General features: G+C 32.5%; 8 protein-coding genes across 15 annotated transcripts in view; 5 read left to right on the top strand and 3 right to left on the bottom strand.

The window, feature by feature from the left end:
* The first annotated feature begins 2,024 nt into the window (after positions 1 to 2,024).
* Positions 2,025 to 3,337, top strand: LOC100815874 (transcription factor bHLH92). The gene is made up of 3 exons (XM_006574427.3): positions 2,025 to 2,446; positions 2,528 to 2,824; positions 3,029 to 3,337. Exons 1-3 carry the CDS (start codon positions 2,063 to 2,065, stop codon positions 3,140 to 3,142), a joined length of 795 nt encoding a protein of 264 aa, XP_006574490.1. The 5' UTR covers positions 2,025 to 2,062; the 3' UTR covers positions 3,143 to 3,337.
* A 6,338-nt stretch (positions 3,338 to 9,675) lies between these two features.
* On the bottom strand, positions 9,676 to 16,638 carry LOC100805365 (PKS-NRPS hybrid synthetase CHGG_01239). 5 transcript variants are annotated; one of them, XM_041009980.1, is made up of 7 exons: positions 16,443 to 16,638; positions 14,252 to 14,313; positions 13,149 to 13,252; positions 11,864 to 13,068; positions 10,581 to 11,742; positions 10,300 to 10,499; positions 9,676 to 10,125 (listed from the first exon to the last, which is right to left on the bottom strand). In XM_041009980.1, exons 3-6 carry the CDS (start codon positions 13,248 to 13,250, stop codon positions 10,332 to 10,334), a joined length of 2,637 nt encoding a protein of 878 aa, XP_040865914.1. In that variant the 5' UTR covers positions 13,251 to 13,252; positions 14,252 to 14,313; positions 16,443 to 16,638; the 3' UTR covers positions 9,676 to 10,125; positions 10,300 to 10,331. The 5 variants fall into 5 exon arrangements, with proteins under 5 accessions (XP_040865914.1, XP_014619440.1, XP_003518690.1 ...); XM_014763954.3 differs by lacking the exon at positions 9,676 to 10,125 and adding an exon at positions 14,083 to 14,157 and having other exon boundaries at positions 10,192 to 10,499; XM_003518642.5 differs by lacking the exon at positions 9,676 to 10,125 and having other exon boundaries at positions 10,192 to 10,499.
* A 5,352-nt stretch (positions 16,639 to 21,990) lies between these two features.
* LOC100306682 (BolA-like domain-containing protein) lies at positions 21,991 to 25,292 on the top strand. The gene is made up of 3 exons (NM_001251740.3): positions 21,991 to 22,324; positions 22,400 to 22,467; positions 24,810 to 25,292. Exons 1-3 carry the CDS (start codon positions 22,070 to 22,072, stop codon positions 24,958 to 24,960), a joined length of 474 nt encoding a protein of 157 aa, NP_001238669.2. The 5' UTR covers positions 21,991 to 22,069; the 3' UTR covers positions 24,961 to 25,292.
* A 4,300-nt stretch (positions 25,293 to 29,592) lies between these two features.
* Positions 29,593 to 42,502, bottom strand: LOC100816409 (DNA-binding protein SMUBP-2). Of its 3 annotated transcripts, none has more exons than XM_006574433.4 (7): positions 41,696 to 42,502; positions 40,918 to 41,226; positions 34,846 to 35,129; positions 32,562 to 33,593; positions 32,109 to 32,277; positions 31,118 to 31,210; positions 29,593 to 30,088 (listed from the first exon to the last, which is right to left on the bottom strand). In XM_006574433.4, the coding sequence occupies exons 1-7, from the start codon at positions 42,285 to 42,287 to the stop codon at positions 30,045 to 30,047; spliced, it is 2,523 nt and encodes an 840-aa protein (XP_006574496.1). In that variant the 5' UTR covers positions 42,288 to 42,502; the 3' UTR covers positions 29,593 to 30,044. The 3 variants fall into 3 exon arrangements, with proteins under 3 accessions (XP_006574496.1, XP_006574494.1, XP_025980178.1); XM_006574431.4 differs by having other exon boundaries at positions 31,053 to 31,210; positions 41,696 to 42,497; XM_026124393.2 differs by lacking the exon at positions 41,696 to 42,502 and adding an exon at positions 41,332 to 41,667 and having other exon boundaries at positions 31,053 to 31,210.
* A 3,167-nt stretch (positions 42,503 to 45,669) lies between these two features.
* Positions 45,670 to 47,614, bottom strand: LOC100797017 (benzyl alcohol O-benzoyltransferase). The gene is made up of 2 exons (XM_003518796.4): positions 46,998 to 47,614; positions 45,670 to 46,864 (listed from the first exon to the last, which is right to left on the bottom strand). The coding sequence occupies exons 1-2, from the start codon at positions 47,433 to 47,435 to the stop codon at positions 45,923 to 45,925; spliced, it is 1,380 nt and encodes a 459-aa protein (XP_003518844.1). The 5' UTR covers positions 47,436 to 47,614; the 3' UTR covers positions 45,670 to 45,922.
* Positions 47,615 to 53,044: 5,430 nt separating this feature from the next.
* On the top strand, positions 53,045 to 61,838 carry LOC100786102 (neurochondrin). Of its 2 annotated transcripts, none has more exons than XM_003518857.5 (17): positions 53,045 to 53,382; positions 53,480 to 53,616; positions 54,229 to 54,332; positions 54,440 to 54,535; positions 55,250 to 55,343; positions 56,418 to 56,538; positions 56,621 to 56,820; positions 57,673 to 57,764; positions 58,034 to 58,089; positions 58,805 to 58,894; positions 58,996 to 59,095; positions 59,341 to 59,445; positions 59,536 to 59,608; positions 59,886 to 60,049; positions 61,096 to 61,138; positions 61,221 to 61,329; positions 61,459 to 61,838. In XM_003518857.5, exons 1-16 carry the CDS (start codon positions 53,063 to 53,065, stop codon positions 61,274 to 61,276), a joined length of 1,851 nt encoding a protein of 616 aa, XP_003518905.1. In that variant the 5' UTR covers positions 53,045 to 53,062; the 3' UTR covers positions 61,277 to 61,329; positions 61,459 to 61,838. The 2 variants fall into 2 exon arrangements, with proteins under 2 accessions (XP_003518905.1, XP_025980179.1); XM_026124394.2 differs by having other exon boundaries at positions 53,046 to 53,382; positions 54,214 to 54,332.
* A 4,672-nt stretch (positions 61,839 to 66,510) lies between these two features.
* LOC100500641 (uncharacterized) lies at positions 66,511 to 68,607 on the top strand. Its single transcript, XM_003518918.4, has 2 exons — positions 66,511 to 66,815; positions 68,355 to 68,607. The coding sequence occupies exons 1-2, from the start codon at positions 66,687 to 66,689 to the stop codon at positions 68,454 to 68,456; spliced, it is 231 nt and encodes a 76-aa protein (XP_003518966.1). The 5' UTR covers positions 66,511 to 66,686; the 3' UTR covers positions 68,457 to 68,607.
* A 242-nt stretch (positions 68,608 to 68,849) lies between these two features.
* The window catches only part of LOC100816935 (U-box domain-containing protein 44), a 5,971-nt gene continuing 4,515 nt past the window's right edge, over positions 68,850 to 70,305 (top strand). The window contains exon 1 of the mRNA XM_006574435.3: positions 68,850 to 69,534. Coding sequence (XP_006574498.1) covers positions 69,503 to 69,534 — 32 coding nt within the window. The 5' untranslated portion in view covers positions 68,850 to 69,502. The remainder of the gene's footprint in view (positions 69,535 to 70,305) is intronic.

A 70,305-nucleotide genomic window follows, 5' to 3' on the forward strand; every position in this document is an offset into this window, starting at 1 on the left:
TTCACATTTTAAAAATTTATTTACGACACCATAACACTAATAAATTATTAGTCCGAGTAATACATATTTAACTTAGATCCCTTAAGTAAAGTTTTAAATTTAATTTTTATTGATAAAAAAAATGTGATTAAAAGAAGAAATACTATTAAAGGTGACTAGTCAAATTTTTTAAAAGAGATTATACAGCATCATAACAAAAATCCAAGTAATTTAAGCTAATAAAATCGTTACATATGTACTTAGACTGCTGATAAGATTCAAAGAACAAACTTAATTGAGTAATTAAAATCATAAAATGATTTGATTAATTTTTAACATATGGTAGAGCGCATTTTTTATTTTAGAAAAATGATTGTCACATTATTATGAGGATCATTAAGCTTCGCAGAGAGTCTAATAATAAGGTTTGACAAAGGGCGGTGATAGACTGCGGCAACTCATAGAGGCATGCAAATTATATATATTGTACGTAACAAATTATGTACAGTTTATGGCAATTCCTTGTAACTAATTAATTGCATTTGATTAATAAAGACTGGCTAATCAAATGTAATCTCGCGTTAGCATGAAAGGTGCTTGTGTGTGTTATTTTATTTGGGAATCCAGTTATGCAAATGCCTAAAAATGATCAATTTTGTGGTTGTGTGGTGATGTTACTCTGTAAAAACATCAACACTCCAGTAAGTAAAAGTTTAAAGCCCTGGGAGTTATACACTTTTATCTAAAATGAACCACGGTCGTGTTCAATGTAGCATATCCTTGATGAGGTTTTCCATTCTACAGATTTAGTACAGTTGTCCTCATTTCATGACGGTCGTGCTCCTTGTCAAAAGCTCATTTTTCCATAGAATTCTTCAAGTTTTTGCCTTGATTCTCCATCTTTCACATCAACCTCAGCATTCTGTATAATTCAGCTAGGGAGAAATTTGCCAACAAAATCATGGAGGGATAGACAACTTCACCCCTCAAAACTCCCTTTATAACATGCCAAATTAATGACTTATCACTACTCTAATACATTGTTTTCAATATGTTTTTTCATTAGATAAAATACAAATAAATACTATTAATTAATATTAAATAATGCAAATCTCACTCTCTATTGCAAGGTCGGCTACTAGGCTTAATATTAAAGTGGAATTCCTTACTTTAGATCCAAAATAATTATTTATTATTACATTTTAAAAAAAAAAGAGTTAATACGTACTTAATAAATTATTAGCCTTAAGAATATTTTTTTTTAAGAATGAACCTCGATCGTCCTTTTAATGTAGTTTTGGCCCACCTTATTTTGACTTTGTCTCCTACTTAAAAGGATACGTTGGGTCAAATATTTTAGAAACTTTCCATCTTCTTCTTCTATTATAGATTGCAAAATAAATAATAAATAAATTACCTAATAATTTTTAACTTAAAAGTAATATTTAAGTTTAAAATATATAAAGCCAGTAAATAACTTTAAATTGAAAAGTTGAAAATAAATATTTTTTTACCTTTAAGTTGAAAATAATATTTTAGGATTTAAAATATCTCTTTAAGTTGAAAATAAAATGACTTGAAAATAAATTTTAAGATTCAAAATGTTTCTTTCATAAATTTTGCATCTTAAAAATCACAAGAAAAAATTTCCAAATAAATTTATGATATTTTTAATATTGTTTTATTAACTTAAAAAGACTGGTAAGTTCTCCTTATATTTCCTTGATAGTAAAAAACTCAATGCTGTGTCAACATTCTTTATTTGGGTTATTGACTTATTGCCAAGTAGTGATTATTTTATTTTATTATTGCTTTTACCATTCGCAATGGTAACAAAGTTGACTAGTTTCACGAAAGGTGGGTGATCTATCGGTCCACCATTTGGTGAATTCTTGATCGGGGGCTACCACCAAAATAAATCAGCTGAAGCTTAATTAAGTGTATAAACTTTGAACCACGAGTGGTCAAAACAACTTAATTGACCATGTTTTCAATGTGCCGCACCCCATATATCCACTGCATATAAATACACCTTTTGTCTCTTATACTCTTGACTAAATTAATCACAATAATACTACAGGTCATGGATCGCTTTTTTCCTGAGAAAATTCTCGGTGAGATTTTCTGGGATGAACCTTTTTTGGCCACTGATCAAAGTGATTTAGTTCAATATTCCCAGATTAACAAGGCTGAAGCTTCCCCTCCTGCAGCAACTCCAAGCGCTTTTGTTCAATATAGAGACCTACCCAGAAGAATTAATTCTCTAAACGGGTCAAATTCCCAGATCATGAGTAAGAAAATGCTTGCGTTCTTGAGAAAAAGTTGGCCTTGGCCTGTGGAGAGAAATAACGTACAAGAGAATGAGAGAAACCGTAGTTTCAGGCACATGATCAACGAAAGAATGAGAAGACAGAGGCAGAGGCAGTGTTGTTTGGCGCTGCATTCAATATTACCACAAGGAACAAAAGTATGTATAGAATGATATGGGTTTTAATTAGTTAACCTTTTCCAATCTCTAATTTTATTTTTTTTTTATCTTTCTTGGCAGACGGATAATAATTCTGTAATTCAAATGGCGGCAAAGGAGATTGTACGGCTACAAGGATGCAGAGAAGAGTTGCAAAGGAAAAATGTTGAGCTTGAAGCAAATCTTGAAGGTGTTGAGAGCAGCAAAGGTAGCGGAAGTAAAGTTCAATATTTGAGAGTTCCACATCCTAAGTCTGGAATTGATTCTATGGTTGAGATCCTCAAATGCTTGAAAGACAAAGGAGTCGATACCAGAAGCATCAAATCAACTTTCTCCCCACAGGAGTTGTTTGCAGTGTTAGAGACAGAAACTGATGAGGTAGCACCTTCTGAATAGATGTAAAAGGACAGAAGCGATAACAAGACATTTTTTAATATATATTTTTTATTTGTTAAAATTGCAAGCAGAGTTTATTAGATAAGGGATGAAATCCACAGGATTTTAAGATTTTTGTAGTAGTAAAAAATGTGTTTCATAACATTTCTTAAGAAGGTGATAATAAAGTCTTGGTATGGTTGAAAGGTTGCAGATGCTGATGTTGAAAGCGCTACTTGGGGAACACATGATGAACTTGATTGGAAGCTTCATTCCGATGCCCGGGAAGGTTCAAATAAAAAGCAAAAGACTATACATTAAGAGTTAGACCAAATTTAGAAATGTCTACCTTGTATTTGTAAATATATACACACCAGATCAATTGACTTTTTTTTATAGTCGTCAAGCTTGTACACGTGTAAAAGTCTTCGGATTTTACCTTATTTGAGATTCACTTAATTCCCTCTCTAATTTCTCACCTGTTAAGTAAATGCATAGATATTAGTTAGTTGACAAGATCAAGTGTATATTCACTTGCTATAATTTTAGTTCCCAACACACACTAAATTTTTAAGGAATGTTTAAATTCAATTTTCACAAAATACATTTTTAGATAAGGATGAGAAACTTGTGACAAAATTTGAAATTGATTTTAAAAATATCAATCATTCATTTTTCTACATTGATTTTTTAAAAAACTGACTTAGATTTAATATTGTGAAAACATGATTTTTTTTAATAATGAATTCATAATCAACCTGAAGAATCCAAAATTGTAGAAATACTTTGATCTCCCACTAGATAATCAAAAAAACTAAGTATGGTAGTTAAAAAAATGTATTATTTTATAAAATGAAGACACAAATAACAGAACTGTCCACTCAAGCTCACCTAGTGGGATTACAATTTATTTTTTTACACAGTTGGGTCGGGGTAATTTGAGTGCATGCTAATGACTTTCAAGTTGAATTTATTTATTTAAAATAAATTTGATTTTGTTATTTAATAAATAAATATAAATTGAAAATTGAAACTGAAAATTATATTTTTTTAAAAAAATTAAATTATTATGTAATTATTTTTTATCTCTTAACATTAATTTTTTAAAAATTATAAAATCAATAGTAATCTTTTTTTAAGAAATCTTATCTCAATAAAATTTTTTTATCAAATTTAGTTATTATATAATATTTTTTATCTCCTAACTTTTTATTAAATTAATAGTAATTTTATCCTTTTTAAGAAACATGATCTAAATATTATATTTCATTAAAATTTAGTTATTATATAATTAATATCTAATTATTAAACTTTTTTTTTCTTCCAATTAAATGAGTTCTTATTTTTAAATCTCATATAAACAAGTGTCATTAGATTGATTGAAGATTATAATTCTCAAATTATGAAATATACAATAACTATTGTTTTAATCCCTAGATTTAATGATGACGAGATTGATAAAGCGATGAAAGACACCATGTCACACAAAAATAAGATATTTTTAACTTTTTTCATATTTTATATTTAATAATTCAATAACAAGTCTACCTTTCATAATAAGTTTAAATATGAATTTTTTATTAAATATTTGTTAGTACACATTGAAAAAAATTGTTAAAAAAATTAGTAATTATTGATTATTTTCATGACATGTAGGAAAGATGTCATGTGTTTTTTTTTTTTTTTGTAATAATACGTGTTTTGAAATAGTATTAACGTAATTTAGCTTTAGGGTACTGTTGGATGAATTTTGTATTATAAATATTTTGTATAAAAATTAATGGTATATAATTGTTAGTTAAAAGAAGTAATTAGGTTCTTATTTTTTAAACATAGATTTAAACATATTACCATACAATGGAGTAATTAGGTTCTTACATATTAGAGATCAAACATATTACCATACAATGGAGTAATTAGGTTCTTAGTTTTTAAACATAGATTTAAGTTGTTTAAAGAATTTCTTCATCACTGCTTGATTTTTGTTTACTAATTTCAGTTGCTATCTTAAATATTCTCAAGGAGATTGACGGTATTTTGGCAGTGACTGTGAGCCAAATGACCAAATATTAAGTGGTGGAAAGTTGAAATCATAATATATAAAATCAAGCTTTGAAGATTGTAGAGGAACTTGGAACAAAAAAACAAACAAGTAGGTATGTGATCTTCTTTGAACATTAAGATCCATGCATGATTGTCAATGTCCAAGATCCATGTATGGTTCTTGAAAACAATTACAATGCTTCTGATTCATATGCACGTATTTTAATAAAAATGCTTTTGCACTTTTTGGTTTTCAAACCGGTTAAAGTAATCCATGTTATTATGAAAATAGTATTTTGAAATTTACAACGAGAATCCACGTATTATGATTTAACGATAATATTTTCCTATCTTTATTCATGTTATTTAGGATAATTATATATTTTCTTACTTCTTAATATATAGATATTTAGTTTTATCTAATAAGGTATCTAATCTAATTTAAAAAAAATAAGCCATTTTAAAACTGAAAAGAAAATTAAGTTTTATATAGCTTTAGTTAGTTTATTAGGATTTCTATCACCTTTAAGTTATTATAATATATTTTTCTTTTATTAAGAATTAATTAATGTTTATGTGAATTAAAGAAATATCTAGTTTCTTACGTTTATGAATTTATATTTAATTTTATTTAATAAGGTGACAATTTTTTTAAAATAATAATAATAATAATAATATCCAAGTAAAAATTGTCATGCCCTTTCAATCGCTTATGTCTATTTTTACACTTAAACAAATCATATTGGATAAACAGTCTGAATTAAATATCACACTTCAATCTTATTATGTATGTCATGTGCATTCACAGGACATATACTATGTTTGATGTATTAATTTCGTTATAATTTTACATATTTTAATATTATTAGTAAAATTTATTCAATTGTTGATTTTTATTAAATATAAAGACAAAAACATTTTGGATAAAATTGTGGTGTTAGGATAAAAAGTAAAATTCATCACAATATTTAACAAGTATTAATGCCTAATTTTACACTTTGACAAATCACATTATCAATCATGCGTATTGTTAGCAAACATTGCATCTTTTTCATTCAATGGAACAACAAAACTCAACCTAGGATATCCCTAAGAAGGAAGGATTCTAGGTGAGGGATCCCAAACTAACAAAGATTGAGATTAGTTCACCCCAGCTTTAGCTAAAAAATGAGCACAAACTTTAGCTTCCCGAAAGACTAACACAAAGGACAACTCTCAATGGCCTATCAACAAACATTACCAAAACTTCGATTCCAAATAAGATTTCGACCATGAAAGATTGCCAAAAGTTCTGCCTTCTCTACATCCTCGATACCATAAAAATGGAGAACCCCAAGATCCATGTCGCATTGTGATCCCTTAAGAAAGCTCCAGAACCAAATTGATTATATGTTAGAGGAGACCATCTAGGAATAATTAAGAAATAGTGAATAAAATATCCATCATCCTTGAGTGAACTAATAATATCATCATGAAAAATGAAAATATTATGCAACATTCCAATGGTGGATCTTCATAGGAACTAAAGGGGCCATGTGCCCCCCAAAGAGATTTGGCTTCCTCATGAATTTATCTTGAATCAGAATCTTTTGGCTCAACTTTATTTGAGTTTTGCTGAGAGAGCAACCCCGTTTTTCACCTTGAATTGGTTAAAATATGTAAAAAAAAATTTACTTTTCATGGAGGATTAGATTCAGTAATCGAAGGTCTATAGCTAATGGATATTATACACCATCATTTAGCTATTATAATTCTATGGCTAATCGATATTATACACCATCATTTAGCTATTATAATTCTTTTCTTGATAGCAAATCACGTGTGTGTATAGGACTAACTAGGATAATGATCACAATATAAAAGACATTTAAAGGCACATAAAGGTCCATTTACAAGCGAGGGTCATAAAGGTCTAGTCAAGTCTAAACCATTTGGATCCCTTAGGGTATGTTTAGTTTGCATTTTCATTTTCTGTTTTTATTTTCTGAAAATTGTTTTCATTTTCAAAAGATTAGAATTCTGAAAATATGTTTGGTTTGACTTCTTGTTTTCTGCTCTCAAGAAATAAAAACACTGAAAATATATTTTCAAAAGGAAATGTATTTTTAGATTTTCTTAAAATTATATTTCTTGTCAACACGTTTTCATTTTATCCAAAATGAGGTTCCTGGTTTAAACTGAAAACGAGATTTTATTGTTTCCAGTTTTTTGTTCGTTTTGGAAAATATTTTCAGTGAAAATGAAAACATAAATCTAACCAAACACATTTTCATCGTCATTTTTCATTTCTAGTGAAAATGAAAACAGAAAACAACCAAACCAAACACCCCCTTAAAGGTTCTCACCAAAGAGCACACAAATCCCAAAAACTTTATAACGTTGTAATTTTGATAACTATTATATCACTCTATTACTTTCAACTAGATAATATTTTCTTAAAACTTATCATTAGACTGAAAGTTACCTTCACATAGATCACATATGTAAAATTTTATATTAATCCAAAATCATTTGTTATCTCGTTCATATAGATTAAAATTGACACAATATAAATATTTTTAAAATATAGTAAAATATAGATCATTTGATTAACTTCTTCTTGTTTTCAATTTTGATAAAATTTGACACAAACTTGATAATATGTATATATAATTTAATGATTTGATCAATAAAAATCACATTATATATCAAATTATAAAAATAATATAATAGTTCTCAAAGTTACACTAGTGTAATTTAATCATATATATATATATATATATATATATATATATATATATATATATATATATATATATATATATTATTTACAGTTTAACTATTTTTAATTTTTTATCAATTATTAGTGATTTTAAATCGTTGATGAATAAACATAAAATATCTTTGTTTTATTATTATTATTGATAATTTTATGCTAATATTATACTTTAAGATTTTTTTATAACATCAATTATTATGGATAATTTTAAATATTAATATTACTTGTTATACATGAGCTATTTCATTAATCAATCATTTTTATAATACATTTTTCATGACATTTATATTCTTATTCTATATAGAAAAGTTTATACAATATAACTTTTAAAAAAAATTGCTTGTGGATTTTCTAGTCGATTTTTTATGCAAATTCTTTTATGAAATTGGTGATTTTCTTGCAAAATTTTCTTCAAATTTGGCAAAATTATTATTATTTCCTTAATTTTTTTCAAAATTTCATTGAATTGTTGTTATGTTTTCTACGTGTTCTCGTATAAATTTTGTTTTACATAAAATAACTTAATATGTTTTGTAGACTTTTCACACAAATTTTACAAAAGAAAATCCAAAATTTTTTATTTATTAGTAGATAAAGTTATAAAAGTCATAAAAAAAATTAAAGAGTGATAAAGTAGAAAACAATATTTTAATATCGTAAAAAAAACACTTCGTTGATGAAATAGTTAATATTTGAATATCATTAAATGTTGAAAATCACCCATAAAAAATGATATCATCAAAGTCATTATATTTAAGTCATATATTATAGTCTTAATTATTTTTGCCCCTCCAAAAAGTTTATGTTTTCTTATTACGCAACGCAAAATAATTATACTAACGCTAGTACTTGAATGAATTTGTATTATAAAATAAAGTATTTATTGGACCAGTTTGTTTAAATTAATTTATTAAAAAATATTTATTTTTATAAAATAATTAACTTTTTTTTAGTATGTTTATCTAAAACTTTCTACTTAATTTTTTTTATTTTGATAAATAAATCATATTTATTTATTAAAAATCATTTTTTTAAAAAAAAATATTTTAAAATTACTTTTTAAAAGTTTAAACAAACTATTTCATTATCAATTATCATTGATGAAACACCTTTTTTCATCATTATCTAATAACCATGTAAAAGGATTTGTATCATAGTGGATCACTCACGCCACCTAGACATCTGTTTTGGATGGTCCACTCTTTCCCTCCCCTTTGTTTCTCTCTCTAGTTGTATACAATTAAACATACTACTCCCACCTTCAATATTTTTTTATGTTTTAGGTGTTTAATTTTTTTTCTCTAAATAATTGATATTTTAGAGTTTCAAAGTATAATTAATATTTTTTTCTCAAATATATTCTGGTTTAATACTCACTATCAGTGGTACAGTTATTAAAAAATAAGATATTAAATGAAGACATTTTAGTCTAAATATAATAATTTTCAGTTCTATTAAATATTTCTTACTCTGTGTAAAATAATCTGAAGATCAAAATATACGAAATCGAGATAGCCATATACTACCGACACACCACTTAAAAGCTCGCGTCAAAAAATCATACACAATGTGACTCCCGACACCAAATTCTGTTATTGACATGCCTAAGTATAAACATTATATTTTTCCACGATTTTACAATCCCTTTTGACATCGCATTTTTTTTTCCTTTTCCATTTATCTCCTTTTCATTTTCTTTAATATCATACGAAACAATTGACAGTGCTTTACAGCACCAAAACCCAAAGTCTAAATTTTATTAATTTGTAGCACATAGAAAAGACTTTGCATCAATGCATTTTATACTTAATGCCAACAACTCAATAAACTAACGGTGTCTAGTTTATAGAACCTCCAAAACCTCGCAAATTAAAATTGATCCAACCAATGTTAAGTTTATAAAACTAGTAAGTCATCTCATCAAGAGTACTCTGGAAATCCTCTCTCGCTCAAAGGGCAGTAAGGCAGGTAATGTTTTGTGCAAGTGTGCTGCTAGGTGAAGTATGGTGCATTTGGTTAAAATACAGAGCTAAATACAATCTCAAGCACAATATCGATTTTAAGGTGTTCACTGTAGACATGCAATAGAAAAAATAGAAGTGATAGTGTAATCCATCACCAGAGTACAAACAAATTAAAAGACTTTAAAAGTTGTCCCCGAGTTATATCAATTGACCTGCTTCATCTATATCTTACTTCTGCAGGAGTTTTTGCTTGTGCCTAATAGTCAGCACTTAATGCTTTAACATTCAATACATGTATAGTATTATGCGAAATTCTATGATATCCTCGGAAATTAAAGGGTTTTTTTCTACATTGAGAAACTCTTCCTTGGTGTGCTCAAACTCATTTAACCATTGGTTCAAAAACAATTGTACCAAAACCCTTGGATTTCTAAAGATACCCTAGCAACCCTCCTTGTAATATTAAGAAGTCTGTGATCCTCGCATCAGGTTCAAAAAGGTTTCCATGGGTTGTTAGTCTTGGTCATTAAACAAATAATCTGTATCAAACATCGGGTACAGATAATAAATCAATCAACAAGTTTTAATAGGTGGAAAATAAAATATAGACAAAATTCTTGTTGCAGGGATTGCATTAAGTAAATGAAAAAAGTTACACAGGCTTGACATGAACCAGCTTTCAGAACACGTGAGAGGAAGACAGGAAACCTAACCTGGAGGGTACAAGTGGCGAATTTGGCACTAACTAATCCTCAATAATGTCTACATAACCTATTTCTTTTTGTGGAAACAACGACCTAAATTGTTGCATGCGACTAACATATGAAGTTTCCCAAGAGCGAGATTCAGCATTACAGTATCTTGACCACTGCAAAGCGGTGGGAGGTATTGCTGAGTCAGCCTTCAAAACAACCTGTATATTAGTCAAAATTAAACAGTCAGTAACTTAAATAAATTAAAGATTTAATTTAAAATAAAATGCATCATATCATACCTGTACAAAGTGACATTTATGCACAAACCCAATGGAAATAAGACGGTGACTTGACTGAGATAGTGGTGGTCGTCCTCTAAGAGGGAAAAAGGTCATGCACTCCTGCAAGGATAAAGTGACTAGGACCACGTTATATCTTGAGGCAATTACATAGCCCATATCTGGTATGGTCATCCAACTAGCGACAGATGCCTGCTTGCCAACATACAAAGATTTCCTCAGTTCAGCCACTCGGTCATTGCTACCAAAGAGTTTCGCATAATTATCTTGCCACTGTTGAAGCTCTCTAATTAAATCCTGACGGACTAGAGCCCATGACTCCTCACCCATACCAAGTTGAGCTGCAACAGCACGATAACCACAATTTGAATCTCCTTTCACATCAATAATGTCTTCAATAAATGGATGGATCTCAACCGGAAATTGGTCCATCATTGGCAGAACTCTCCTGCGTTTAGACTCATGGACTGTTTTCTGAGATGAAGAGAGAGATGATGTGCTATCACGGGCAGGACGCAATGCAAGCTCCAAATATGAAGGGTCAAATTTAGTTGATCCATCACTTTTCCACCGTAGACCCTCTGGAGCACCCTTTGTTCCTACCTCTTCAGGAGGTAGACACTTCAAAGCTGTATCAGGAAATGCCATTTCATGCAATTTAGCCATTAGAATAATTTTCCCAGCATAATCAAGTTCCTGAAATCGCTTGTACAAAGCATCAACTTCAGGTTGCAATGATAACTCAGACCCATTGTCATTTGTTCCGTGGTCACTAAACTTTAACTTCCTCCAATGAGCATGAATTGCCTCCAAGGGAATTGGGTGACACATCGTGCTGTACCTAGCAAGTTCACATGCACAAGGTAGACCATGTGTAGTTCTAACTATGCACCCACAGATAGAACTATCAATACCAGCAGTCTTAACTCGATCATACTCCTCAGTTATATGACTCAATGCACTCCTTGATACAAATCCCACCAATTTGACGTAGAATGGAGTATTATGCCGGTGTTCCACTACGTTTTTGCTTTTCTCGAATGATGCCTCAATCTCTGTGTGTTGCAATGTAATCATGTTCTTCATAGCATCCCAATAACTACACATATCCTCCTTGCTATCTTGAAGCAAAGTCTTCAACCTCCAATGTGTCGCCTCAACCCTGTCAAGTAACACATAATAATAATAATAATAATAATAATAATAATAAATAAACAATAATAATTAGCATAATAATAATATATTTTTTCTGATAAATTATTAAAATATAAGTTTGGGCATACCTATTGGTTGCTGTGTTACCCAAATGCATCACCCGATTTGTCCATGCAGTGACAAATTTTTCCTTGTGTGGAATCAGCCATGTATTTTTCACATAATCACCAAAAATAGGAAAGTCTAAGCAAACATTTTCAAAAAATGCCAGACGCTGCATATATTCACCTTCATTAGGAGAATTCACAATAACATCCCATGCATCCATCACCATGTCTTGTTTCTCCTTTGAATGAACTATTGACTTGCATTTAGCCTTCACATTTTGGTTGATATGAAAACGACATAACAAATTAGAAGAGCTCGGAAAGACCACCTGCACTGCACTCATCAAAGCAATGTCTCCGACAGTCACAATCACTTGGGGCATGTCATCCTCTTTGACAATCAATCCTCTTAGCTTTTGTAGTGCCCAAGTGAAGTTATCAGCTCGCTCAGACTCCACAAAAGCAAATGCAACAGAGAATGTTAACTCTGTTGAAGTAACACCAACAATCTCAAGCAGTGGTAACTGATACCTAGTGGTTTTATAAGTACTATCAATGATCAATACAGTGTTGAAAGCACCCAGAAGTTTAATGGCATCTGGATGTGTCCAGAATATATCTCTAATAGCATCGGAATCGTCCACTTTTCTGTGCCAATACACATATCGATCATGTTCCAATAATTTCAACAGGTGCTGCATTTCTGAACCTTTTTTAGAGGATCGATAAGCCTGTCGGGCATTGTAAATCTGCTTGATAGTAGTGACATTACCCATGTTATGATCTTTCAATGTTAATAAAATGTCTTTAGGCTTCATCATGCTCTTTGTCAAAGCATCAACCAAAGACTTCTCTTCAGCACTCAACCGACCAGCATATGGATGACCCACTAATGTTTCCTCTAAGTCATGGTTGTGACAACCACACATTACCTTAACAATCCATCCTTCAGCCTTTTTCAATGCTTTTCCCTTTAGCTTGAAGGGACACTCACATTTTCTAGTACCACTCACCTTCCGGGATAATGCATTCTTGTATGGTCCTCTATATTTTCCACTTCTATCACAACCCATAATTACAAATGTCTTCCTTTGATTACATCTTGTAGATCTAGTATATTTTGTGGATCTTGTAGATGTCTCTGATCTCAAAATAATAAGGACAAATCCATTCTCTTTTGCAACATCTCGAGCCCAATTCAACATAGCTTCTCGGGAAGGAAAAACCTGAAAATATGAATAAAAAATGAGATTTTCATGGTCACATGATGATAACTTGAAAAAAATAATTTACAGTTAACAATTACCTCTGTAGTGTTGAATGCATCACTACAATCAACAGACTTATCTATTGCCCCATCAATTGGAATAGTCACCTCCTTAGACATCTCACTAACATGGTCTTCCATGCCTAGCCACAAATAAATAAATAAATTCATAACATCTTGAAAAAAATTATAGAGAATGTTCTAGAAATTTAACTCCAAAACTATTAACCAAAAAAAAATGTTAAGAAAATTACGTTCTCAAATAGTTATGTTTACATTCCAAAAATTAATTTCCAAAAGGATAACAATTACAAAAAAAACATGTTATAGCTCAGCACAGAAAATCGAATATTTGATTGAACAAATTTAGGTAAACAATACGATTGGAAGCAGGATTGCAATGGAATAAGATTAACATAGAACTCCAATACCTTTGATAGAAGAGAGAAGAGGGGGAGGGGAGAAAAAAAGGTGAGAAGGGTTTAAAGAACTATGAGAATTGGCTGCAAAGAATAGGATTTAACGATTTATAGATTAAAAAAAAGCATTTTGGGTAACTAAAAAAAAGGGATGAAGTATGTTTACCAATTAAAGGGTGAACTTAGCAATTGCCAAATAATCATTTGACTCAATTCTCAAATAGGTTGGCCCTAGCCCAACCCATGCAGCCCATTATAAAAAAAATGCAAATTTTAGCATGTATACAAAACAACAAAAAGTGGAAGAGAGATAATTTGATTCCTACGAACATTAAAAAGAATGAGCAGACGACAATTAATCAAACAAATAAATTTCCTATCCTAAACTAGAACATGAGATAAAAATTGTGTCTTAAGAAAGCAATGTCTGCTATGTAAAACTAGTAAATTGGTGTCTAAAGAAATGCTTAAAAATGTGGAATTGAACCGACATTCACAAAAGTGGTAACAAGCTGCCTATGCTTAATGATGCAATTATAAAATATTGGCTTTACCTGCATGCCAAATTTAACAAGAGATTGGAAATATTGATTAAGAAATGCACCAACCAACACAGGAAGAAACACAACCTGGTGAGGGAGAATGAAGAGACAATTGAAAGGAGATGACAAAGGAACATCACAACAAATCAGAGACAGACAGCATTTAAAAAGGAAGGCTTACTTTCAATGTTGATATCAGTAAGTCAATTACATCCACAGCTTCATATTTTCCAACAAATTGAGCTGTTAAAAAGGGAGTCATTTTTTTTATCAGCAAAAATGAATAGAATATATTAATATGATAAAGCAGTACAAGGGGTACTGTTACATATATAACTCATTACTCTCCCATGCAGAGGTATGGTTCCCTAATACAAACTAATTAGCATGAATTAAGGAACCAAAAATTTGACTGTGGAGATTTTGTAAATCCTCCCAGCTAGTCAAAGGGAGTCATGATCCACAATGTTAATTTTTCAGCTTGTCAAAGTAGGAAAAAGTTTACAGTTTACGAAAAGTAGTATTAAATGATAAATATAATAACTCAATTACTATTCAACAATAAAATATAAAAACGCAGGTTCCCCCTCCCCCATCTTCCTCTTTGAAAACCTAAATAACTGCACAACATGGTTGAATTTAATAAAGGCCGTACTTCAGTACACATCTGGTGGAGAAACCTTTAAACTGAGGCAAGCCATAGTCTGTGGGAGCCCACATTCAGTACAGAAACTATGTTAGGCTTCCTATTTTAGAAACAAATTTGATGAGCTTCAATGAGGTTTCAACAATCATAAGTATAGAATCTATAGATATGAGACCTTGGATTTGGCACCTGATCCCTACTAAAATAATCACATTTCTCAGCATTTTAAATATATTCAAGCCAGAACCATGCATTCACATTCCTAAGCCATGATCAAATTAAGGTGTGTTTAGAAGAGCTTATTTAAAGTTTATTTGGGCTTATCTGCACTTCTGTGCAAAAACTTATTAAAATAGCTTATGATATGTCCATAAGTTGTTTTCAACTTATTTCAATAAGCATTCTAGGATAAATAAAAACAACTTATATCTTATGTGAAAATAGTTTAAACTGATTTCTTCAATTATAAAAATAACTTATATGATATCTAAGTGCTTATACAATAATAGACAGACTCAAGTTTAAAAAAAGAGAAAGAAAAGACCAGCATGTATGAGGAAGAAGTTTGCTAAACATGTCCCAGCTGAGAAAGGAAAGTTATGTTTTTTTATTATGCAACACAAAATGATTATACTAGCGCTAGTATTTGAAGATGAATTTGTAGTACATGATGAAATGTGATTATCAATTGTCATTGATGAAACTCCACACATGTTTTACACCATTAACTAATAACCATATTAAAGGACTAGTTCTATATCTAATAGTTTTGTCAAAGTACTGGATCACACACGGACACAACTGTTTTGGATAATTCACTCTCTCCCTTCTCGTTGTTTCTCTCTCTAGTACAGTAGTACTTACTACCAGCACACCACCTCAAAGCTCGCAACAAAAGTTCATACATCAAGCCCCAAAAACAAGGCCTGAAGTGTCCCTGATATGACTCCCCCAACACCAAATTCTGTTATTGACATGCATAAGTATAATCATATTATATTTTTCCACAATTTTACCATCCCATTTTACTTCACGCATTTTTTTCTGGGCCTTTTCCTTTTTTCCTTTTCAACTTTGTTTAACATCATACAGAACAATTAACAGTGCTTTAGAACACCGAAAACCAAAGTCTAAATTTATTAATTTCAGTTTTATAGCACATAAAAAAGACTTTACATAAATGTGTTTTATACTTAATGCTGACAATCCAATCAACTAATTGGTTAGTGTCTAGCTTATAGAAAACCAATACTTTCAGACATGTTAAAATTAAAATTGATCCAATCAATGTCTAGTTTACAAAACTAGTTAGTCATCTCAGCAAGTGTATTTCTCGGCAAATACTTTCTATGGCTCTAAGGGAAGTAAGATATGTAATGTTCAGTGCAAGTGTGTCGCTAGCCGAGGTGCATTTGGCTAAAATGGAGTGCTAAGTACAATCTCAAACACATGGTCAATTTTTAAGGTGTTCACAGTAGATGCACCAGAGAAAAATTAATAATAGAAGTGATAATGTAAACAAAAGTTATTCCCAAGATATATCAATTGACCCGCTTTAATTAGTTGTAACAATTGTCAGTATAGATGACTTGTAAGTTTTAATTGGTAGAAAATAAAGTACAGAAACAAAATTCTTGCTGCAGGGATTACATGAAGAAAGAAAGTTACAGAGGCATGGCATGAACCAAAATCGATAAGATAACAAGAGAGAGGGAGAAAGGCAAACCTGGTCTGAATTTGACACCAAAGAAAGACTTCAACGGGCAAAAGTCAATGCGAGTGAATGGGGAGAGAAGAGTGTACTTATCGCTTGAAGATTGAAGTGCGAACAAACGATCTGAATCCACGTTAGGGTTTGTGAAGGCATAGGGTTCTTGGGACTGTTTGTTTGATTCTAAAATTTGGGGATGCTAGCACTCGGGGGTGGTAATTGGTAAAGCGGGTTAGGTTGTTTAATAATTGCGTCGGCTGAGTTGGGCTGCTGTGGGATGTGGGCTGAAAATGTAATCCTTATGGACAGGCCCATTTTATTAACAAACCTTTTCTTCTTCTTCTCACCCATACTTCTTTAGCTTTTTTGTGAAATTAGTTTCCGTAATTTTCGTTGTTTAATTTTATATAATAGTTTCCGTTAAAGATATTTTGTCAACAAAAAAAAGGTGAGGGTGCCAAGATCACACCGAGTATCAATATCATGGGCCTTATGGACATAAGCTAAAGGTGAGGGTACTAAAGTCTTATTTAATATCACAATTTCATGATTTAATTTATTATTTCTTAAAGTTGTACAACATACTATTTATTAAAAAAATTATACTTCTATTCTTTTTACAGGATATTTTTATTTATTAAAAATATTATACTTCTATTTTAAATGTCTCATTTTACAGGATAATTCATTTTAGTTATACTGCCTAAAATTTTTTTGCTTTATTGCCAGAAATATTTTTATGTTTAATTTTAGTATATGTGGGAAGTGATATTGTAGCACTTCATTGGTATGGTATATCATTAGTTAACCAATCATGTAACGTTCTATTAGTTTATCGCGTCAAACTAGTTGACGAAGGATTAAAAATATAATTTTTTTAAATGCGATAATCTTGTTAGACTTTTTGATGACATAAAAAATTATTGAACGCCCAATCTAACAATCATATTATCAGTTAATGTTGTTACTTAATAATAAAGACTAAAATTATATATAAAGAAAAAAATAAAGGACCAAAAACACCAAAAAAAAAATAGTTACTAAAACAAGAGACAAAATAAATAAAAGTAGTTACTAACCAAAACATAAGGGAAATAACAAGCTAGTAAGTATCCATGACATCAAATAGAGGAAAACTAGAGAACTTGTGTAGGAGTGTGAGACTTTATCCGTCCAAGTTTCAGTGCAGAATCCTTTAAAGCAACAAAGGTAATCTTGTTCTCCCTTTTCTTCATAAGTCTAGTGGCCATGAAAAATATCACTCCCAAACACAAGTCACAAATAGCTTGTTTACTGATAAGTTTATTGTCAACTTAGACAAATGCTCATGTTCATGCAATTTTTTGGGATTTAACTGGAATACCATGTAGATATGCATGTTCAGCCATCGGTTTTAAGGAGGGTACAACACAGGATTATGTACACAGATACTACAAGAAGGAGTTGTATAAATGATGTTATGAACAAGTCATTTCTCCTATTCATGGTCAAAAGAGGTGACCAAAAACTAATGAAGAAGAGTTGTTGCCACCCCTTTAAAAAAAAGGGCCTGGTAGGCCAAAAAAAAACTTAGGAGGAGAGAGCCAGAAGAAGGTTCAAATCGAAGAAAATTAAGGAGAATTAACATTGTAAATAGATGTAGCAGATGTCATCAATTAGATCATAATTTGAGAACATGCAAAATACCACCTCCTCGGCCTCAAACAGATAAATGTGGATGGTTCTCAACCACAAACTTCTCAAGGTACTTATCCAAATCAAGTTGGTGCTAGTGCAAGTGTCAATCCTGTTGATCCAAATCAAGGTGCTGCTACTGCAAGTGTCAATCCTGCTGATCCAAATCATGGTGTTGCTACTGCAACTGTCAATCCTTTTGATCCAAATCAAGGTGCTTCTAATGCAAATGTCAATCATGTTGAACAAAATCAAGCTGCTTCCAGTTCAAGTGTGGATCCTGCTCAAGCAAAAAAGGTTGCTTCCAGTTCAATTGTTATTCTTAATCAAGCAAAAGAGGTTGTTGCCAATTCAAGTGTGATTACTCCACCAAGGGTAACTTTTGCCTCGCCATGTAGCAGACATCAGTTCATTGCAATCTTTCATTTTTTTTTTAATGTAAATTGATGCTTGCTATATGTCTGGAAAAAATATAGAGAAAAGTTGCTAAACAAAATGCAAAGTCAACTAGGGGAAATAACAAATCAACCCCGAAGACTAAAGGAAATATGCCAAAGGTTTTACCGCACTTGATCATCTCTCATTGATCTGCATCTCCACAAAGTATATAAAGTACAGAAAAGTTAAAGAGAGATATTTGATGTAAGTCCATACTCCATACATTAAGCCAAACCTTGCAAGTTGTAAGGTGGCCTAGCTAACTTGTTGAAGATGGATTGACATTTCAAAGAAAACAAATTAAATGGAAACCTCAAAACTCGTGCAGTTATGCCACATTTCACTAAAGTTGGTTAGCAGTCAACACTCAAATTCTCAAACTATCAAAGCTAAACCTAGTGTGACACACTAACTATCCTAGTCAACAGGGGTAGGAGCACAGGACACTTGACATTTTATTACTTCGACGGGAATCCCAGCTTGAAACTTAGACCGATAACATATAACCAATCTTATCATCCTAGAATTGCAAGAAAAATGGTGGCTGTGAAGAAAAGAGTTAACAACCAACACATCCTTAAATCCTCACCTCCATGATCTGTGTTCAGGATCTACATAAATATTAGTCTGGTTTTTTTTATTTCTTAATTGTATTATTTTGTTTTTTTGCAAATAATGTTATTTAAGATACATCAAGCATTAAATATCTATATTCTTTTAGAGAAAAATTTAAACTTTGATTCACTATAATTAGGAGACTATAACTTCTACTAGACTCAAGTCCCTTTAAGTGGATTTGGATCCTCCCCCTAGCTCTCTCTCTCCAGCCCTCTCATCAATAATGATAACCTTTAGTTTGATCTAACGGTTGAGAGATAAAAACTAAAAAAGTATAAAAATACAATAGGCATATATGTATTTCCTCATATAGGTTATAAGGACACAACAAAGAAAGCGAGTTTCTTGCCAGAAGAAAAAAGTGTTTCTGAAAGGAAAAAAAATAAAGCATATTCAATTCGGAAGTATAATTTCAAATCATAGATTGATACTTAAACAAATTATTTAATAAACAATATACTATTAACTAATATATATTATAAATTTTTTATACAAATATTAAAAAATATATTAAATAATTTTATTAATACTGAACATTGAAATATACTATTAATTACAATTGCTAATTAGTTTAAACTTATAATATTTATTATAACAATATAATTTCTTATAAGACTAAAATTCATATCTATCAAAATATCTCAAAGCATTAACATTTTTTAATTAATATATGACAATTTCTTATAATTATTTCAAACAAATTCTTCTCCTAACTTCTCTCATTAATCATGTTAGACCCTCTACTATAATATTGAACATGAATAAGACTAATGAAACTCCTTGCCTCAATCCTCTTTGAAGGGTGAACTAATCTATGGGACTCTCATTAACTAGTATAGATATTGAGGCTGATTTCGGACATCCTTCAATCAATCTCACCCATTTGTTACAAAAACTCATCTGTCTCATCATATACAAAAGAAAATTCCAACACACTGAGTTGTATACCTTCTCGTAATCGACTTTGAACACTAAAAAACTTTTTTTTTTACATCTTCTTGCTTCTTCCACGACTTCATCGACTATAACCACATTGTGCAACATATGTCTACCCTCCACGAAAGCAGTTTAGCATTCATCTATTATGATTGACAACACCTTCTTGAGCCTTATAGATAACAACTTTGCCATAATTTTACAAATACAACCAATTAATGAGATAGGTTTGTATTCATTAAGGCTTTGAGGATCATGGACCTTAGGGACCAAGGCTAGGAAGGATGCATTGCTTCCTTTCGGGAATACTCCATTAGCATAAAATTCATCTAGAAAGCAAATCACATTTGTTTTGAGAATATCCCAAAATTCCTTGATGAAATAGAAATTTAGTTCATCCAGTTTAGAACTCTTCGCACTGCCGCAATCCCACATTGCAATCTTCTCTTCTTCCTCTTCAAAGCATGCCACCAAATGATCATCATCCTACCGACTGATAGTCTTAAATCTAACCCCATCCATCCTTGACCTTTCCCACTCCACCTCCTCAAATCTCCTCTTGAAGAATTGTTTAGTTTCCTCTTTAACCCTGCTTGGTTCTTCCAACCAACACCCACCGGCAAACACTCCTCTAAGCATGTTGTATCGACATTTCCAATTTATGATCAAATGGAAATACTGAGAGTTGCAGTCCCCTTCCTTAACCCATCTAGTTCTTGCCTTTTGCCTCATAATGGATTCATTTGAATGTGTTGTTACCCATAGCTTCTCCTATAGTTTCTTTTTCAATTGTATCTCTTCATCATTCAGTTGTGTGCCATCTCCTTTTTCCATCTTGTTAAGATCCAATTCCACTCTTTCAACTTCTGTTGGATATCACCAGACTGTGTTTTATTCTATTCTTTTAATCTCTTAAGCTTTTCTTTTAGAACTAACCCCCCCCCCCCCCCCCCCACCCCACCATCCATGTATAGAGCTCTCCATCTAGCAATCAAGAACCACCTTCTTGAAAGATTTATCCTCAAATCAGGAGTCAAGAACCCGAAACAGCTTCGGGCCCCAATCAACATTAATGGATTTCAATATGATTGGACAATGGTCTGAGTAGTTGTGGTTCATGATAAACTAAGTGCTTCCTTGCCACTTGGAAAACCATTTTGCGGAGACAAGAATCTTGTCTATTCTACTTTTCGTTGTCCCGTTTGGTCTTTGCTAGGTAAATTTTTGCCCCACACAAGGAACATCCTTGACTTCTAGATCAACGGTACAATCATTAAATTCCTTCTCGATACCCCAAATTTGCTTCCTTTGACATAATCCAACCTTATCTGATGGTCTACTAATGTTGTTAAAATCCCCTAGTATATACCATAGACCTCATTGCTTGCAAATCCCCTAGTATTTCAAAAATTGGAATATGATCAAAATAATAAAATTTAAAATTATAAAGGACTTAAATGAAATTTTTAAAACTTAATATACTAAAATAAAATAATTATAAAATATAATGAACTAAAAATGATACTAATTCAAAAAATTAAAATTAAAATTAATTTTCAGGTTATATAAATTACCATAGCAAACGCGCATAGTGACATTCTCTGTTATTACGGTTTATGTTTCAGCTCCACTGCTATAATTTAAATACCCAAAATGTTTTTTTTTTTTTAATATGGATAGTCGCTGCGGCGGTTTTTGGTGGGTTCAGTAGGTAGGGATTTGGTGGTGGGCCGAATAGTTGTGCGGTATTTTATTTTTAAATCAATATTTGTGTGGTAGCTGTGGGATTTTGGTATTATCTTTTTAAAATTAAAATAAAGAAGAAAAAAAATATCTAAGGTAGGGATTTTGCTAAATCACTATTTACTGTAAATAATTAATTTTAATGAGTCTCCCTACTAAATGAAAAGAATGAGAAATAAAGGTTGGTTTAGAGCAACGGCAGCGCAGGGTTGGGCTATCCATTTGTTTCGAGAATGCGGTCTCTCTCAGCCAACCCTTCCTTACTGCGACAAGCTGTTCCAGTTTTGGTCAAACCCTACAAATCCATTCTCTCTCGAGCATTCCTCTTCAGCTCCCCTGCCTCCACATCTCATTCTCACAATACTCAATTTCTTAGATCCGTCACGTTTTTCTCTCCTACTTCTCTTCGTAATTTTAATTCACGCGCCACCCATCTCAACGATGCTGGCTCTATCGACTCTCCTCTTATACAGTCCATGCAGAACAAGGTATTGTTTCGATTCCTGAAACTAAGCTAATTTCAAATATATTCCTAAACTTTTTCTGATTTAAGTTCCCCACAGATAAAGGAACAACTCAATGCAGAATCGGTCTCCGTCAAGGATGCTTATGGTGATGGTCGGCATGTTAGGTGAGAATTTATTTTAAACCTTTGAAATGAAATTTCGTTTATCATTAGACTTCATATATATTTGTATGGCATCACCAGTCCCTTTGGCTGCATGCATCCTCTAATTTAAAGCCATATTCCTTCTTGGTTGATGCCCCTAATAACCAACAAATGGCAAGTACTTTCCCAATGGGAACAATACTCAAAATGACAATCCATAAAAAAAACACCAATATTGAGTCCATTATGCTGTTGTTAAAAGTATAAACTAAAAACTGAAGAGCATGGAAAAGAAGTTGGCAGTGGGTGGGTTTGGGGAGTGCAGGGAGATAGTCTATGGAGTGTCATAGAAGCCCCCACTCTAGATTGATGAACCATTGGAGATTGTTCTGTTTATTCATTAAGATTAAAATGTTATTAATTTCATGGCCACTTTCCAATGGATGACAGAAAGTGAGGCTTTTTAGCTTTGAAGATCATGACAAATCACTAGCTATGCCATTCAAGGGATAATTAATATTGTTGTACAAACTTACTGATTTTGTGTCTTAGAATTTAATTTAAATATTCTTCTGATTAAAGAAGAATGTTTTGTTAGAGAGAAAAGAGAGAAAATAAGTTTGAGGGAGGATTAGATATCCTCTAAAACATAGAAACTGAATGACAACAAAGTGATAAGATCCTCAAAGTGCAATTAACTAATAAATCTAACCAATCTCTCTATCAGAAATGTGAACTCCCTTAAAACACGGATCATGAGCTGAACACCAGAGAAAATCCACAAACACAATAACATTACATATTTTGTTGCAAAGAGAAGTCCTTGAAGAAGTACACAATTTGCCCCTCTCACTCACATCCACATTGACCTTGACTCTTGAGATACACAAATATTTCTTGTTGGGTTGCATCATGGGCTTTTCAAGTTGGGTCAGGCTCAAATTTAAATGCAATTATACATCTTATAACAATTATTCTCTTTGCCTTGTATTCTCGTCATGTTCAATTTCCCACTGGTACCACTCTCACCTCTATATCCAAGGGCAATATTTTTATTGAACAAGGGAGAGATACTCAAGTGTAATGTCTGAACATTTTCTTTTCAAATGTTTTTACTGCTTTTGCTTTCACTTACTACAAGGGGTGCCAATTTCTGTTCATTTTAAAGCTTGTATATATGCACTGGTGTTTCTTCATCAATGATAATGTGTTTATTCCCATCAACAAAACATGGCACGGACTCACTGAGTGTGAAAATCATCATCTAAAGGAGATTGCTTTTCTCCTTGCTCCTTCATCAAACTGTTAGTTACACTGTTTTGGGGGCAATGTTTTTCTTACTGATTATTGATTGATTTACCATATGCTTCCTCCTGTTCTTCAAAATGAGCTTCCCTGCCAAATTTATATGCCCAAGTCTTTATCTTATTTCTCCATACATTTTTTTCTTTACACCATTTGTTCACAATCTCATCCCTGGACAGTATTAACATTCTGTAAAGAGTGAGAGGAATAGAGAGAAAACCCATAAGTTTGGAATGCACAAGTGAGTTGGACTTGTCTAGCATATTTATGGATTCCGATTCTACAACTCTATGTACATGGAGAGTACAGCTGTTAGAGCATCTAATAGTTTTCCTATTTAAACTTTTTTTTTATAGAAAAAGAATTTCAAAGCAGAAGATGGAGAAGTACATGGAATTTGGAGGATAGAGGATCATCTGTATCAAAAAAGGGAAAACAGAACAACAAAGAAAAAGAAAAAAACATCATTGGGGCTAAGTTTTGCACCATATAAAAAGCCAATTGCACAATCTCATCATAAATATTATGACATTACACCTCAACCAAATATACAATTCAACACTCCCCCTCAAGTTTGATTTAGTTAATATATTTTTAGCTGGCCATTTGAATAAAAGAGCTAATATCAATATCATTTGAAAGCATCTTCTCTCATGAAAGGAGTTATAAAGTTGGTTTGGTAATTAGGAAGGGAAGGGGGGGGGACCCCCATCCACTAACATTCTAACAAAAACCAATAACTAACATTATCTGATAAAAAAAGAAAACTAGTCTCTTCAATGTGTTTGTTCCCTGCATAACAACTAGATTAGAGGCTATGCATTTTCCTCACCAATCAGCTGAATATCTCTTTCTTCAAAGTTTGAGGATGAAACTGAATGCCACAAAGAAGAGAGAAAGGTTCCAAATTGAAACATGTCTAGTCAATTTTTTATATCCTCTCTGATAGAAGTTTTCATTGAAGCAAGGTGCCATTTTTTGTACTAATAGCTGCATTTGACACTTACATTCCACAGCTTGGCTGGGACATAGCTCTAATATGTAGTTTGATGTTGCAGCATTGATGTGGTAGCTACTGCCTTTGAGGGACAATCAGCCGTTAATAGGCAAAGGATGGTTTATAAAGCTATATGGGAGGAACTTCAGACTGTAGTTCATGCTGTTGATCAGATGACTACAAGCACTCCTGCTGAAGCAGCCGCAAAGTGATAAAGGATCATGAGAACATACATTGACTACTTATTTATGGGGGTGAACTAGGAGTGTTTGTGCTCTTCATAAATTTTTGTATTGCTGTTTTTCTATGAATGAATTCCTAATTTTAAACTACCCTTTCAGTATGTTGTTCACTTGCAACTGGACATCAATTTTCCGGTTAACACCCTCAGTTTCTATATTCATTAATTTGCATGACAATGCACTTGGTCAAGCAACCAATCCTTTTCTCACTGGGTGAGGTTGTTTACATGGATTAAATAATGCCATAATGTTTTGTTGTAAATCATCTATAGACAAATTGCTAAGCTCTAGATCCTTAATTATTTCGCCTTTAGTTTTCTTCAGTCTTATGCCTCTAGTGATTGGTTAATTAGATCTCCATCTGATACACGCCTTATTATGACTTTTACAATTCTTCAAACATGTTCAAACCACCTAAGGCGAATTTTTACAATCTCTTCTTCGATTTGTTAAACCTAAACTTTTTCCATAATACATTGTTTTCTAATCCTATCTTGTCTTGCTTGTTCATTCAACGGTGTTAGAAAATATATTATTATATCCTTATTGTACTAGGCTATTGTTCTTCTTTTTGACTTTTTGAATTTGCTGTTGAGTTTTTTTGTAAAAGCTTCCTTTGTAAGCTAAGTTTATATATATTAAAGAGAAGCTGAGTGCTGAGAAAATACTCAAGCATTTCATCCAAAAATATCTCTCATTATATTCAAATAACATTCTCAGTTTTGTTACATTTAGTTTATTCTTTTGTTGACTTTTTAAGGCCTAAAATTTTCCTCACAAGTTTTATAGTTGTGCATTAAATTTTCCTTTGAGTTTGTATCTTTTTTTCACATACTACACTTAAAAGAACTTCTCCATTCCACCCATATCGAGTTTAAACTTTATGCCACTCTTAGTGAAAAATATATAAATTGTCAATTAATTAGAAATTATTTTTAATATGACTTTTAAGAGTATTTTTAATGAGAGTGCTTGCATGAGTTGTTTAACTTTAAATAATATTGTTTAATTTTTTTTCTTTTCACTAGAGCATATGAAATGTCGGTGTTTATATAAGTAATTGTTATTTAAGAAATTTATATCATAAATAAAATATTTTTCAAGTTTTATAAGACTCCTAAAATTAAGCTAGGCACTTACTTCAACAACCTTAGCATTAGAGTATTTAAATCTATGTGGAATTATAAAATCCACAAAATTATGATAAGCAATTCATCTAACAACTATATATTATAGATGTTATAAGAAAATTATAATAAAAATTAAAAAGTTCAATATATATATGTGATTGGAGGACGAAACAAAAATCTTTTACAGTCACCTTCATGCAGTGTAGGCTAGCTCATTTGCATTTACTTTCATTTCTTCGTTATCTATAGTAATATAAAAAGTGTTCAATCATCACTTACACTTATGTGTCACCTTCATGCAGTGTAGGCAAACTTCTTTTTTTTTTCATTTTTTTTCACGGCACCTACTCTCTCTCTTTTGCTTTTTTCCATTGACCTTGCAAAGCATGGGTGGGACTTTTCTAATTTGAATAATAGATGTTAGATACTTAAATCTTCTAAATTGGTAAAGTATATTATCCAACAAGTTTTGCCATTATATTCTATGTACAATATTTTACTTAAGCAAAATCCATGAGTTTCCAATGCCTGTATGCACATTTCCAACTTCACTATTTCTCGTCTCTCTAACTATAATTATACCATTTACAAAAATTATGCATCATATCACAAACTTCTAGATATGTTTCACTGTTCAGTAAACATGTATAAGACTAAGGTAAAGAGTTAAAAGCTCAAATCGACCCTTAGTACAATCTTATGATCATAGGAAAGTTGCGTTCTCATTTCTCACCACAATTGTGCCTGTGTCCCTCATTCATCTCTTCAATCCTTAGTGGCAAGGGGAAGAAGGAAAAAGGAAACATTTTTTTTTTAACTTGTGACGATTAAAAACTAAAAAACCGTCAAAATCTTTTTAGTGATTTTACACAGATTCAATTTTGTAACAAATTTAAAAGACTTGGATGTAATAAAATTAAGCTACTTTAGTTGGCGAGAACCAAAATGGTTGCAACTATAAGAACCAAAATGAGATGTTTTAAATTATAGAGACTAAAGTTGTCTAATTTTTTTTTACAATTTTACACCATTAGGTTTAGTTTTGTAGCAGTTTTAAAGGGTCTCAATATAATGATGTTAGGAAACTTTAGACGACAAGGATAAAAAGGTTTAAAAATTATAACTATAGAGACTAAAATGGGATATTTTAAATTATAGAATAAAAGAAAAATTGTTGAAACTATGGGAACCAAAAAGGTGATTTATTATTATAATTTTATATAGGCTAAATGACATTTTTGATCTATTATGTTTCTCAATTGTTTAGTTTTGGTACATTAAGTTTTACAAATTTTATTTTGGTTCTTTATGTTTTCATTACGTATCATTTTGGTCTTTTTTCAATTTTCATTAGTGTTTTGTTAACTTTCAAATTTTAAAATGATTTAATGTCACTTTTGATCCATTATGTTTTGTAGTTATTTTGCTTTGGTACATTATGTTTTAAAAATTTTATTCTAATCTTTTATGTTTTTGAAATGTATCGTTTTAGTCATTTTTAAAATTTTCTATTAGAAACGTTATTCTCCGTCAAATAGTTAAGATAACATAATTGCATTTAAAAACACCACTATATTTTTTATATAAATAATTAAAAATCATTAAGTAAATGAAAAAAAAAGATGGATTTGAAACCCAATTGCAGATGTCAGATGAGAAATCCTCCACTAGCCTGACCCAATCATACACAACAATGAAAGTCTTGCTCGCAGACTTCACAAAGAACTACATTGTGACTTCCTCGTTCATATCTAACTTAATTGGTGAGTTAGGGTTATGTTTTTGTCTTCCATCAAAGACAACTCTTGTTCCAATCTCCCTTGCTTCTGTTTTCAATAGTATAGTTGTATGAAATGTTTTGATTTTCTAGTGAGGAGTATAAGAATTTTCGATTGTTCTAGTAAGATTATGTGTTGACGTCATTTAATCTGTGCGATGCTTCATTTTACTTTTTCAAATCTAGAAGAGTTGAAAGAAATGATGTTTTTTTAGTTGTTTATTTTTAAAAATAAAATAAAGATAATGATGGTTTTTAGCTGCCATCATGTAAAGTTAATTATTTTAAAAGGTTTAATATCACTTTTGGTCTATTGTATTTTCCAATTGTTTCACTTTGGCACATTAGATTTTAAAATTTTCATTCTAATCTTTCATGTTTTCAAAATATATCATTTTTGTCCCTTTTTAAAATTTTAAAGTTAATAGAACACTGATGTTTCTAACAGAAAATTAAAAAAAAATGACCAAAACAATACATTCTAAAAACATAAAAGAGTAGAATGAAACTTTTAAAATTTATATACGAAAATGAAACAATTATAAAACATAAATGGAGTAAAAGTAACGTTTTTTATATATTTCATTAGTTTTTCCTTTTTTGCTATCAATCTAATCCTACCAACTCTACTCCCCATAGTATCATATGTACAAATGCAAGCAAGGGTAGGAGACATATAAACATCTTCCACGATGAGAAAGTTATTTTCTATCTTTGGATATGTATTTTTTTTTAATTCGATGGTTGAGATTTACTATTTTTTAAAATAATTTTTCTTTTAAAATATTTACTATTTTTCTTTCACTTTTATTTTGTTAAGACCTGTGCAAGTTTCTCACCCTAGCCTGTGTCATCATTTACAATATTAATCATGTGATTTGCAATTCACTGAAAAGATATTAATAACAAGTTTGGACTATGGCTATTGGATAGATGAAATGAAATGGATTAACATGGAATGGGATGGAACAAAATAAAATTCTCATTCTATTGTTTGGATATATTATAGTGGAATGGAACAAAATTTTTACTCCATTATTTAGAAAATAGAAAGAAAAGAGTAAATAATTATTTCATTCTCATATTATCTTAATTTTTTTTAAAAAAAATTGAAATGTTATCTTTAATCTCTAAACAATCTCCTTTAGCTATAGATGAAGAGAAGCTTTTATTTTTAAAAAGAAAAAAAAACGTCCATTCTTCAAAATGTCATCTATTTATCTATACGTCCTGTGTTTTCTGGAATCGCTCAATCACTCAACATCATCTTTGATTGTGTGCAATCCATGTCAAAGTATCAAATTTTCATATTAAATCTAAGTAACTTTCATGTATTTGGTTGTTGAGTGTGTGTGTGTGCTGCAAGATAGAGAGGAATGGGAAGAAGAATAAGAATGCCCACTAAATAAAACACTGAAAATGTAACGGGCATGAATGAGACAACGTGGAGCAAAACCATTATAACTGTCATGGGTGGGAAAATATCGTTTCATTGCATACACCCCAATTTGGTGGGAAAGGAAGTACCTAAATATGATGGGATTGTATGGAATAGGTTCCATCACTTCCCATTCTCTTCCATTGTTTATTTTTCAATACAAACAATGGACCTTAATCCCTCCATCCCTCTCTTCCCACCAATCCAAACATACCTATGAAAACTATAACTATAAACTTCTTAAAATCACACTGACATATGAAACCTCATATTCGAGATATGAAATCAAACATGCTATAAACGTATCACGTCATATACCAATTTTGGGGTTTCTATGAATTTTTCTGTACTCGATACGCTACACAATTTTGAATTTATGAATTGCTATACAACTATACAAGTTTTGACCACATGAAAGAAAAAACCTACCCAACCCCTCCCCCCCCTTTTCCCCCCAAAAAAATCCCCGTAGACAATTATTTTAAATTTGTTTCATGCTACTGTTGCACACTAATTAATGGAAGGTAATATTGGATTCATCCCAAGTCCATATCCTCCAAAACTACCTGGTTCTGCATGCTTCACCCTACCAAAGTGTCTAATATGACGCAGAAGCCTTGCTAAGAAGGTATTGTGGCATATAGTCGAGCTGTCACAGACCAAAGCTAAATGTTTGCGTGCTCTTGTGATGGCAACATTGATTCTTCTGCTATCCCCGAGGAATCCAACAGCTCCCAATGTGTTTGATCGTACCTATTTTATTATAATTATTTTAAAAAAGGGAAAAATATGTCAGGTCATGGGGAAGACCAGTACTAGATAAATATTTCAACAAGTTTTCCAAAATCAGAATCTCCTTGATGGACCACGTATCTCAGGATTTGATGGTTCCATAATCAAACTTATAGTAGTTGATATTGATCATGTTATCTCATCAAACATTAAAATAACTTTACATAACCACCCAATTGCATAAGTTAATTATGAACAAGTAAAAGTTAGACATAGTGAATTAGAAGAGGACATCATGGAAGCAAACATAGTGACAGTATCAATGTTTAAGGAGAGAGTACACACACCTTCACAACTTTAACCTTCAGAAAATGTTGGTTATTGAAATATAATCGAAGTTTCTATAGACCAAGTGATTAAATGTTTGATCCATGTTATCCCTATTCTTCATAATCATAATAAAATTAAAAAGTTTACCCTTAGGTAAAGTGGGTCTATGTCCATGTTTAAAAAACTTCGTACCCCATTGCCCGGAGGCTCTTCGCTATGCGAAGGTATGGGGGAGGGATGTTGTACGCAGCCTTACCCTTGCATATGCAAAGAGGCTGTTTCCGGATTCGAACCCATGACCAACAAGTCACCAAGGCACAACTTTACCGCTGCACCAGGGTTCGCCCTCTCTATGTCCATGTTTCAAGCCCAAAAATCTCTTGCATAAGGGGGTACATGAGAAATTAAAAGCATTCTTTTAAAGTGGTGATCAAAATAAACTAATGATAATTAAATGACACTTTCGATTGAAATAGGATGGGAAGGGCTTCATTTGACTGGCTTCAACTTAAATTAAGGTTGTATTGTGATAATATTTGAACTTGCTCATGTTATCCGGAGATGATACCATATTGACATTTTGCAAACATTTATTTATTTATCAACCAGAAATTTGTTGGAAATGATGGATCAAAAGATTAGATTTGGATCAAACCATGGATAAAATTACTGCATCAGCTTCCCGACCTTGAAAACTGTCAATGGTCGCAACCTCAGTACCTGCTGCTTCTGGAAATTCATCAAGCTTGTCCCTCAAAAGTTGTACTTGAGCAACATAAGGGGATTGCACTGCAATAGCAGTTGGGCTAACACCTGCATTTCCGATTCAAATTAACAAGGAAAAACTTACATCAGCAAACACAAATGACAAATAAGTTGCATCACAATAGATTTCAAAACTTCGAAAGACTGAACTTATTTTGCAAAAGTATGATATGCATAATATCTTTTTCTTTTTTCTTGGATTGATATTACTATGCTCAAATATATATTGAGGGGATTGCAATACAATAACATAGCGGTGAGGTAAACGCCCACATTTCAGATTCAAATTAATTAACCAGAAAATCTTGCATAAGCAAACACAAAACAAGGTGTCAAGACTTTGAAAGACTGAGAACTTGCATTGCAAAAATATGATAACAAAATTAATAGTAATGATTCATCATGCTTTCAATTGCTTAAATGTATAAGATGCGAGAATTGCACTGTTCACAGTTTAAAGCAGATGAGAAACACAGATTAGTAGTATCAAGCTAAACACTACAATTCCCAGTCGCAGTTACTTGTAAATGAAACAAGAAACGTGTCAAAATCTTAATTTTGACAACCGCAACATACATGTCAAGGCAGTTAATTTTAGGAGAAGACATCAAGGCATGAATGAATGATCTTATTGTAAAATCAGATTTTGGGCAATGCAAACAGACTAATGCACCAAGGTATGGACACCAAACATGGCTACACGATCCCACCTTAAGGTGTCAGTGGTGCCACTGTCAAACATGGCCATGTGTGTCCATTCACTATAGTATTTGGACTTGGGGGGGGGGGGGGGGGGGGGTGACGATGTCCGCCTGTGATATCCTTCAGTCTTTGGAAATTTTGTTTTGAACTTACAAGTTCTTGTTAATAATACCACAAAACATTCACAAGGGAAAATGCTTTATGTTGCCAAAAGGAAAACCTTTTAAGAGTCAAATATGATTACCAGCATAGATTAAGGAAAATACATGCTGCAAAACTATCTCAGCTTCTCCTTCGTTATAAAGTGAGCCTGTTCCAGCCGGGTCTAGATGCTCTTCGCAACCAACTGACAGACTTCCATATGGCATTCTAGTATCTAGCAATAGCAGTGGGCATTGTGTTATCCAAGTAGGCTGCAATGCAACAACAGCAAGGTCAAACTTTCCATTCATGTAATAAGAATTAGTAATAATAAAAGTAAATGGAGAAATACAGATAGAGATCAATATATAATCACATAATCCCTGAGTCACTAGATAGGTAACACAATATATGACAAAAGCTAAGGTCTGAAATTAAAGACCAGCAATATAAAACTAGTAACAGGAATAAGGTCTGAGATACTTTGATCAGGACAAGATGTAAATAGAAAGCTTCACTTAAATGAAAACGGAGATATCATTGATGGGCATAATACCTTAACAAAAGGAGAGTTCACTAGAAGATGAGAAAAGACAGTCTCAGAGGACTTCAATAATCCTCCGTACATCTCCTTTGAAGCCCAACTAGCAATTGCATCATTCATACGGTATTGTGTTGTTAACCTAGTGGTGAGAATCCCTTCATGCAAAGTTGCAGCTCTCTCCAGTAGAGATATTCCTAGACCACCTTCTAAGGCCTTTCTAGATAATATGACAGGAGCAAGTTGGCATTGATCACCAGCAAGAATACAGCGCTTTCCCTGCAATATAGGAATCCAGCAAGAGGGTTCAATTGCCTGTCCAGCTTCATCTATGACAACCAAGTCAAAAGTATCTAGCCTTCGAATCAAAGGGTCAGCTGCTCCAGTATTAGTGGCAAGCACAACCTGAGCACTAGATAGAACTTCAACTACGGTCTGCTTTTCCTTTTTCTTCAGTGACCTTCCCAGCTGCTTCAGAAGTTGGCGTATGCCTGAAGCTAGTGAATCATCCTTTAAGCAATGTCTTAGATCTTTTCTTAGATCTGACTTCTTCCTCTCATACTCTTCTCGAAAACTTGCAAGCTTAGCATTTACAATTTCTTCCAAAGACTTTGATCCCACTGTTTTTGATATACGAGCTGGATTTCCAACCCGCACAATATTTAATCCAACATTTGAAAGCTTTTCAACCATGTTATCAACAGCTGCATTAGTAGGTGCTGTAACAAGAACCCTTTCACCTTGCTGAACAGCACATACTATAAGTTGCTTGAGCAAACCAGTCTTGCCTGTACCAGGAGGGCCTTGGATAACCAATACAGGTCTCTTTTTATTCAAACCCATTGCAATTGCTCTCTGCTGAGAATCATCAAAGGTTTCATTTCCTAATCTTGCATCCAAATTTTCTTCTGCCCAGTCAACCAATTGATTTTTCTCAAGCCATGCAACATCTTCCCCATCTCCAAACAGTGTAGCAACAACAGAAATAGAAGGATTCTTCTTTCTTAAACCATTCTTCTGGAGCAGCATTAAAGCTTCACAGTTGCGCTGGAAAAGTCATAAGCTTATTAAAAGATGCATATTTACATATAAAATCAGTGAGCTAAGGAGTAAAATTTCAATGAAATTAACAAATAGAACCATCACAGTCAAATTATGTTAACCTGTTTAAAACTGATCACCATAATGCAAAATTATTTTTTAGCAGAAAAAGTAGGTGCTGGGTAGTTAACACTTTTTAACATCCCCATGTCTGTCCTTTCTATAGCAAGTGGCAGAATGATGCAACCACATGATATATTTTACCCAACAAAATGGTAATTGAATTCATTACTACATATTCAACTGATCAAGATATAAGTTCTAAAGAAGTTCATGAAGGACTACTAGTACTACTTTTCACCGTGGAAGACAAAGGATATAAAGCAAAAATAAAAAAAGGTGATGATCTGTGTTTTATTAACAGAATAGGGTGATGCAAAACAAATAAAAAGTAAGATATAACAGTAGTTTATCCAATATAAAATATAGTTGTTGAAATTATAGGATTTTAGACATTGAGGGAGGAAAAGGAGAGAATAGAAATGGAGTATTCTGAAATTAATATTTGATTATATATGGCATGATGCACAAAATATATAGCACAGACCTTTATATTAGTACTAAACTCATAACATGAATTAAATGAGGAAATAAATGATGGAAATATAAGGAAATATGAAAATCAATCCCAGGAGATAATCTAAGATATTTTAAATTACTGTTAAAGAAGTAGTGCATAATATATTAGACTCTTGGATTATGAAAGGAAAATGCATATTGACAGTTTATAGTATATATGCTTATAATTATTGGACTTGTTCACCTTCCTAATCAAAAGAGTTGAATTAACTAATTAATAGTTGACCATAGATTTTTTCTTTTTCCTTAGATACCATTGATTTTATTTTACTGTACTTAACACAATTTTTAGTTAATAGTTGACCATAGACTTCTTAGTTTCAACATTAATAGAATTCATGGCACCCTTTCACAATTTTTTCACAAATGTTTCTTGGAGCCACAAAAGTTTTGTATAAATGCAAGAAAGAAAAGTGCTAGCAATGCACTCTTTTGAACACGCTCTATTATTAGCTAAAACTTATTGGAAATCACAAATTTTTGTGAGCTCCACATTTTATTTAATGAATCTCTCATGATTTTGTAGTTTTCAATCAATTTTAACCAACAAAAGAGAGTGTGTTAAATAGTGAATTGTTAGCAACACTCATGCAAGAAATAACAAGATAGATTACAATACCTCATAGGTAAGTGTATCAGCCAGTCCTTGAATACGGTCAATGCGCACACTCTTCCCAAATAGTTTAGAGAATGTAGGATCACCATGGCGTGACTCTAAAGCAACTGTAATACTATAGCCATCATCGCCAAAACTGTTCACAAATCCTTGTATGCAAGAAGTTGTAATTGCACCTGTGCTGTCATATGTTCTCACACAAACCATGTCTCCAGGTGAAAGAGCGGTAGGTGGTAACCGGTGGTTCCCTTCAACCTTGAATAACACCAAATGCATTCCCCCAAGCCCTGTTTACACAATGAAATATGACCATATCAGGCAGACTGGACTTAGCTACTCATCCTTACTGAAGAGGCTTTTTAAGTTACAAAAATTAGCAACCTATGCATGCATTCCATCAGTTAAGACCAAATTCTTATACATCATATAGATTTTTTAATTAAGGTTTATGACTTACAGTATAGACATCCAATACACCACATTGTAATTATGATTTACATTCGAAACCTAGATGAGTCAAGGTTCATCTAGGTCTAAGTCTACCTTCCACGTGTATCAACTTTCTAATATCTGTAATATATAGTTTAACCCAATATTAGATACAGTAAATCAGTGCAGAGATATCTATCTATCCATCCATTAAAGGCTCTATTATAAAATATAGATCAATGTATTAATTGACTGAAAAGGAATTTGGATAAATGAATTTAATGTTAAACATTGCTTACTTCCTCCATAATTATATGTAAAATTCTTAAATTTTTAGTATTGATATTAATAAGTGAATACTGAATACAAAGATTTTACAAAGCAATGTGTCATAAACAGATGTAATGTACTCCCTCTGGGCTCAAGTATAAGCAAAATTAATTAATTTTTATGCTAATTAAGAAAATTATGAGGTCAAAACGCATGCCAGAGGAATGGAGGAGAAGCACGTTAGTGCCAATCTATAAGAACAAGGGGGATATACAAAATTGTGCAAATTATAGGGGAATCAAGCTCATGAGTCATACCATGAAATTATGGGAAAGAGTGATCGAACGGAGATTAAGAAAGGAGACTCAAGTTACTGAGAATCAATTTGGTTTCATGCCGGGAAGGTCGACCATGGAAGCGATTTATTTATTACGGCGGGTGATGGAGCAATATCGCATGGCCCAACAAGACTTGCACTTGATTTTTATTGACTTGGAGAAAGCGTATGATAGAGTGCCTAGAGAGATTTTGTGGAAAGCTCTAGAGAAGAAAGGGGTTAGGGTTGCATATATTCGAGCTATCCAAGATATGTATGATAGGGTATCGACTAGTGTTAGGACACAGGGTGGAGAGTCAGACGATTTTCCCATCACAATTGGTTTACATCAAGGGTCAACCCTTAGCCCCTACCTTTTTACCTTAATTCTGGATGTCCTCACGGAACAAATCCAAGAGATAGCGCCGAGATGCATGCTTTTTGCAGATGACATAGTCCTCCTTGGAGAGTCGAGGGAGGAGTTGAATGAGAGGTTGGAAACTTGGAGACGAGTTCTAGAAACACATGGCTTTCGCCTAAGCAGAAGCAAATCGGAGTATATGGAATGTAAGTTCAACAAAAGAAGGAGGGTTTCTAACTCAGAGGTGAAAATAGGAGACCATATTATCCCTCAAGTCACACGGTTTAAATATCTTGGGTCTGTAATACAGGATGATGGGGAAATTGAAGGGGATGTGAATCATCGCATTCAAGCAGGATGGATGAAATGGAGAAAAGCATCGGGGGTGTTATGTGATGCAAAGGTACCGATCAAGCTAAAGGGAAAGTTTTATCGGACTGCGGTAAGACCGGCGATTTTGTACGGAACAGAATGTTGGGCGGTCAAGAGCCAACATGAGAATAAAGTAGGTGTAGCGGAGATGAGGATGTTGCGGTGGATGTGTGGTAAGACTCGACAGGATAAAATTAGAAACGAAGCTATTAGAGAGAGGGTTGGAGTAGCGCCTATTGTAGAGAAGATGGTGGAAAATAGACTTAGGTGGTTTGGGCATGTAGAGAGAAGACCGGTAGACTCTGTAGTGAGGAGAGTAGACCAGATGGAGAGAAGACAAACAATTCGAGGCAGAGGAAGACCCAAAAAGACTATAAGAGAGGTTATCAAAAAGGATCTCGAAATTAATGGTTTGGATAGAAGTATGGTACTTGATAGAACTTTATGGCGGAAGTTGATCCATGTAGCCGACCCCACCTAGTGGGATAAGGCGTTGTTGTTGTTGTTGTTGTTGTAATTAAGAAAATTAGTTAATATCATTTAATTCTATTAATCACATTTAATTTTTTTCCTGAAAAGTGACCTTTATTGGAACTTGATATCAAGAATAGAGTCATTGGAAATAGAATCTCAATTAATTGAAGAGTATTTTGGGATGATATCATTAAATAGGGTGAAAGTAGTTAAAACTTGCTTACATTTGAGTCCACCAAACCTTTTTTTCTGTTGCTTATAATTGAGTCCAAATAGAGTATGTATTTAAGTATAAATTTGAGAATAAATATTAGAGTTGTTGTCGTTAAGAGACAGAAAGAAAGCACATTTGTAGAAAACTGTGCTTCTATTAAATAGCAATGATCCTAATTACTAAAGTAAAATTACATTGGTTATTCCTATGCAATGAACCTAGACATTATTTACACAGTAACAATTGACACTCCCTCTCAAGCTAGAGCATATAGGTCATATGCATCAAGCTTGTTACAATTATGTATTTTATTTGAGTCTTCTTTTCATTTCATCCATTGAGTCATGTATTAGGAACTTCTTTAATTTTTCAACAGCAACTTTGGCTTTGGCTATGTGTGAGGTCATATTGTGGTTAGTTTGTTTGAGAGAAAATGCACGATTTGTTGAATCAAATAAACTCTGGATGTCATTAGCAAAAATATCTTGAGCATTTTTCTAGAAGGAACAACAAGTCCTCTTGAAGGATCTGAGTATTTCCAACACATCAGGTTCTACTGATAGCCATAAAACAACGCACAGTTGGAAGTCAAGTGTCTTCCACTGGTTTCTGCTCTCTATTGGAATTTCACTAGCTTCTTTCTCCAAATGATCATGGTGTCCTTGACCAAGGAACCATAACTCAACCGAGACAGATCAAGATAGATAATTTTTCCAGTTGAGTTTCTGAGTAGTAATAGTGGGAGTTCCAGAAAGAGGAGAAAGAGTAGAAGTGAGAGTGGAATTGTAGATGTCATTTTGAGAAATCAAGGGCAAGTATCTAGTAACAGACAAGTAGCGTAAAACCTGAGGAAACAAATATAGGCCAAGGGATGGAGGTGTACAGACCCACTATCCAAACAACACCAAAACGACGATTGGAGGGATGAAACAGAGCAGGGAGAGGCCGACGACCAAAACCCAGGTGTCACATCGGAGTTCCTGTGACTAGAAACGGGCGCGTGGGAGCACGTGTTGAGGTTTCTGACAGCTTCTACAGCACGCTAAAAATATAAAATATTAATAAAACATTATCAAACAACAACTTTAACCGTAATGATTTCAGATAAAATCTTCTCTCTAATGAAATAACAATCAATGTCTCACTAAGCTGTTAAACCATATGCTAAATCAATCAAACCAAGCCCTAAGATACTGTTTATAGATATGACAAACTAGTCCAATAGACCCCCCTTTAGCAACAAATCAAGTAAGTTTCTCCATATAAACCTCATTGTCAAGATCACCATGGAGAAAAGAATTCTTGAATCATGAATATCTAGTTGATGGAGTAACAGCCATGGACAAAAACAGGCAAATTGAAGCCATTTGTTCCACAAGGCAAATTGACAAAGATATACCTAGACGGGATGAATAGAGATCAGTTGTTCCTAAACATGGAATATCTCTAGTGGGATTAACCTGATAGAGGCTAAATGAAGACAAAGAAGTAAGACTGTAAAGATAAGCTTGAGTGGAGGAAGGAGACCCAAAGAAGGGAACTAAGTTAAGAAAGTTAACATCAATTGTGATATAATATTGGCAGAGTAGGATAGTAACAATGATGATCCTTTCGGAACTGATTGCAACCAAGAAAGACATATTTGAGAGACCAAGCACAATGTATATTAACACTAGGTCTAAGGTTATGAACAAAACAGGTAGGCTTGGAGATAAAGTGAGAGGTCTGAACTTGAAGGTAGAAGAAGTAAATGAAGGGAGAGGAAGAGAAGAGCACGAAATTTAGTGCCTCTAAAGAAGTCTGAACTTTGAAGTTTAATTCTCAAATGATCAAAGTTGAAAAAATGCACACACATGACCTCTATTTATAGCCTAAGTGTCACACAAAATTGGAGGAAATTTTGAATTTCAATTGGTTGCAAGGCTTGGACCTTGTGACGTAGTTCAGAATTGAGGCCCGAGATGAAACAGCTTAATAAAAACGGGGGAGCCAAGCCAACCACGCGGTTTGCTAAGCGTTCAAAGTCCGTGAGATAGTCGTTCACGATGCCACGCTGCAGCAATTTGAATAAAGCACCGTGGGGATCATCATAATAAGACGGTGCAAAGCGTGACTCCAGGGCTTGGAGCATGGTGGCCCACGAGGTTTAGAACCCATTTCACGACATCCACTGGACCAGCAAAGGGCGGGCCCCTCCATATAGAACGAGGCAACGGTGAGTCTCTTTGCGTCTGGTATACCCTGGTAATCAAAGAATTGCGATATTTTAAAGATCCATCCAAGGGGATCTTGTCCGTCAAAACGAGGGACATCTAATTTCATATGTGGTCTGGAAGGGAAGGTGGGAGGAGGAGAGGGAGGCTGTTTAGGTGAAAGGGGGGCTGGAGTGAATGATGTGAGCCGATCCAAAACTGAATCGAGCTTGCTAAGCAATTCGGAGTTGGCTTGGGACAGTGTTTGCTAGTTCTGTGTTAGGGTGGCTTGGTGCTGGGTAAGCTTATTGACGGCCTCCTCCAGACGTTCGAGTGACATCTGACGAGTGGTATGCTCCGGCATAGTGAAACGGAGCACAGAGCAGGTCGGACCAGATTGTTATGGGCAGAAACTCTAATCTATGAAATAAAGACTACCAGGTAAATTCTTTCTTGCTGATTTTATTTCAAGCGCGCTATTTAAAGACAAAAGTGATAACTGCCAAGGCTGAAAACCACTAATTGGCCAGCTGAACCAATAACAAACCAAGTGGTGGAGCTAACAGAATTGGTCCTAAAGCAGTAACAAAATGGAAATCAACAATATCTCACAGCAAGAAAAATATCTATTTCTGTTCACACGAAGTCTCTGTAGTGGACCGGTTTCCTTATGGTTCTCCTAGGCCTGCAATTGTCCATTGCCTTGTTGCTATCAAATGCAGAGACTAATGAGGAAATAACATAGTAAATAAAGTACCACAGATTAAGTATAAACAAGGGCATTTAATAATGAGGTAGTAAGCAAAGCAATAAGAACAACTCCCCCCAAATACAAAGAGACATGTCCATGAAGTGAACGTTCAAGTGGTTTTAATTAAGCTGTCTATTTTTTGTATTTGGCAACCCTATTTTGCTGACAGGTATGATCACATAATGATTGGTGATGAATGGCAAGAGAAGCTATAAATGTTTGAAAGGACTAAGACAAATAATGACAAGCATGATCACTTTGCAAAACACAAAATTGGAACAACAAATTGTGTATTTATTTTATTATAAGAACAATTGAAAGAGAGAAACAACTTAGACTGATTTTCCATTAAAAACAACCGATTACCATAAGAGTAAGGGTTGATACAATCAACAAAATATTTGGACTCCAAAGTAGAAGCACTACAGCTAGGACCCCAAACCTCAAAATGAACAAAAGAAAATGGAGATATAGCTCAATAGCTGAATCGATTGGAAAACAAATTGCGAGTATGGTTCACCAAATGTTTGATATAGTCCATGTCTAAAATATTAATGAATTTCCTATACTTTACCACACATTATAACTCATAAGCAAGTAAAAAATTCAACTTCTTTCATAGCGCATGCACACATAAAGGAAAGTCAATGTGCATTTGTCTGAATAAGTGAAACAAAAAGAGGAAAAGGAGAAGACCTCTAGAGGTACTGATGGCGTTTAAATTACAAATGGTGTCGCAGAGTTCTTGTTGAGGCTGGCTATGGCTAACCAAGAAATCAATCGGTTTTGAAGAATCAGAAGTATCATCTGGTTTAGGAACAGCATCCAATTCCTCCTGAGTAAACTCCAATTCAGCATCCCTTTCAATACGGAGTAGTTCTGACATGTGGGAGGTGAATTCATCAATCCTGTGCTGTATTGTTTTGACCTTTTCAAAGTCCATTCCTAAAACGCCTTGGACACTCTTGGGTTGTGTTATCTTTCTTACAACCGCCCTATGCTGAGCTGCAAACGAACCATTAGATAGTAAGACTCTCTTGAGTTAAGAAAAAAAACTGATAGAAAAAAACCCCTCTTTCACAACATGGATCAAAGATATGAGACACATACAAAGATACGATCTAATGTGGTTTGGCACCTCTTGCATACATCCACAGCAACATCTTAACAAATAAGATTACAAGATTCCTGAACAAACTCAAGAAAAACCCTCTCCATCACATAACCTGCTCTTACCTGCCTTCCGGTTGAGTGTTTCTTCTTCTCAACTCAATAACTTCAATTTATAGGGTGGTGATTGACTTCTAAAAGCTCTTTGAGTAAGCAACAATTAATTGTTTTTCACAATTCCAATAGTCAATTTATTACATCTAGAAATAATTATTGAGAAATTTGGATTGATTGTCAGCCCGTGGGAGCAATGCAATATTGTAATAACATTTGGAATAAAAAGTGGGGAGAAATGAATAGAAACCCGAATTAGCGAGGTCCTTAAGCAGTTTCCAAGACTTGGTGTCCCGCCAGTCCTGAATGAAGGAGTCTCGGAGAACTTGGCGAAGCTCCCTCTGAAAATGGTCGAAAAGAGTGGGATAGTGAGTGCAGACCTTCAAGCAGAGACCCTCGAGGCCAATGGGCATAGGAACAGCATTGAGATATGGCTGTGCCAGCATAATAAAAGTGAGACCCGGACCCATGCGCTCCCACAACTCAAACTCTCCCTCTCCTCCCTCTAATTCCGCAGCAGCTAAATCAGACGCCATGGCCCTCATGCTATCACGAATCCAACTCATCACACTCTTCCCGAGATCCTTCTTCCCGAAAGGGTCTCCGTTCTGATGAAGAATACCCTCCTCCACCTCCAGAGGTGGACAAGTTCTTCTTCTCCTTCTTCTACTTTTGACATTAGTTTCACTGGTGTTAGTGGCGTTTCGAATCAGCCTAAATGAAGGAGGCAAAGAGAAACGCACGAGTCCGGAGGCGGAAGCATTACTACAACGGAAGTGCTGACTACTTGCAGTTGCAGGAGGGAGTCTACCACAGAAGAAGCAAGTGAGCGCTGTTTCCATAACTCTACTTTAGTGTTGCAATTCACAGCTTAGTCATTGGTTTATTCGAGAAGCGGCCAGGAAGGAAACTAATTTTCTTTTCATTTATGTGACAGAAGTGAAAGCGAAAAGCATGAGAGAACAAATTGCAACCCCAAGATCTCAGCTCTCACTCTGATTGGCTGCTCTGCGATTTTGTTGGCGTGGCGTGGCTGCCTTTAGCCCTTCTACTTCTTGCTCACGTGTTCCTTTCCCCTTCTCTTTTTTATTTCTTTCTTCTCTTCAATTTAATCCTCCCAAGCAAATGGCTATTATTTTTTAAATTAAGTATTTCTATTCTTTTTAAATGGACAGGATTAATTATAAATGTGAACACGTATAATTGTCTACTATTCTCTCTTAATAATTCCTATTATTTTAAATCAGCCTATTTTATGTTTTTTTCATTTTCTTTCTCCATTTATTATGTCGTTCTTTTCTTTTTAGCTTTCAAGATTATTTTTTCTAAACTAAATGAATTAGTTTTATTTACTTTGTGATTCCTTTACAATCTTATCTCTTAATTTCTGAAAATTGAATTTGACCCATTTAAACCCAAAATTTTGCCCGCCTTTCTTCTTGTTTTACTTTTGTTTGCTCTTTTTTTTTCTATCAACCAAGAAAATATAAATTAATAAAATAAAATCATCAGTAAGAAAATTGTTTAATAAAATTGTTCACCTTTTGTTGCTGTAAATCACTGCAAAGCACAAAAAAAAATGAAGAACTTGTAGTCCACGATTGTTGGCGAAGGCGTCTCTAGTGAGGGTTGTGGCAAAGGTATCCCCCTATTTCTAATTTCAAATCAATCGAAAAGTATAAGAAGTAAATCAATATGTGATATGAGATATAGAAGATACAAATAGGGAGAGGAAGAGATTTATGAATCAAAAGCCAAATCAAATGGAAAGATAAATGAAAATTTTTCCAAAAGGAAAGATAAAAGGACAAATAAATTCACAAAGAAAGAAACCAAATGTCAAACCTAAACAACTCTAAGAGCTTTAAGTTCGCAAATGATGGCAGAGGCTTCCCAATGGCACCAACTAAAAATGGTGGACACAACAAGTGCGACAACGAGGACAAAGGAACACGACAACAAGGGTACACCACAACTATGGTGAGGGCACGTGAAGGAGAACAATGATGAGGGTGAGCAAAGCACGAGAGACACTAGGGTAAAAGTAAGTGATGAGTGCATAACTGAGGAAGATGAATGTGGGTCAAAGGTGGAAAAAGATTCTCAATCAAGATGATTTGTCAAAAACCCTCGTTAATTTCACTCGATCACGACAGTTTTTTAAAAAATTGACATTAAAAGTGCTCTTCCTCAACGGCTTTTAGAAAACCATCATTGTCCATATCCACTTATTTACAAAATTATTTTTGCATTTTTGTTAACTATCATTAATGGAGTGTTGCAAAAGACAATTTTTATAGTAGTGAATTAATAGTGTGTTTGGATGGAGCAATTTAGTAGGAGAATTCATTTTTTCAAGGAACTTAAAATGATTTATGATAAAATAGCTTGTTTGGATAGAATATTTGAAAGGAGATTTATTTTTTGGGATTTTTATGAATCATTTTGATTGACTAAAACAGTGTAATTTCAAATTCTCTAAAAAAATATAGAATTTGAAATTCTTTTTTCAGAGATGTTCACTCTAACTCACGTTCTTGCTCGTAACTCTTTCTCGCTCAACACTCGCAACTACGGGTGATCAAAGTTTTTACGGCCGACATCGACATAAGTTGTTTTTCACTGATGTTGGTCGAGGTTTTTTTTATGAGAATTTTTTTGTATGATGTCAACCAAAGCTATTTTTTGCCGATATCGACTAAGATTTTTTTTTTAAATGATGTTTGTTAGGGTTATTTTCTCACTAACGTCAATCATGAAAATTTTTTGCCGCCGTCAGCCAAGGATTTTTTTTGTTATTGTCATACAGGTTTTTTTAGTTGATGTTGACCAATGATTTTTTTGGCCGACGTTGGCTAGATTTTTTCTACTGACATTGGTAATGACTAACTTTTGAGTAGACACATGCTAGGGTTTTTCAGCCGACGTCAACAAGGTTTTTCCAGTCAAAGCTATCTTTTAGTCAATATCAGCTAGGGTTATTTTTTAGTCGATGTTAGCTAGGGTGTTTTGGCTAATGTCTACTAGATTTTCTTATCTAATGTCGGTTAGAATTTTTTTGTTGACATCAACTAGGGTTTTCTGGCTGATATCAATCGGAGTTATTTCTTAACCACATTAGCTAAGTTTTTTGGTTGATGTTGGCTAGGGCTTTTTCTGCTAACACCAGCTAGGTATTTTTGACCAACATCGGGTATGACTATTTTTAGTTGACATCGACTAGGTTCTTACAGTTGACATCCACTAGAATTTTTTCGACCGACATCAGTGAGAGCTATTTTTTAGCCAACATCAGTCAAGGCTATTTTATAGCCGATGTTGGGTAGGGTTTTTTGTCCGACATTGGTCAGGGCTATTTTTTAGCCAACTTCGACTAGGAATTTTTTGGTCAACGTTGACTAATGATATTTTTCGACCGACATCGGGTAGGTTCTATTGGTCAGCATCGACCAAACTATTTTTTAGCCGATATTAGATAGATTTTTTTGTCAACGCCTGCTAGGATTTTTTAGGTCAACGTTGGCTAAAAATAGCCTTGGTCAATGTCGTTCGAAAAGAACCTAGTCGGTGTCGGTCAAACAAACCCTGGCCGATGTTAGTAAAAAAACCTAGCCAACATTGACTGAAAAATAGACTCAACTAACGATAACCGAAAAATAGTCCCGATTGACGTCAGCTGACAAATATTCGTGACATACTTTAACAAAAAAACCCTATTTGATGTCGACCGAAAAATAGTCTTGATTGATGTCGGTTTAAAAACATCACTGGTTGTGGTCAGACAAAACAACCGTAGTTAAAATTATTAATATTTTGTATTTTTGAATTATTAAAAATTGAAAAATATTTTTTAATTAATATTTCAAAATTAAATTGTGTTTGTTTTCTATAAAGTTTAGTATTAAATTGAAATTTTGCATATGGAGAAAATTGAATTACCCTATTTAAACAAAGAATTTAAAATTAAAAAAAATTTGAATTGATTTATCCAAACAAAGTATTTAAAAATGAAGGAAATTAAAATCAAAACAATTCAAATTCTAGACATTTCAAATTCTCTAAAATTTTGAATAGACCCATATTTCCATAGTGTATAATTATGTTGAATTAAACATTTAAATTCATTATGGTCTTTGTTAATTTATTTGGATACTCCAATTGATTAAATTTACCTTCGTGATTTAAAGTCTAAGTGCATTCCATGTGGTTCCAAGGTTTGTTGGATAATTAATAATACTAGTTGGATAATTATTATCTTGACAAAACGCTGTCAAATGTGAATACATAGCTTTTAAAGCCAATAAAATTTTCACAATTCACGACATTTATAGACTGATCAAGGAGGAGTAGGTAATAGTAATTGTGATTCTTCTCTTGCTGCCACTGGCTTGTTGATTATACATACGTACTCGATGACATCAAATGCTCAATTATTGATTCCTTAATTGGCACGAAGTAAAGTCGAAAAGTACTGGATCTACAAGGAAGAAACAATGAACCTAGAGTTTGGAGCAATGGCACTAGGTTGGACGATGTGGTGGTTAAGCACACAGTCCAACTCCTTCTGAAACCTCTCCATGGCTTCAGAAGGCAAACAAACCGGTATAACCAACCCTTCCTCTCCTTTAGCATTCTTAAAGGGTATGTAAAAGCTAGCAACACCAGGTATGGCTCCAACCCCTCCCTTGGCGGGTCCTCCATAAACAGCCTTCCCCCACCCAAACTCAATGTTTCCAAACCCAGCACGAGTCACATCCGACACGAGATACGATCTCACAACAGTGAAGTGAGGCCGGCCCTTGGTGACCATTAAATCAGCCACCGAGTGCATGTATTCCTCAGTCACATCCGCTTTGGCTTTCCTCACCAACTCGAGAGCGTATCCCAAAGGGTTATCGCACAGCTTCCCCGCAGTGGTGACAGCAACGGGGAAGGCAAAAGCGTTGCCGTAGTAACCGCTAGGCAGAGGAGGGTCAAACTTGGAGCGAGCGTTGACTATGCAGAGGATGCGAACCTCCTCGTCTTTGTCGGGCTGCAGCGCAATGGTGCGGCAGCGCCAGAGGCATGCGGTGAGGACCTCGAAGTTGGAGCAGCGTTGATCAGTTTGGGGGATGAGGGAGCGGATGGCGGCGACTTCACTGGGGCCGAAGAAGAAAGAGCGATGGGCCATGTGGTCTAAGGGGATGATGGTGCCTTTGGTGTCAGGGACATGTTCGTATTCGCGGTGGGTGCATGTGACTCGAGGTGGGTCCCGCGCGTTCAGGAGCTCTCTGCGCCACACCGGTGGGATCGACGGCTCCTGCCTCCCACGAGCTATTTCTCCCAGCGCGCTCATGAACTGAACCAGACCGGCTGCGTCGCTCATCGTGTGGTTCAGCCGGACAGCTAATATGAAACCCCCGCACTTGAGCCGCGTTACCTGCGCCCAATTCAACTTTCTTTCTCAGCCTTAAACTTTTCCAAAAACCATATTCTTTTACTTTATAGGATTATTATTATATCTTCTCCTCTTCATTATCAGAATTGTAATCTATTAACTCATTATTATATACCTGAATAAGCAGAAGGGGAGTGTTAAGCACTCCTTGAGAACCAGGTACATCATAAAGGAGTTCCTCCCAGCACGGGAAAGGAGGTTGAAGAGCATCACCAAATTGCTTAAGAGTGACATCTGCATCAGCCTCAATGAACAAAACACCTTCCCCAGTACAATCCACCATCAGTTTCCGACCAAGTCCTTCCCTAAGCCTACCTGCAAAAGGATAGTAAAACACAAGCGTTTTGGCCACAGCCTTTCTTATCACATCGACAGGGTCTTTCCCTGCCATTGATGGGTCGTGGCGATAGAACTGTATCACCGGAATTTGGAAACGTAACCCATCTTGGTCATCTATGTCTGAGAGTAGCTTCACTTCACGAGGGGTGGGCTTCGCCGGAGCTATCAGCTCTGCCTCACTCCTCCTCACAGTAAACACTAGTGATGTGTCCATTACCCGAATGATAATGATTCAAGGTACTAAGGTGCTGCTACGACTGAAACGAACAGCACTTGTATGTGTATATATATAATAATGGAATGGAAATATTGCATGACCCACATCGTGTTTTCCCACTCTACTGCTGCCTGCTTTAATTATGTTCTTTGGGGAAACATGGAGCGTGATGCGACGTACGCTATCACCATGGGAACAGGCGTTTTAAATTATTGGTCCATCCTTCTACCAATTAATTATTTTTACCTTAATCTTTGGATTTCTTGGTGGTATTATTTTATATTAATACTAACTAAAAGTAAAAATAATAAATTCCAACTAAATATGCTAAACAATATTTATTTAAAATAAATAAAAATGTATTTTTAAACTAACATAACATGACTTTAATTGATAAGTTTTAAATTATGGCGGCTGGATGTCTTTTTGCAAAGATTAAGTCGAAATTAGCTTTTAATTTTCATAATATATGTTTATTTTTATTTTAATCTAAAAAATTATTAGTTTTGGTTTTTATTAATTTTCCGTGTGGTCGTTTATGTTTTTTTAATTCTTCTAAAATAATAATTTTTATATAATTTTCTTTTATATTCGAATATTTTTATCTTAATAATTACTATTTCTAAATACTAAATTCGTTTTTTAATATCTATTAATTAAAATACGTGTAATATATATTTAATGTTTATAATAATATTTCTTATAGGGAATATATATTGTGTACTAATATAAAAAGGAACTTTAGTGTAATATTTTTAAACATTAAAAAAATAATCTAATATATAATAATCGACTGTGCATGCATACATCAATAATACCAAATTTATGTAGTTTAAATTTTAGAGCAAATTATGTTTAATATTTTTTAAGATTTTTTTAATTACACATAATATCTTTTTTATTTAATGTTTATAATATCTTTTTAATAGGGAGTAATATATAAAGAGACTTTAGAGTAATATTTTCAAATATTAAGGAGAACCAATAAAAATAGAGAGAATATAAAATAACAAAAAAATTGACTCGGTAAAATAATAATAAAATTATCAAAGATTCACCTCATGACTTTTTACAATGTGTTGACTCTTTATTGGTAGAGTCAGTCTCCTGATAAATATAGTAAAAGTATAAAATATGACAAATTCTTGGTTGGTGTGAGTAGATAATTTAGGATTCATTTTAAGAGAAATAGTGATGATGACTTTTTTAACAACGACTTGACCTACGTCGTTCTAACTTCTAAGTCGCCCCACAAATGACAAATTAATACTGCTACTGAGTCTCGATAGTGCATGCATACAACAATAGGTACGAAATTTATCTAGTTTAAATTTTATAGAACAAATTATGTTTAATATTTTTTAATTACACATAATATCTTTTTTTTTTAATGTTTATGATAATCTTTCTTATAGAGAGTATTGTGTACTAATATATAAAGGGGTTCTAGAGTTATATTTTTAAAGATTGGAGAAATAATCTAATATATAAGAGAATGTTTTCAAACATTGAGGGATTTAGTGTAGAATATAAATAAAGAGTGGTTATGTGTGTATTTTTTATATTAAAAAAAACAGGAAGTATAAGTATAGCTTGCACATATATTAAGTTTAAAATATAGAGTTGCATAAAAAATTTAGAAAGAAAATTTTACCATTTATATATTAGTTTTATCTTTCATAAAAATACATACAATCTTATAAAAAAGAGAGTATAAAATTGGACAATGTCTTGGCTCATTTAGCATGTGTAATATGGAGTTAATTGCTTACAAAACATTGTTATTGTAAGTTTATGAAAAGAGTATGAGGAAAGATGAAGAAACATATGAGGTTTGTGTCTTTTGTGCTTGAAAAGATAGAAAAAGAAAAATAATTAAGTTTGTTAATTACATTAAATAATTATTTAATAAAGTCTTATATTTGAGGATCAATAAAAATATATTTTATTTTTATAAGATCAAATTAATATGAAAATTTTTATGATGATTAAATCAATATTTTTTAAATTTTACAAGGACACCAAACATATTTTATGCATAATTATATTTATATAATTAAATTTGTAACAAATAAAAACAACAAATAAACTATATTGGAAATAAAACATAACAAATAAATATCTTTCAAAATATAAATTATATTGTATATTTACAATGAATAATTTAAATTATGAATTTATGTTATAAGATAATATTTCAAACAATTAACAAAATATTATTTATATTTAATTTAGAAATAAAATTAAAAGAGAATGGATTAAAAAGATAAACGGTTAAGAATATAAAAAGATAATAATAATGTAGTTTAAAATAATTGAGAGAAATTTTTAATTAATTGTTAGAATAGTGTATGCATGCATATTCAAGTTGTGTTTTCTAATTTATAATATAAAAATATTTTGTTAATATCAATATTAATAACTGATATTATGGAAAATCGAATATATATTATTGATTTTTTAATTAATTAAAGATAAATATTAAATTGTCTTTATATAACCTTTTATTTTTAATACCAACTATAAGTTAACGTGGATAAGACCGTATAGATTGGGTAGTCTCTTTTTAGAAGAATTGTTATATATTAACATCCGGCATGGAGAGATTAGTACAAGTGATTGTTGATGGAATATAATTATAACATTCTAAAACCCAAAACGACAAATTGATATTTGTTACAAAAGCAACAATGGGCCCCCCTGACGAATATTCTCGTATTCCCATTTCCTCGAAAATTTCCAAAGTAGGAAGAGTTCTCCATCTGCATCAGCATGTAGTGGAGTTGTTGACCATGGGTTGGTGGGAGTAGGAATCTGTTCACTTTTTAATGTAATTATATTTAAATTTTAAAGGTGTACCACCTGCCTAAAAAAGTAAAGTGCAATATTATTTATTATATATTTTAATAAAAGATTTTGGACCTTTTGTCTTCAATTGTGTAACTTTTCAATAATTTTATATTTTTATACTTCCTATTGTTGAAAATACTTTCGTCGCTACGATATTAAATTTGAAGGATTTTCTTTAAAAAAAATATTAAGGATTTTGAATATTAATTGAAATCATAGAGTTTAAAAAAAACTTAAATATATTTCTAACCCTATAAAGATTTCTCTACTTTAGTTTTTATAAGATTTTTTTCTTTGTTATAATATTTATAAAACTATAAATTTGTTATAAATTGTATAGTTGGTAAAATAATATAAGTTTTTATTTATTTCACATGCGAATGTGACTAAATAATTTATTTAGCCAAAAAATTCTTATTCAATTTCTTATATAAAATTTTATTGGAATAAAGACAATCATATTTACCCAATGAAACTAATATTTGACCTAATACATTTTAACTTGGATTTATAGTTTTTTATCTAAGAAAAAATATTATGTTGTTTTTATTTATATTGAAAAATATTTATTTTAGTCTTATTATTTAAATTTTTCTCTAATATATAATTTTAATATCATTAATAAATACCAACACAGACTAAAACTATAAAACAAAATTTTAGAAAAACCAAATTTGACAAAAAAAATTATTAGGATTAAAATAAAAAAGAAGAAAGGTTATTACAAGTATCAGAAACATAAAAGTCAAAATCATATTGAGAGCATGAAAGTCTTTCATCAAAAATTAAAGTGTATTTAAGATTGTTAAAAGATTCAACACTTCGATATAAAAATCTATTTAACTCATTATTATATTTCACCCATGAGTAAATATTTCTGGTAGTCTTAGTAGACGGTAAATCTTTCTTGGTGTCATGTTATTTCCCTTATGTTTTGGTTAGTAACTACTTTTTATTTATTTTGTCTCTTGTTTTTTTTAGAGTTAATTCAGCTTTTGGTTCTTTTTTTAAAAAAAAAATTATTTTTAGTACCTAAATAATTTTTTTGATGTTTTTGGTTCTTTATTTTTTTTATTTATAATTTTAGTCTTTATTATTAAGTAACAGCGTTATCTGATAATATGATTGTTACATTGGATGTCCAATGACTTATTATGTCATCAAAGAGTCTAACAAGATTATTGCATGTAAGAAAAATTATGTTTTTAATCCTTGATCAACTAGTTTGACATGATAATCTAATAGAGCGTTACATTATCGATTAACTAATAATATACCATACCAATGACATATATTAAAATTAAACATAAAAATATTTCTGGTAATAAAGAAAAAAAAATATTTTAGACAGTAAAATTAGAATGGATCATCCTGTAAAATGAGACATTTAAAATAGAAGTATAATGTTTTTAATAAATACAAATATCCTGTAAAAATAATAGAAGTATAATATTGTTAATAAATAGTATGTTGTACAATTTTAAGAAATAATAAATTACATTATGAAATTGTGATATTAAATAAGACTTTAATATATATATTTTTAATTTTTTTTTATAGAGCAGCTCCTTAGCTTATGTCCATAAGGCCCATGATATTGATACTCTGTTTGATCTTGGCAGTTGGCACCCTCACCTTTTTTTTGTTGACAAAAATATCTTTAATGTAAACTTTAATCTTTTTTGAGGTAATTAACCGTATTTATTTTGTCTACACCAAAAGTTTTTTAAAAATCGTAATTTTAGACTGATATCTTGCTTACAATATCGTGCAGATATTGTGACATTTGCATATATACATTGAGTATATTGTGTATTTAGGTAAGCATAATATATGTTTAAGGGTAAATAGCATAATTAAGGACAATTAAGCCATTTACACCTAAACATAAGCTATACTTTCCTAAATATGGGATATATATGCACTACTTGTATGATTTATGGATATCAATATCTTTTTGTAATATTTTAGGCAAGAGATCAGCTTACAACTTGACTACTCCAGGCTATAATGTATGAATAATATTATTTGTACTATAAATTTTACAATAATGACAGAGAAAGAGATAAAAAAAAAAGGAAAAAAAAAAGAGATGTAACGAGTGATATGATAGAGAGACATAGAGATAAAGAGTTTTGTTGAATAATTTTTTGTAAAAATAATATAATTGACACATCAAGTTGATGATAAATTAAGGTATATAGAATTTAGACCTCAAGGTTGGAGTGGAATTAATTCCAAATCAAGCTCGTAAAGTTCTTTAGTGTAACTAGGAATATGCAATTTCCATTTCCTTGCAGCAGCCACTATGACCTTGGCCATCTTAGTGAATGGACTCCCCGTGGGATTGAAATCTAGTCTTTTTAACGTAATAATGTCAAATTCCTGCAATAATTTAATGAGAAATTCGTTTCTAACATTTATACCTCATATCATATGATTCCTTGAAAAATATAACTCAGAAACAACTTGGTTTCTTGAAAAAAATAACTTCATCAATTTAAGGAAATGACTAATTTATTATTATTATTTAGATTAAGGACTAAATTTATATTTTTTGGTTTCTAATTATAAGAGAAATTTATTTATCTATTTACATAAAATATTTATCTAATTTTTAGATATATTAATTATTTATTTACACACTCATACATAATTATTTTTTTCAAATATTAATTAAGAAAAGATAATAGAAGTGAATTTGATTATAGTAATTAGGGTATTTAAGTGAAATAAAAAATGTTATTTCCCCCCTGAAGGCTGAAGGAGCGAATATGGAGGAGGAGTGGTTGAAACTTGTGAAAGGAGAGCGAGACGAACAGCGTCTGGCTGGGCTTCTTCTGGTAACCAAGTTCTGCAAAGCTGAGGATCAGTCCTCAGTCCGTAGGGTCTACGATGCGCTTGGACCTCACTTTCTCTATCGCCTCCTCAGAACCGCTATGGCAAGTGGAGGAGGAGGCCTCAACGATAACCGCAACGCCTACTTAAGCTTATCCATCACGCTTCTTGCCGCATTTTGTCGTGTTCCCGATATTGCTTCCTCGGAGGACATGCTTTTCCATATCCCCCTTGTCTTGGAAGTAATATCCACCAGGTAATGTTCTGAACTCAACTTTGTTTCATATGCTATCAGCCTTTGTTTTGTTTTGAGCAACTGCCTTTTTTTAATTATAGTAATTTCTCTTGTTTAGGTCTGTCTTATCTGTTCTCGAAGAATGCTATGAGTTTCTATACTTGGTGTCTGCTGCTTCTGAAAGTGGATTCGCGAGATTTTTCGAATCCGGAGGCATCAAGATGCTAGCTTCTCAAATGCGTTCTCTGCAAGATGGTAAGTAAGATCTCTTTGTCTGCTTCTGCATGTAATGCTTGCTTGCGTGCTCCATACTGGAGCGAAACTGTTGGTCAGTTAATTAATTTTTTTATTTTGTATTTTATATTGGGGGTAATAATCTAATACAATGTATGCAAAAGCTAGGAATTGTAAGGTAACTTAAGCTGAGGCTGTATATTGTGTGCATAACTATCCGTGTGTTTGAGCTCTGGAACTGATATCAACAAGATATTGTTCCAGAAGCTGTGTACAAATTCACAAAATAAGGAAATACAAGACACTGCAGGAAATTTGAGCATCTCTCTTCCTTACACCCCAAAGTCAACCTTACTTTTTCATTTACCGGTCATCTCAAAGTTTACCATTATATCTATGTATAGTTAATCAATTTTTTTCCGCACCTGGGGATTTTATTTGGTGTCTCCAAGAATTTGTCTATCTAGAGATTTCATTGTATACAATTCAGTAGGATTAATATTGCCATTCTTCTTTATAGTAACTACCTTTCTAGTGCCATATGTATACACATCTACTAACATGTGTATTATGAACTTCTGCTCCTAATTGTTGTTTATGCATCATAATTCACAATAGTCAAGCACTATGCAGGTTCACATCTGATGGAATTATCTTTTAAACTTTTGCAATTGATTCTGGGTAGGACGTCCTCGGACATAATTCAGAATAATGACTTATCTGAAATCTCAGTTATTGTAAGTGACTTTATTAATATTTCTATTTTGTAGTTAATTTGTTCTCATTTTGATTTGCTAATCTTGCATCTTGGTGAAGCAATACTTTTTGACATGTCTCTCTACAGGTGGCAGCACTAGCAAGGCAGTTTGCTGTCTTGCACAATTCCTTGAAATTTGAAGCTCTCCACCTACTAAATGCCATTCTTTCCTCAAAAGATTCAGTATGTCATCTTGTCTTACTCTGTTTCCTTCAGTCATGCTTTTTATGGTGTAGTGATATTCTAATATACTTGATGATGAAAGCTCTTTTAAATTGATATATGGCACTGGAATTTGGTATATATGGGGTTGTTGTCTCTTTACTGATATTTATCCAATTTACTCCTGGATAAGAAATTGGATGTTGTTCCCCATATTTGACTCATCTCTCTACAGTGTAAATCTAGTGCATTTACTTGTTAAAATATTGGCTCTAAGATATGTTTTTTGTCCCTAATTTTAGTTGCTTTTGGTCCCTATTAAAAAACATTCATTTTTTTATCCCTAAAGAATTTTCTGTTACCAACTTTAATCCTTTTGTTAAGTTGGACTAATAGAGTACACTATAGGTAATTCAATTGGGAGAAAATCTAGAATCTCCTGCATATTTCTGGAGTTCCAATGCCTTAATAAGTTTCTGGGCATTTAGATGCCTTATATTTACAGCTTGTGTTTTATCCAAGTTTTAGCTTGTGTTTTGGCTGAGAATCCCCGTGGTGAAGGGAGACAAAATGTTCTACGAAGAGAGAGAGAGAGAGAGAGATGAATAGGGGAAAAAATTGTGATTTAGGGTTTTATTCAATTTAAGTGGGTGTTGTGTGCAAGTCTTGTTATTTTATTTTTGTACACATTGATTCATTACCTTGCAATTGACTACAAGTTCTCCGCATTTTCAGTCACAACTTCGTGATGCCTTCCGATTACTTCCTCAAGATAGCTGGTCACCCAATATCCGCATTGGTATAATGGCTATTTTGCAGAATCGTGTTGGTATGTTGAGAGAATTTGCTTAATTATGTGAGCAATGCTATTTTACCTTTTATTTCAGTTTCTCTTTCTCTGTATTAGGTAGCAGTTAGTTAGGATAGATTAGTTACCCATTAGTTAGTTAATTAGTTAGCTGTGAGTTGTCTATAAATAAGAAGGGGTTGAGAGGGAGAGGGGTTGTCTTTCGATTTGGGAAGTCTTTGGGAGAGAACCTGGTCTCTCGAATACCTAGAAGTGTGACACTTTTTTTTCTCTCAATATTCTTTAAGGATCATTTCTGTCTACAATCTGATCCAGTTTCTGTCACTTTGTTCCTTCATTAGGTTCCTTGAAAGCTGTAATTTTGGTCCTTTGATCTTGCATAGTACATACTGAATGGTTCAAGTCAGCGGGCTTTGTTATGTAAGCAAGACTGGTGGTGGTTTAATATGGGTTTACTCACCATATAAAAAAGAAGGTTGGGATTATTATTAAACTATAAGAGGGATGAAAGAAAATTTGTGGATATAAGGGGGAAAAGGAAAAGGATAAACTGGTGTTTAAAGAAAGGTGGTTAATACTATTAAGATATAATTCTAGTTTTACATAAGCAATCACAGTAATTGAGGAAAAATTGAGAATTTAGATGAGGTGGTGTTGAGATAGACTAAGGTGAAAAGATATGGTGAACCTAAAGGCGTGTATTAAAAACTTGCTATATATTTGGTTTAACATTAGCAACAACATCATAGCTGGTAGGGATGGTATGGGATTAAGTAGCTATATGAAATAAGTCATACAAAGTGAGTATTGTTTTGATATCTATGACAATTACTACTATTCTTCTCTGACAATGAAACTGCACAATTTATGGACTAACTCCTGTTCTCATGTCTGAAACGTTAGTTTAAATAAGGTGGTTTGTTTGAGGGAAAGATTATGGATTAAAGACACTTCCTCTTTGCACTTTCACATAGATAATCTGAAATTTTGTAGAAATAACAAATGTCCTTATCTTACACTAATGCATTATGGGTTTGAGTTAAAACAATAAAACACCAAGCTATATGAATCTCTTAATTTGTTATTCATGTGCAGCACCTGCTGAAAGGTTGCAGGCTCTCATTTTAGCTGAGTCTATGGTTTCCATGTATGGAGAAGATTGGTTGATTGGCCAAGTAAGCACAAATGATGCACTAGATCCAGCTCCAGCTGACATGTAAGCTGTGCTTATTAATGTTAACTTTTAAGTAATCTATATGTGTGCTTATTGCTTTATTTTCTCACCTCTTTCCATTTAGGTGCCTGTTGCTTGTCTTGGAGCAGTCAAGGGTTGAAATTGCTGTTCTTCTGAATGAGTTGGCTTACTTAAAATATGAAGCACCTCTGGATACTTCTGCCACTGCTGAAGCAATTTTTTTGAAGCGACATAATGTGGCTGATGCTTACTCCTTGGTTGAGAGGATAATAAAATTAATATCAAATGTTGAAGGAAATGATGGTATATTCAAATACACTCAACTCACATGACCTTTAAATTCTGTTTTTCCATTTTTATGAAAAATGTAGTAACATTGAAAATGATTCTTCTGCTCTAATTCAGTCCACTTGGCCTTGAATTATGATCATACTGTTGAAACTATAGGGACTTAGACAAATGGAAAAAGAGATAAAGTGACTACATTGATGTGATATGATATTATGAAATATTTTCTAGATATTTTAACATGTTATGTAATGCCGTTTCACATTTTTTGGCTACAAACAACCATTTGAATTTTTTTCTTTTAAAAAAAGATAAATTTGGGCAGGAGGGGTTATTCTCAATTCTTTTATCTGTTATGTGGTGATTAATATCATTGGTTTTTGGTTGACTAGTGTTTTTCAGTAGCTGTTTTGGAACATATGTGGGTGAGAATATGAATACATGGATTTGAAGTACTTTTCAAATGATAGTATGGGATTTCCACAATAGTGCAATTTTTAATTATGCTGGTTTAGTTGTCTATACTCCTTTATCTTATATCAAACAATCATTGTCCTTTTGATTGCTTGAGAATGTGATACTCATCTCACATTTTGAAACTGTTGATGATACTGTTGGAAGAGGAGTGCTAGCAACACACTCTTTACCACACTCCTCCATACACACTCTCTTATTGGCTAAAACAATAAAATGTATTGAAAGCTACAAAATAAGGCGAGTCATTAAATAAGATGTGGGACCCACTGAATTTTTTGATTTCCAATAAATTTCAACCAATGTAGAAGCATTTCTCCTGTTGGAAACTTGTCTTTGTGGGTAAGTTCTTATGAATTGGGTATAATGCTTCTACATCATACTCTTTTATAGGAAACCTCCTTGATGAAGGCACATTGACAAAGCTGATTCACCAACTGAATGAGACAATTGCTGTTGTACTAGAGTATTTAGAAGATGCAAAGGTAATTCTGATTATTAATTGTTTAATCTAATTTTAAGTTTTTAACGTTTAATATTGGTAAGAATCATTGTTGGTATCAAGAGTTAGGATTAGGTTACTGGGAATGTATGGCCTGGCTCATATGTAACTGCATTATACTGCACTCTTATCCTAGTAGTATATACAAGGGGACTGTGGTATACAATTCATTCCATTACAGTATTTTTTTCCTATTCTCTTTACCCTGTTTATAAACATATAGTAGCAAAGTATAATGGTGAAATTGTACAGGAACATGGGCAAAAGAAAGGAGATGATTTACTTGCTTCAGTGCGAATTATTGGGAGGTATGATGCTTTGCTGTTGCTCCCTTTGCATTATTTGCATTGCACTTGATGGATTAGTGCAAGGTGATGTGTCAACATTTCTATGATCCATTGAATGGTTTATTTCTATTCATATGTGGAACAGTGGAACACATTTTTCATCTTTCATATATTGATGTGGCATTTGTTGTATGGAAGTTTTAACAATGATAGACCATTTTAACATGTATATTATTCATGCTTTGACTAAACTTTTGTTATACCAACAAAATGTTCTATCAGGAAGAGACATGCCTATTTGATTTATTTTTTTAAAGATAATTGGAAATTGCATAGAGCGTCTTAAGCTAATTTAGTTGGATGTTTTTTTAATTTCCATCCCCATCTTCCAAAAGGAGGTACTTTTGTTCAAGGACCAACTTTCTAGAAGCAGGCGCAGGTCTAACAGTGGTTTTATAGTTAATACACCCTTCACTGAATAGAACTTTTGCTTGAAGTGTACACCTTGATAGCACATCAAAGATTGGAGGGTCACAAGTCATGAAAAGATTTTCTTTGAACTTATATTGTTTTGTGATAGAATTCTTGCATATTTGATGCATAAAAACATGGTAGGAGGTTTGAAACTTAGTTGAGTTTTTACCCTTTATTTGTTTATAAATAAATACTTTTCAAATATTTAAGTTTAAACTTAGAGAGGAAAGATTATGAACTTTTTTCAACATGTTTGTTTCAGCTATCTTGCAGAAGCACCTGTAGCATGCAAGGAGAAGGTTCAAGATCTTTTAGGGTATATGCTTTCTCTCGAAGGTGAAGATGAACAAAGGTAGAGGATTATTGCTCAAACATTCTTTTTTTTGTGTGTGTGGTGGGGGGTGGTATTTTGGAGTATGAGTAGCTTTTGCTTAATTTACTTCTATGTTACAGGCCCTTCTACGCTGTTTGCTTTCTGCTACCTATGTTGTCTCAAATTACTATGGAGATTGAAGGATGCAAAGCTTTGGCTTCATGTAAAGGACTTGAGGCCGTAAGTTATTTCATGTTCCAATTCTTATATTTTTTATTTTACATTCTTTATTTCTCCTCCCTTTTTTCTGCTAATTTCTTTTAAAGGTGGATCCGTAGGTGTAAATCAACAAGATTCTAATGATTGGTGTATAGTTTAATTTAATATTCTAGCATTCTTTTACATTTGTTGCAATTACGTCATTCAATAACATTATTAACAAACCAGTTTTTTTGTTTGGCTAAATATATTGGATATATTTGTAGGTTTTAGATTGCTTCAGTAAATTAGTTGGGTCACATGCTTTTCTGGTTGAGGATAATGGTTGCATCTTTATGGCATGTGATACAATAATGAATCTTTTATTAAAGGTGAGTTTCTTATCATAAATCAGCCTTATTATTCTATATTGGTTTTGGTTGTGCAAAATCTTGACATAAGTTGCACCTTTTTTACTCTAGAAAGACAAAGTTCAGATAATGTTGGATGTATCAGCTATTGTTGATCTTCTTAAAGCGTTGGCTCATTGGTCAGGTACCATACTTGTTAGCAGCCATTAAAATGAGTGTTTTTATTGTGCTCCATTATGTGATCATATTCTTTTCTTTTTCATCTACTTGTTTGCATATGCATGTTTAAAAAATGACACCTGCTCTTGTGCAACTGTATTAGCATGTATTTGCATGTTTTCATCTACTGTTGATTTTAACATTAATTCATAATGTGTATTTTGCTTATTACTTTTTATATTGAATTGACTGTATGGATTAAAACATGTATCTTAACTTAGTTATTGAAACATTGCTTGTAGAAAACACTGATGAAATGTCAAGTATGATGATGGCTTCAAGCATTTGTACACTGATATTTGATTATACATCAGAAGAGGCTCTTTTAAACTGTCCAGATTTCGACTATAGAACTCTTAGCAGTCTTTATCTTCTCATTGCAAGATGTCTGGCATCATCAGAACAGGTGAATTGTAAATTCCCTTTCATTACTAATTTGTAAAGCAATTTGTGAAATAAATTTGGTTATAGTTGTTTTGTTGATTCCAAAGATACCCATGCAGTTGCACAATATTTGTAGGAATCAGCCATAAATAATTAGTTTTAGCTTCACTGGTATCCCTTCTCCTGTTTATAAAAGTAATATTTCTTAAAATAATTGATTTGTTATCTCCCGTTCCCCAACATCATCATTTCTGCCATATTTATCCTTATGTTGTGCGACTTTTCACTCCAAATAGCACAACTGTTGTGTAGCAATCTTTGGTGATATGATCCTTTGACTATTGAAATTCTTTGGTTTATCTTTATCTCCTTATTGTTTCATCACATCAAATGCATTTAATGTGACCTAATGTTTTCAGTTTTTCATAAGAATTGTAAAAGTTGCCATCCTGTCTGCATGAGGTCAAGTGTCATTACTAAACTGTTTTTTTCCTGTCAAATTTAAATACAGCCACATCATTACTTTGTGCATCAAAATGAAGAAAAATTTTATATAATTTGTGCATAATTCTGAAGTTTTTACCCATCTATTATTTGGAGTCACTAATCAAGACACCAATAATATCCATATCCTGTTCTAACTCTGACTCAAGATATCAAATTGATTATTATTGGCCTCGGATTTCTTCTGACAGTTAATTTTAATTGAACTGTTGTTCCTCTGTTTTGTTGAACTTGATATCTAGTTCTAGAATCTCATCTACTAAAACTTTATTATTTGCGAAAAACGTATAAAAAAAGTTAATTTGAACTACGCATAGGCACATACATTATACTTATCCACCTTATTGAACTACCTGCAGACATCTATTTACTTTTCATGACCAAACCGACTTTGGTCTTCTAGAAAGCTTATTGCTTGCCTCCTTCCATCCATCCAATTCTGGTTTTTAATTACTTCTTGAAGTCTACTGAAGCCACACATTTGATGTTAACACTTAGCAGTGGACTAGATATTTTTATTTTGGTGATAATTAACACCTGGTTGTTTGTTATAATCTGTTGCAGGATACTAAAGCGTATATGGATCTTTCTGAGATTGTCTCTTCTGGTGATTATATTTACTGTATGCTAGTTATTAGAGCACTAAAGGCTTTTTGAGGTAGTTGCATTTTCTAACTCTCTTTATGCAGGCTTCTCTCGATGGGCTCATCGGTACCCCCACATCAGAGACGCTGTCAAGAACTAATTTTGATCCTCTCGATCTGGATTAGTTAGAGATGGATGCTTTCAACTTCCAAGGTAGCATCACAAAATTCACGGCGTCAAAGATCTGTTTAGTTTGGTTTATAATAATGAGCTTAATTTTAATTCATAAACATCTTTTACATTATTATCTGATTTCTTGTTGCTACAACATTAAATTACCAGGTATTATCATTGTTGAAGTGATCTAATGATGTGCCAAATAATACATGGAATTGGAAAAAGGCTACCTATCAGAGGATTGAAGCTCATGGTTACAAATCAATGCCTTTAGATCGGATCCCTACTTGCCCATAACCGGTTAAAAAGGGACACAGACCTTTTGTTACAAGTAGGAAAAACCATGGTCTCCACATATTGTGAACATACTATGAGAAATTTGAATACGGAGACTTGTGACGCTCGTTAAAAAAAAAAAGAATTTGTTCGTTTTAGCACAGGATAGAAAAATAAATAGTCGTCTGTATTCCAAACTGTTTGTACCATTATTTTCCGTTAGGAGATATAGGTTTTAGATAACATTTTAATCCATGTTTTTCTTATTAGATTTTGGTCCCTAATTTCTTTTTTCTTTTGGTATTGATTTATAATCTTTATGCATTCACATTTTTTCTATTGATTTTGGTCCCCTATTCTTAGTCATTTGACATTTTAACTTGTTTTTTTTCTTTCTTTATGAAACATCTTATTCATTCTTAACGAGTTAAAAATTGACTTCTTCCGTCTCACTCACACACACTCGAGTATAAACATTCAACGTCCCACAATTTGTGGGATAACACAAAAATAATTTTATCCCACAAAAGTAGAGGTGATTATTTGTTATTTTGCTTTCATCATAAAAATTTAATTAGTTATTTTCTATCATGAATATAATCCAAGCACATTAATTAACTAAAAGATGACATAAAATTATGTTACGGAATCAAAAGGAACCATGTGGATTTTGAGATCCACGGTGAGAATTGGTAGTCATGGCGGGAGATTCGGCGGCACATGGAGGGGATGGTGGGGAGGTGGCTGACATAAAGGTTGTAGAAGATGACATCGCAGGACTAGGTGTAAGCTTTTGAGTCGGTGTAGCCGATACGTCTAAGGATCTCCGGCACGGTGATGTGGTGATGGTGGCGACAGCCGCAGTCGCGACGACAATACTTTCATTGTCGTGGAAAATAAAAATGAATTACAACAATGCCAATCAACAAACACAGAGTGTGTATTTGTAAGATTGTGGAATGCTAGTTTTATAGCATTTCAAAATTTGTTCATTTTTCTGAAATTCTCATTCTGCCATTGGCTGTTGGCTTCTAGTAGTTGGACTTCACCCTTCCTAGTGGCCAAGTCTATATGTATTTGAGGAGTATCACTATTTTCTCAATCTCATTTCTTAACATTAAATGCATATAAATTAAAACATATTTAATATAAATAAAATATTATTATATTTAAATTAAAAATATTTATTTAACACTCTTTCCATTTCAAAATTATAGATGTTTAAAGTTAATGCACACTCATTAAGAAATATTAATCAATAAAATTTTAGACTAAAATATCTATATTTAATCATGTTAGAATCATCATTAATAATGAATATTTTGATAATGGAGAGTTTAAAAACAATGTTAACTGAATATTCTTATTAATGAGTGGTTAGTTATTGATGTCTATCTTGGATGATAAAAAATATTTAATGCATTATATAATAATTGTAAATAAGGGTATAATTGGAAAAATAATTGTAAAAATCACATTAATTAGACTTTGATCTTTTAAAACATTTATTATTTTAGGAAGAAAAAAAAAACAACTAAAAGGTCAAAATAACTACTAAGTTGAACTTCATCAAAAGGATTTACTTCGATTATGAATTCTTTCTTAACTAACATAAGAATTTCGATTATGATATAACTTCAAAATGCTCATTAGAAAGGTTCCTCAAAATGACCTTGCTACCTATAATAACATAACAATTATCATCTTTGTCTGCTTCCTCTAGAAGTTTGTTGATTAAGTGGGCTCCACTTCAATGGTCTTCTTTAGAGCTTTAAGAGGTCATCAAGTAGCATCATGAAGTCAAGTTGAAGTCTTCCAAGTTAGAGAAACTCGAGCCAAGATCTATGTGTGAGAAATCTACCATTGTTATTTTAACCCTCTCAATAGAGAGTGACCTACTTCTGTAAAAGCCTGTAAATTGATATAGATATAAGATAGTGATATTGTAATTCTCTGAGTGGAAACCCTCTTGTGAGAAGAAATCTTTATCTGTACAGTCAAGACACAAAAACCATTTGTTGTTGAAAGTCTAGCAAGTGACCGTCAAAGGTTGTAAGTGGTGTAGCTAGTCTAGTTGTGACTCGATGTGAAGTCTAGTATGGTTGCTTGCAGATTGTTGAAATCCAGTGATTTGTTGGTCCAATAGTGACTGGTTGTGTTAGTGGAATCTCATCTTGAAAGGTGAGGATTGGACATAATCCAAGGTTGGAGTAAATCAATATAAAAATCATTATCTTCTTCCTTTCTCTTTGCACTGATTTTGAACTATGATTTGTTAATTGATTTTTACAAGTCTTAAAGTCAAGCTAACTCTTTTATAAAGGAACTTAGACCTATATCTTTTCATCAAAGATTTCCAACTAAACACATCATTCAAAATAGAGATTTGAACTACTAAAATCTTTTTCCATAACGGTTTGCATTTTAGTTTTGAGATTAGAACGATTTTTCATTCTGAAATATCACTTTCTGAACTTAAATAAGAAGACTCTTTATTTAAAAAAAAAAAGGAATCAAAGTTTGTGAAAAACACAATTCAACCTTCATTCTTATAGTATTTTTGTCACTTCATGGTCCCTTAACTTATTTTTTGGTTCTAACTTGGTCCCTTAATTTTTAAATGTTCTAAAATTGTTCCCTTACTTATTTTATTAATTACATGTTTATCATTTTTTATTTTTAATCATGATTTTGAACTTTTTTTTTATTGATTCAATACTTGAAATTTGTCTTATTAGATTCATCTACATAAAAACTATGACAACTAATGATGGGACCAAACATGAATGTAAAAAAAAAAGTGAAAATTGCATGAAAAGTGAATCCCATAAATAACTAAAAAACTAAAAAAACTGAAAAAAAGAATATCCCTTCTTGTGAGACTCACTTTTCACACAATTTTCATCATGTTTAGGGTCCTTTTTGTTTCATACATTAGTTGATTTTCATATTTTTAATGTTGGTGAATTGAATAGGTTAAGTTTCATGTTTTGAATCATCAAGGGGGTGTTTGATTAGCATTTTCATTTTCTGAAAATTATTTTCATTTTCAAAAGATTAGAATTTTGAAAACATGTTTGGTTTGACTTCTTGTTTTTTATTTTCAGGAAATAAAAACACTTCCTATTTTCAACTGAAAGAAAACGAGATTTTATTATTTTCATTTTCTGATTGTTTTTTGTTTTCATTTTCACTGAAAATGTTTTCAAAAATTCAACCAAACGCATTTTCATTACCATTTTCTATTTTCAGTGAAAATGAAAACAGAAAACAGTCAAACCAAACACCCCCTAAATAATTCAAAATCTTGATGAAAATAAAAAATAATAAGTGTTTTAAAAGGATACATGTGTTATTAATTAAATAAAGATTCATTTTAGAACTTTTAAATATTAAGAGATCAGTTTTTAAAAATAAATAAATTAAAGAACATTATTTTATTTTAGTTTTATTTCCTTTTAGTCTTTATCATATAGTCTCTCCATACCTAATTATAAGATTCTTTTAAGAAATTTATTTTTTCTCCTTTATTATTAGGTGCTTATATTTGTGTAATCTCACTAAATTGGTTAACCTCAAGTTTGTGTTATCTTCTCGTGGAACTCTTTCTCTGTGAATATCTTATCTATCTCTTTTATGAGATGTCTTATCTGCCAAAAATCTGTTTTGTTGTTTTGTTTGTATTGGTTTGGTACAATAAGGAAAAAACGCTTTATCCGGTGAGGATGAAGGACAACTAAGATTAATTGGAAAATGATTTTAATTTTCTCCAATCTTACTATATCTAAGTAAACTTTCCTTTGCAAGGAAGAGGTGACTTATGTTTAACAATGATAACATTTAGTTTATTGATGAAAACAATACTTACGTAATGTTTAACAATGATGTTGATTAAAAGGAAGCGAGCCATCTAAGGTCCATGTCTTATGAATACCAGAAAAATGTATTAGGAATAAACTAGTTTCATAGAAGAGATAAATTACAATTTAGTTCTATTGCACATCAGCTATGAACAAACCTCATGGCATTTGCTAGTCTTCTGAGAATTCCTTAGTTATTGCAATGATCATTGAACTAGTAACTCGCTTATAATTTCGGTCTAAGCATATGGGGCCCTGTAAATAATATGAGCCCAACTCATTGATTTACTGATGAAACGAAAAATGAATGACGCATATTTATCAAACACTTAAAATTACATATCTAGATATAATATCAACGTGCTTATTTGATTGTTATTCACTGAACTTCTATTATGAGAAATTCACAACTACCGTTTAAGTTCCATTACCACCTAAAAACACAAGCGGAACGTACTATTAGTCTATTATAAGGAAATTCATCTCATCAACATCTGAAATTATTTACTTTATTCTAACCCACGTTAGAGGAGGTAAATCCACCCCATTATAAGGTAAAAATTGTGGAAGAACACAGGAGTATCACTTTCCTAAGAATAAAAAGCTGAAGAATAATTCTTAAATGCCTGTGCCAAATATGGAAATATCATATTCCTAGGTCATTATTTGAAGAATAATTTTACATAAAAGAACTAATATAAATTTATGAAAATAGATTATGATTCTCATAAACTCTTGATCAAATATCTCCACCAATATAACTATAAAGTTAATCCTTAACTTTGTTGGAACCATTTAATTTTATTTTTGCTGATATATAGAATCACAACACAACACTATTCAGAAGAGACTAAAAACAAGTTTTTTTAAAGTACATAAAAAAATGTTTGCTTAAAAGAAAAGAGAATTTTGTTTAACATATACATCAGTGAATTAGTATCAATGCTATATCACAATGTGTGTGGATTAAATGGGATGATATAAAATTTTAAGGACTAAAAGTAAGATTTCGAGATTAAAAAGATATTTATTAACATTGGTCGATAAATAAGCTTGTAGTTAGAGATATAATCCCCGGGCTGAATGAACTGGTTGGTGAGGATATTATAAGTTGAAGAAGGAGGTGCAAGAAGCAATTTGGATATAAGAAAGTAGATTGGGATAAGAACAGAAAGGAGGCCCAAGGTGTTAGGTATGAGTGAAACAAATATCTCTGATTCATAATCATATGTGTGTGTTGGTAATAGGAAAGATAAGATGTCGTCTCTGGGCACTTCCAAAGGGATTCTAGAAATTGCCAAGTTCGGCGTCTATGTCACCGTTCCCATCATTCTCATGTACACTTTCGCCAACAATCCCAGCAACCTCCGCAAGTTCATGGGACATGTATGTATCTTCTTTTCATGGTCGCTTAAATAAATTGTTGATGTTTTTCCTTGAGAATCATGATTCTTCATCAAGTTTATTCTTAGTATTGGTTTCCATCTTCATTGCAAGTGTAACCAACCCGCTATAAAAGATATAATAGAAAGGAGTAATAATAAAAACAGATTGTATACCACCACTGCCAAATTGCATGAGCTATAGGTCTTACATCTAAAGGATCCTGTATCCATGCCTCAAAATATTTATGTAAAATACATAACTAAAACTTCTTTTTTACTCAAGAATGTTGAATTCCTACCTTTCTTCTTGGGAATGTTTTTGCCGAAAAGTGAACTAGAATTGATTCCTGGGAATCATAATTTCTTGTTAATCTTTTTATTTATTTATTGTATGTCAAACATGAGAATCATAGTTTCCCACTTCAAGATTTTTGGGAAAATAAAATCTTTTGATCTACCAAATGTCCCCTAAAATCTTATCCCACTAGGAGATAATGCTGTTAATTTTGCTGAAAGACCAAATTCTCAGGAATATTATTTACTTTTAATGATTTCCTTCAATCATCTCTGTCTACTCCTTTTCTTCAATGGGTGCCGTGCCACACTAATATCTCTCATTATACAATTGTTTCTTTGCATGAGATTTGGTTTCTTAACACATCACAATGATGTTAATTGATACTGGAGGTCTTGGAACTTCATTATGAATTTCAAGATTGAAAATGCATTGATTTGTTCCAGCAGTACTATGCTTTTATCTTGAGATGAATTCGGTAGCAGTGCTTTACCTTGTTATTGCTTCACGAAAAAATCTGACATTTGCTAATAACATAGAGGGGTTATTCAAATGTAATGTAATCTTAGAATGTTGCTTCAGTTCTGAACAAAAAGGGGAACGTGTATTGCTTCTTCACTTGCCATTGAATAAATGAAAATTTTAGATTGAGTCGCCCATTATCATCATTAAGTAAATGATAGAATCGTGAGCAGAAGTTGGCTTTTCTTCCTTAAGAAAATATCTTAAATTCTCTAAAATACATTGGACCGAGAGGATGCAACAATTTAACATCATATATACGTGCAAGATTTATTTATTGGTAAAATCAAAGAAATAGAGTGTTTTGTTGAATTATAGTTCATTTTTCATAAATGGTGAGAAAGTTAGTGTGGAATGATATATCTATCAATTTTTCACATTGAAGCATTCTGAAATTAGATTAAATAATTTCAGATTTGACTATCCACTAAGTTTAGATGAACAATAAGCAACTAAAGTATACTAACTTGGGGTTTAATTGAATTGTACCTTTAGATTCAGTATGTTACATATTAGTGAGTAATTGACGGATATAAATTGTTATGAATGAGATCCTAGTATTCTTCCATATTACACTACGTTTGCCAAATTAAGGATCTGTGCTTGATGGCTTTGAATTCTTATCAATCTGAGCATGAATAATACAACCATTTTCAAATTGTTTTGATCTATATAATCTATTATCTGGCTTCTGAGTCATATTTTCTTCTTATTATGTTACAGAGGTCATACATTGAATATCCCCCAGAGGCAGAAAAGCCACCATCACCGGAGGAACTTAGGGAAATGGCACGGGAGATGGCTCGTAAAAGGAACAGTTCTTGATGCTCCACGTGATTGTTTTGGCTGCACCACAGTGGTTGTGTAACAGTATCACTGATTATGCAGTATATATGTTTATTGTTTTGTTGTGTAATAATAAATAATGATTTATAAACTACACTACTGAAAAAATAAATGTTTTTATTTTTCAAAAGCTTAGATAGTTTGGTGCAATAGACTGCCAAAACTTTTCTCTGTTGATTAACTGGTACCTTAAATCCAAAGAAAAAGAAATGCTAGTGGCGATCCTGTTATAGCTATTATTCATATTTTCTGGTTGAGTGGTTGGTGGGTGTTACTTATTGGGAAAAGTCAAGGATATGGAAACACCCCAATGGGGGAAAATATAGCAACAACACTTGGTTTAAACAATGATATTCATAATTGATACGGTTTTGCCTGCATGCGTTGGCTTCTGTCAACTTTCTTTCTTCAATGAAACTTCCTGCTGAGAAACGAATAATGTAATGCAAAACGAGTCAACGTTAACAATTTCATTATCACACGACAAATCAATTGTAGACGTTTGCATGGACTATGAACTTCAGATAACTCGCAGTGAAATGCAATACACGAGAAAATGTGTTTTCAGTTTAGCTGATTGAAATGGTCATCTGCAGCTAGCTTCCCAGGAGCTTCTCTAAGCTTTCTTTCAACCAAACTATTTCAACCCATATGGTCTTTTGAAAGATTGAGTTCTTGAAAAACAAAGTTTCCCATGATTTTCCCGGGAAACATTGATTTGCTTAAAGTCGTTTCTACCCTCATCAGACAACTTCACAACTGCATTTGATTTGGTTCTTTTACTTGTCCCCACCAGCTTGCTAGGAAATGATTATAGATGTTCAATTGAACGAGAATGATACTATAATGAAAATGAACGTATCTGCTACGCTTTTGTTTGTTTCCTCTCCTAACATATAAAAGTATGGTGTGCTCAGGAATCTATTGTAAGAATTTTGTGTTTCATTCAGTCTTTGAAGGGAGTGGGGAAAAGGCTTGACACTTGGATTGCTGGGATAAGACCAAATTGTTGCAGTTCATTGTTTATGCTTGAAAACATTGGATCTTTTCTTGAAAGGTCTTACCCGAATATGGTGTTTCTTCTTTATTTAGTTAATTCGTATCATGATTTCCAGGTCTATTTAATTGTTATTTCTCTCTTTTTTTTTTCTTTTCAATTTATTATGTACTACCTTGCCATATGAACACCATTGTCTTCTGCATGTTATTATAATGGTTGCAGCTTATGTACAATTTTTTTGTTTTTCTGGTGGGGATTGATTTTCAGCTTCTGTTGATTTCTATTATATAGCTTGTAGTGTTAGCACCCCAAAAATGAAATAGAGGTCAATGGTGTTTGAAAAGGTTAAAACATTGATAGAAAATTGATGCCCACTGTTATGAATTAGATACTCAAGCTATACTTGTATTTTTCATTATGAAAAGGTTAAAATTCATGTATTGCAATTTTCAATCTACCTGTGAAAGTTTATATTCAAGATTACAGTTGATTTTGCAATTTTCAAGCTGACTGCCGCATTAAGTAAAGTATTGTTATAAGACAAATACTAACCAATGCCCTTAACACATTAGTTAACGAACTAAAAGGAGAATTTTTTTATTAATAAACACAAAATTATATTGTTCATGATTTTTTTTATTTTTTCTTATGATTTTCACAATAAATATTTTTTTTTTTCTTTAATTTCTTAACTAGTGTCTGGTACTATTTAGCAAAACCCTTGTTATAATAACCTCAACATTCAAGTATAACAAATATTCCAAATATATGTGGCATGGCATTGGTATCCGTTAGTTTAACTGGTCTAGTCAGTGGGTTAATACATAA

The sequence above is a fragment of the Glycine max genome, chromosome 2, assembly GCF_000004515.6.
Source record: "Glycine max cultivar Williams 82 chromosome 2, Glycine_max_v4.0, whole genome shotgun sequence".
NCBI lineage: Eukaryota > Viridiplantae > Streptophyta > Magnoliopsida > Fabales > Fabaceae > Glycine > Glycine max.

What these genes read in the sequence shown, in the direction of transcription:
- LOC100306682 (NM_001251740.3), top strand. Translation starts at nt 22,070, where the DNA reads ATGCGGTCTCTCTCAGCCAACCCTTCCTTACTGCGACAAGCTGTTCCA. An exon ending in TACAGTCCATGCAGAACAAG is followed by an intron (nt 22,325 to 22,399) that starts GTATTGTTTCGA and finishes AGTTCCCCACAG; the next exon opens with ATAAAGGAACAACTCAATGC. An exon ending in GGTGATGGTCGGCATGTTAG is followed by an intron (nt 22,468 to 24,809) that starts GTGAGAATTTAT and finishes TTGATGTTGCAG; the next exon opens with CATTGATGTGGTAGCTACTG.
- LOC100815874 (XM_006574427.3), top strand. Translation starts at nt 2,063, where the DNA reads ATGGATCGCTTTTTTCCTGAGAAAATTCTCGGTGAGATTTTCTGGGAT. An exon ending in TATTACCACAAGGAACAAAA is followed by an intron (nt 2,447 to 2,527) that starts GTATGTATAGAA and finishes CTTTCTTGGCAG; the next exon opens with ACGGATAATAATTCTGTAAT. An exon ending in TAGAGACAGAAACTGATGAG is followed by an intron (nt 2,825 to 3,028) that starts GTAGCACCTTCT and finishes TATGGTTGAAAG; the next exon opens with GTTGCAGATGCTGATGTTGA.
- LOC100805365 (XM_041009981.1), bottom strand. Translation starts at nt 13,280, where the DNA reads ATGAATTTATTTATTTATTTGTGGCTAGGCATGGAAGACCATGTTAGT. An exon ending in ATGCATTCAACACTACAGAG is followed by an intron (nt 13,069 to 13,148) that starts GTAATTGTTAAC and finishes TCATATTTTCAG; the next exon opens with GTTTTTCCTTCCCGAGAAGC. An exon ending in GGTAACACAGCAACCAATAG is followed by an intron (nt 11,743 to 11,863) that starts GTATGCCCAAAC and finishes GTTACTTGACAG; the next exon opens with GGTTGAGGCGACACATTGGA.
- LOC100797017 (XM_003518796.4), bottom strand. Translation starts at nt 47,435, where the DNA reads ATGGACACATCACTAGTGTTTACTGTGAGGAGGAGTGAGGCAGAGCTG. An exon ending in CTCCCCTTCTGCTTATTCAG is followed by an intron (nt 46,865 to 46,997) that starts GTATATAATAAT and finishes AATTGGGCGCAG; the next exon opens with GTAACGCGGCTCAAGTGCGG.
- LOC100786102 (XM_026124394.2), top strand. Translation starts at nt 53,063, where the DNA reads ATGGAGGAGGAGTGGTTGAAACTTGTGAAAGGAGAGCGAGACGAACAG. An exon ending in TATTTTGCAGAATCGTGTTG is followed by an intron (nt 55,344 to 56,417) that starts GTATGTTGAGAG and finishes ATTCATGTGCAG; the next exon opens with CACCTGCTGAAAGGTTGCAG. An exon ending in AAATGTTGAAGGAAATGATG is followed by an intron (nt 56,821 to 57,672) that starts GTATATTCAAAT and finishes ACTCTTTTATAG; the next exon opens with GAAACCTCCTTGATGAAGGC.
- LOC100816409 (XM_006574431.4), bottom strand. Translation starts at nt 42,287, where the DNA reads ATGGAAACAGCGCTCACTTGCTTCTTCTGTGGTAGACTCCCTCCTGCA. An exon ending in ATTTTCCTTAATCTATGCTG is followed by an intron (nt 31,211 to 32,108) that starts GTAATCATATTT and finishes TCGGAAATGCAG; the next exon opens with GTGTTAGCCCAACTGCTATT. An exon ending in ATGCAGTAATTTTATCCATG is followed by an intron (nt 30,089 to 31,052) that starts GTTTGATCCAAA and finishes ATAATAAAATAG; the next exon opens with GTACGATCAAACACATTGGG.
- LOC100500641 (XM_003518918.4), top strand. Translation starts at nt 66,687, where the DNA reads ATGTCGTCTCTGGGCACTTCCAAAGGGATTCTAGAAATTGCCAAGTTC. An exon ending in TCCGCAAGTTCATGGGACAT is followed by an intron (nt 66,816 to 68,354) that starts GTATGTATCTTC and finishes ATTATGTTACAG; the next exon opens with AGGTCATACATTGAATATCC.